The following is a 72089-nucleotide window of genomic DNA, read 5'->3' on the forward strand; positions in this document are numbered from 1 at the left end:
AAGTAAGGCTTTACTCCTTCCAACAGTATCTAGAAGTAAGGCTAGACTCCTTCCAACAGTATCTAGAAGTAAGGCTTTACTCCTTCCAACAGTATCTAGAAGTAAGGCTTTACTCCTTCCAACAGTATCTAGAAGTAAGGCTAGACTCCTTCCAACAGTATCTAGAAGTAAGGCTTTACTCCTTCCAACAGTACCTAGAAGTAAGGCTTTACTCCTTCCAACAGTATCTAGAAGTAAGGCTAGACTCCTTCCAACAGTATCTAGAAGTAAGGCTTTACTCCTTCCAACAGTATCTAGAAGTAAGGCTTTACTCCTTCCAACAGTATCTAGAAGTAAGGCTTTACTCCTTCCAACAGTATCTAGAAGTAAGGCTAGACTCCTTCCAACAGTATCTAGAAGTAAGGCTTTACTCCTTCCAACAGTATCTAGAAGTAAGGCTAGACAAAGTATTTAGTAATAGACCTGGATTAGAATCTAAAAAATGTTTTAAGTTGGCCAAAATCAGAAAGTATAAGGCTCTCAAAAGAACAATGCAATATTTGTTTGTAATAAAAGCTGACTTTTTTAATGCTTAATCCTGGTGTGCAAAAACTCAAAAATGAGGTATTATCAACACAATGAAATAAAACATTGAAATAAATATCCATAGTATGTATGTAAATTGAAAGAACAAAGACAGCAGCTCACATACCCCACGTTATAACATTGAAAAAGAAGCCAGTTTAAAGTCTGAGAAAACAGCATCATTAATTATGCAAATAGATAAATTTTGGCAATGTTTGACAGAATGATGGGAGGAATTTTACAGATAAGATATTTCTGCAGATCATTTCAGTTAACTATGTTCAAAGGGTTATAACTCAAACAAAATTTGAGGGAACAAATTTCTTGGTAATATGCATTTCAGTGTTACATGTCCTTACTAACACCAATTTCATGAAATTATGTTTTTCAACCGATGAAAATTTTAAAATGATCAGTTTGTGCAGGGTACCCTTGGGATCAATTATGTCAACTTTCATTAAATTTTGTTGCATGGTTTTATAGAAGATTTTCAAAGTTGTACACACGAAAACCGACAAAAAGATTTGAATGGCCATAACTTCTACATCGAGCTATAAATCATTTAGAAAATTTCAACATAGCCTGTCATATGTCCATCTTCTGATGGTGAACAAATTATGTCAGAATTTGCTAAATTCAACAGTTTTTAAGTTATTTGCAAAAATCTGTAAATTGACCTCTATGTTCTATATTTAGTAACAGTGGCCATGTTTTTCCACATTTCAAAAAATTCAAACAATTGCTTGTGCAGAATACCCAAAAGAACAACCATGCTAAGTTCCATTCCAATTAATCAAGTACTTTCAGTGAAAAAGCTAATTAGAACAGATGATGAGGGATGCAAAGTGATAGCTCACATGGCCATTAAACCTGGTGAGTTAAAAAATTAATTCATTACCAAATTTCTCCGAAAGTAAAATAAGGGGAACAACGGTAAACTAAGATTCTAGAAATCAGTCTTTTCTTTTGTTTTTTTCTTTTTATGGGGGGTGGATAAGGAGTAGCCAAGAGGGGTTTAAAACTTTCTGATGTAAGTTGTTTACAGAGATCAGTCTACAGAACTAGGAGATTGCTTACCATAGCTGCAGTATACTTATTTTTACTTAACCCTTACCATGTGAGAACCATAAACATATGGTCTGTTTTCCGATTTTTGGGTTCTGGCAATTTTATTTTTAGCTTTGGAAACCACAATTTGATTTCATATATGCAAGCAGAGTGAATGTGCTTTAAAATGAGGCTATCTTAAACCGGGTTTTATCAAAAATAGGGACTTGACAGCTCAACAAGAGGTCAAGAGTTAAGGTTGCGACAAAAAGTTGTGATTTTTTAGGGGTAGAGCTCAATTCTCAGTCTCAGTCTCTAACAACAGCAGAATTGTTCCGTAATGCTTCATTTCACCAGGTTTATTTAGACTAATGAAGTCTCTCACCACTCCCACAATGTCAACCCCATATCCTAACCACTTCCAATTTTAAGCCAACCTGAAGCTAACAATTGCAAAAAATCCTCATTTTGTCTCATGAGTGACCCCTCTGGAGACCCCTGACCTTCCACTTACAACTTTAATGAACAATTTTTTGCTTAAACCACCATCAGAGGGAACAAGCTTTGGAAAAATTTGCACTCTGGACACTGTCTAACCACTGGTGAGCCCCACATCTTTGACAATAAATCACCAAAAATGACCATTTTCAGGCAACAGACCTGAACATGACCAAGCTGTAGTTCCAGAAATAATTAGTTAAAACATGTTTTCTAAAAAAAGCTCAGAAAAATTGGACAACCAGGATTAAGTCTATTTCAAAATTTTTGGTCCCAAATTAAATAAAATGCAATATTACATGGCCAGCAACTTTTTAGTTATTAAATTCATCAATGAGCCTTCTTTAAAATCTGAAGATACTTCAACTCGGGGGCCCACTTCCTGTATGTAAGGCGATAGAACGTGTCACTGAAATAGGTACAAATTTCCAGCTTGCAAATATGTGAATAGATTGGGAAAAATTAACATAATTATATGATTAGCTGATAAAGTTTACATTACGAACTATATGGATAGTAAAAAAAAAAATACCTGTTGTTATTATTTTTGTATTTGTGGATTAAATGCATGATTGATATTGTTATTACAGGGGTTAGGAAATAAAGGGGCAATTGGCCATTTGCCCTTTCTGGCTGGAAATGGCACCACATCTAAAAGAAAATTGTATGGTTTCTTATCAAATTGCCCCTCCAGATTGTAAATAACTTTGAAGCCTTAAAACAATATGCTTTATTTCCTGACAAAATATATGAAGGTTACAGACCACCAATTCAACCAATGAGCATTTGGAACGTACGCAAAAATAGTCCTACGCAGAAATTACCCCTGTTCCTCATAGTGCTGTGAAAAAAGTTCTCATCTTATTTAAAAAATTGAAACAGTTTCTGAAAGGAAAAACATTTCTGTACATTTTATAGGTGCATTTTGCTTCTTGTGATGTGAAGCCTAATCTCCATAATGATTTTTAAATATACCCCTATCTTGTGAAAACACTTGGATTTCCCATGCTATTTATAGACCCTTCACTTCCGGTGACCAGTACTGCACTGCAAGTCTGCTAACCCCGCATGCCATTCTGAGGATTGTGAGCTGACATATGTAGAATCATGCTGATATATAGTCATCTGCAGGTTAAAGTTAAGGTAAAGTCCAGAGAAGCCATTGAATATTGTGAAATTAGCATAGAAGCCTATGGGAAGTGGAATTAGTGGTTTTTAGCCTTAAGATGAAGCCATGGCAAAATGAAAAGTTTCTTGAAATAGCTTTAAACTACTTGAAGATCTTGTTAACTTTGCCATGAGAGGAATACACTACAAAAATCCTTCAAAATATGCATTTTTTTAAGTTATAGGTCCAAATTATGGAAAATTGGTCTTTTTGGCTGATTTTTATGTCCTATCTTGTAAAAAGTGTAGAAAATTTAGTAAAAATATCAAATATTAAACTTTGAGGGCTATATTTACCTAAATATGGTAGTAATAAGCACTTGAAATCAAGTTTTGTGTAGATTTGAGCAAAAATTAGGTTAGAAATGAGGAAAAACTCACTTTCATTACTGCGGTTAAGGCCATATAAGCATTCCCCTATGGCAACATGGAAAATCCATTATTGAGCACTTTTTTTGCTTTAGGTGCCCTTTACTGGTCATGTTTTAATGTGAAAACACTGTATTTACAAATTTAAAGCCAAATATATCACCTTTTGTGAAAATTTAAAGATTTAGGATTTTTGACATGTGATCAAGAAAAAGGGGGAGGCATGTCAGAAATAAATTTTTAAAAATAGACCAATTTCTCAGAAAATGATTACTTTTAAAACTATTTCTTCATTAATATTGTTAAAAAACAAGTTGTGATTGATATTTTTTATTTGAAAAGTCAGAAAAAGTTCTTTGCAAATATTTAATGCATTTCAGTATGGTAGAATATTTTCACTTTTTTGCTCGCACAACTTGGTTACCCTATATTTAAAAATCAAATATTTAAAAAAGTGCTTGTCACATTTCACTGAAACTTTGCAAATGCATTCAGTATGTGTGTAGGAAGATACCTGTATAGTTATTTATTTTTCCTAAGACAAAAAGTGACTCTTTAGGTTACAGACCACCAATTCAACCAATGAGCATTTGGAACGTACGCAAAAATAGTCCTACGCAGAAATTACCCCTGTTCCTCATAGTGCTGTGAAAAAAGTTCTCATCTTATTTAAAAAATTGAAACAGTTTCTGAAAGGAAAAACATTTCTGTACATTTTATAGGTGCATTTTGCTTCTTGTGATGTGAAGCCTAATCTCCATAATGATTTTTAAATATACCCCTATCTTGTGAAAACACTTGGATTTCCCATACTATTTATAGACCCTTCACTTCCGGTGACCAGTACTGCACTGCAAGTCTGCTAACCCCGCATGCCATTCTGAGGATTGTGAGCTGACATATGTAGAATCATGCTGATATATAGTCATCTGCAGGTTAAAGTTAAGGTAAAGTCCAGAGAAGCCATTGAATATTGTGAAATTAGCATAGAAGCCTATGGGAAGTGGAATTAGTGGTTTTTAGCCTGAAAAGGTCCACATTTTTCAAAAGCAAATTATGTGATTATGGTGGGGCAATAGAATCCCAGCAGTGCACAAATCAAAGAAGTATTGGAGTGCCCCCCCCCCTACTTCAAATACAATAAATATTCCCACTTTTAACAAGAAAGTAATTTCCCAAACATTCTTGTTTATTTTTAAATTGATAAAAAAACACCATTTGTGGGATAATATCTCAAATGGGTAATTAATTCTATTTTCAATAGACAATTCTCAGATACTTGGTCTAGCTGCGAAATCGTGATCTTTTTTTTTTTTTTTTTTTTTTTTTTTTTTTTTTTTTGCGATCTAGCGTTAAGAAAATACAAAAAAAAAATAGTTAGAGCTACGTTTCGCAGCTAATACTTGGTCCAACCTTTTAAAACCATGAAAATCGTCACCCGATCTGTTTTAGCCAAGGGTAAGCAGCTGTTTGAAATTTGTAATGGAAAATTAATTGAAACTGCAAGGCAGCATTTTTAGTTGAAGCCAACAAACCATGTTCTCGATTTTGTTTTTTTCTGATCACTGAAATGTTTCCCGCAAAATTGAATTTAGGGTTACCCTTCTTTTTACACTAGTACTACTTCCGGTTGCTTTGAGAAGTATCATTAGTATGAATTCTATTATCTTTCTGGACATTTCTGTTAAAGAAATACAGAAATTAATGTTTAAACATAGTTTTGTTTTGTTATAGTATAAACTATTTATTTAAACGTAAAAAAACAGAGAAATCCATCATCGTCTACATTAATCCTACTTTCATTTTCTTCTTTCACTTTATTTCTAGAAGCAATTTACTTTTGAGATGAAAGCGTTGTTCATTTTTTAACATATTTTTCTTTAATTTTTCATTTTAATGACACTTCAGAACTTTTTTTGTCGATATTTGATATTACCGTTTCATGAATTTACCCTTACAGACAAACTGACATCTTGATGACTTGAAGATATTCTGGTTTGGGTTATCAGTTTTAATTCATTAACCACTCTTATTATATAAAACCATTCAACAAAATCAAATGACACATACTCACGCATGGTATCCAGCTGATTTACAATATTCATGGTTACACTGTAACTGCATAATATATGCTTTCAAATGCAACAACACAAATATACATGTGCATCTTTTTCTTGTTGCCACAGTTGTAAATCAATAAGATATTCTTATTTAAATGATAGAGGTTTAAAAAAGTAATAGTGAGAACAGGTGAACAAGATTCAGGGCAAATAGACCCCGATTCCCTTTGGGATTAATTATCAGAAGCTATTTTCTGATAAGGCGATGGTCAAATCAGAAAATAGTTCCAGATAATGAATCCCAAAAGAGATTAGGCTAGTGGTATATACTTAACTGTTATATTTATTTTGTAGAGATGACATATCAACAGCCTTTTAGAGATTTAAATATAGCATCATCAGACTTTCTGAATTCTATACAGGGCAGAAGTGAATGTCCAAAATGTAAAAGATCAAGAAAATATTATTGCTACACATGTTATATCCCAGTTGATCAACTTGAGGGAAATTTTCCTATTGTAAAGGTATTACCTCCCTTCTTACACAGTCAGAAAAAAAAGACTTTATAAACTGCAAAAGGGCAGACATTAAAAAAACATTTCCACTAAAGTATATGATAGATGATCTCTGGTATTCTAAAAACTGATAATTGTGAAATAATGAGTTTGAAAAAAAGAAATGAAGTCAAACATAGTACCAAAAATTATTATAACTCTTCAAAATGTTAAATACCCAGCCACATGTAGTGATTAAGTGATTTAGTAGATCTGTATATTTTTCCAAAGGGGCAGTTTTTTCATAAAGAAAACTGTTTTAATAAAACAGTTCTAAATAATGAATTTACTTGATAGTTTATTGAATGAAATCCTCTTTTAGTGATTTATGTGTAAAAAATACAATATTGGTTTGCATTTTTTAAATTTCAACATCATATGGACCAGGAATCCTTAGTTTACATTTAGTTTTAGTTCTAGTCTGTTAATTTAATGCCACCATTCTTATCAATGCATGTACATTCTTCTTATGAGTTTTGTGTTTCAATGAATCCAATCTTTGAAACATTTTACAAATAGATTACTACATGTACTTCCATTTCTATCTTTCATTTTAAATATGATGTTTCAGTTGCCTCTAAAGGTAGACATAATTAAACATCCAAGTGAAGTGGATGGTAAAAGTACATCAGCACATGGAAAAGTCTTGGCTCCTACAGATGTGGAAATATTTACATATCCTTGTATACCAGACTATCCCAGAGATGGCTCTGTAAGTACTCTACCCAGAAGGAAGGGGATTGGGGGAGACAAGGTTCTTAGGGGTGAGGAAATCAAAACTTAATTGTATGTACCCTAAAGATGACTCTGTAAGTGCTCTACCCAGAGGGGTAGGGTAGTCTGAACTTTTTGGGGTGTGGAAATTAATACCTATTTCTGGTTACCTAACTATCATATAGATGGTTCTGTAAGTACTGTGTATAGGATGGGTAGGATAGTCTTTGGTCCTTAGGAAGTTGTAATGCATACATATCCATGTTCCTGGAGTCCACTGAACTGAATTACTAAACTTTTGAAGTTCTAAGACTGGTGTAACTTTCTTTTTCTGGCTTTTGTAGTACATTTATTTTTAGTTAAATGAACAGGATATCATAAGTTTCATGAAAAAAATAATTCCATTAGCATGTAGACATTTTCCTGTTGTGAAAAATGTTTAACTTTCCCTCTAAATATGTATAGAATTAACACATATTTGTACATTATGTTTTTTTTGTTACTTTGGTATGTCCTTTAATAATACATTTGGTTACTTTGAATATTTAGGTAGTATTGGTTTTTCCTGGAGAAAATGCGTGTACTTTGGATGAACTTGTAGAACAATCTGTAGACTCAGAATGTGATTATATCAGGAAAAGTTCTGATTGCTCCACAGAGTGTCAGTCCAATAGAACGCTCATAAACTCATCACATGTAATTTATATTGATGAAAGATGCATAGAAAATTTGTCTGAGCAACAGGAATGTTCTAAAATAGTACCATTATCAACTGCTGAAAATCCTACTGACAGTGAAACTACTAGTTACTGTACTGCACAAACAGTAAATAGTGTTGATCAAGTTGATAAATACCAGTATAAAGATTTTGATAGGGGTGTAAAACGAAAGAGAAGTACTGATAAAATTCAGGATGAAAAACCTCAGCCATTGTTGAAGAAGGCCATATTTATTGACAGTACATGGAATCAGACCAGTAGAATATCCAATGATGAAAGATTGAAAGGTTTGTACATTTTTTTTTTAAATCAAATACACCACCAGAAACTATTTTTCTTATTCTTTCGTAATCATAAATTTGTGGATCGTAACGGTGTATCCATTGTACCATGAAAACTAATTTGTTCAATGTGTCATAGTTTTCCTTTCCTCTTTTGTCTACCCCTACTTTTTATGATCAACTCGGTAGATGTTTCTAGAAGAGCAGAGTATGCTTATTCTTCTGGTGCACCTAGACCATGCTCACAGTTTTTAGTGGAGTCCAAATTGCTCATTTACTTTTGTTACTTTGTATATATTATTTTAGTTACTTTATGTTCTTTGTTGTGTATATCTGTATCCATGTCTGATGTTTGTCCTTGGATTACATTCTTTTGATTTCTGCAAGAACCTTGGTTCCCTTCATTACTCTTACATTGAGTAGTAACAGAGTAGAAGAGAAATCAAATGATAAAACATAAAAATTTTGTTTTATGAGTTGTTGGCAACTCCTCATCAACGACTCGCAGAATTGTAATGAAACTTGATAGAGTGTTACATGACTATATGGAGGTGTACATATTGTTTGTTTGGAGTTGGATGTTGTTGAAATGGCAGCAAAATTGTGTGTCAAAAATGCTTAGTCTATCCCCATAAAAATTGTGTCCAGTATGAATCATGTGTCTGCATTGGTCCCCAAATGTACAGGGTTCAACAGGCTGTGGAGGGTATTAGTCCTATTAGGAGCAATTTCTAGTTTTTCTGACCGAGTTGGTATAGTTTTGCTTTTTACTGTTTGACCTTAGAGACGCTCTTCCATGGAAACGCAAGTCACTTGATCGCAATTCTGTTTCCCGATTGGCGAATACTGATAACTTAGTGGCATTGGAAAAAACTGTATCGAAAATTGAAATTGCATGCCATGTGTTATTTCCTAAATGTAACATAGAAAATCATAAGTAAAAAGAACAAAATTTTACTGCATCACCTATCTTTTTTTTTTTTGAAAGATAGTACTTTTTTTAATACTTAGAAGACACTTCTGGCTTCATTCCCTCTTTTGACAATGGAATTAAAGATGGCCTGGTAGGTTCCTTGGAAACCAAGCCTAGTTGCCTACTCCTCTTTCTGAGACATTAAATCTAATTATCACTCCATTGATGATTCTTCTCAATGAATAGATTGCATGGTTATATAGAGTCACAATATATATGCATAGCATACTGTATAGTGGGTAAACTTTGTGGGGTGCTAATCACTGCCTATTTTAGTGGTCTGTATGAAAATGCCCAATTTAAACTTGCCAAAACAGCCAATCATGCTGGTATCTTATTTTATTTATCTTCATGAAAACTTCCTGCATTTCTTCTCAAGTCAAGTCAAGTAAACTTTATTTAAAGTTGATATATATCAAACAATAAACATAAGCTCTTTCAAAATCGACATAAATAAAACACAAGACATACACATTAACTGAAATCAACATGACATACAAATTATAAATAACATGCAAGTAATCAAGCACACGAAAAGCACTATAATAAAAGCAATGCAGACTAAAATTAAAAGCAGATTTTACTAGCAGCTAAAAGCATTAAAATTATCATACCAGCAAGATTAAAATAATAAATTGAAAGATTTTAAGGAGATGATGTTGCATCTGTTGGTTGGGTAAGCCAAGCTATTGGCAAAAGGAACAAGCACATCCCTTCCCCTCCCACTTATTTATCAAACTTTTAAATTGATCAAGGCCCATGTCCCCTCTTAGTTCATTTGAAAGTTGGTTCCACAGTTTAGCTGCCCCATAGCTGACAGAGTGCAGGCCATACCTGGTTGTGTTTACTCTTGGTATGTTCACCAAGTTTGTATACCTAAAAGAATAAGAACTTTCTTTAACAGTTATCATATCATGTAAGTATACAGTAGTCAGTTTGTTTATTATTTCATATACATGTATAGCTAAAAATCTCAATCGTCTAACTCTTAAGGATGGCATCTTAGACTTCATTAATAACTCTTCATATGTACTTTTATCATCATACAAAAATGCCATACTAATGGACAATAGTTGAAATTTGCCAATATAAAAGAATAATGTATTGTAAGTTTACCAAATTTACTTAGATGATTTCCAATTCTTTTTAATACATTTAATTGTTGTGATGCCTTTTTACATATAATAGACATATGGCTATTAAAATTCAATTAAAATCAAATGTTATACCAAGTAGATTTACTTCATCCTCACAGAGGACATCATTACCATCTAAATTAAAAATAATGTTCTCTTTTTGAGTCTTACTGCCAATCGCAATAGCCTGAAACTTGTCAGAATTGGCTTTCATATGATTATCTGAGAACCATTTGATTAAAATACTACTCTCCTGTTCCAGAGTATTTACAATATCTTTTAGATCATTGCTGCTATATGATAAAGTATTGTCATCAGCATAGTTATATAAGTCACTTTTCAAAATAAAGTGAAATTTATCGTTAATAAAGATATTAAAAAGGACCGGTCCCAAGATTGACCCCTGTGGAACCCCTTTATAGATGTCCAAAAAAGGACTGCATATGGAACCAATTTTAACACACTGCTTCCTGTTTTTAAGATAGCTATTTAATAAAGATAGGGCATTTTCAGACAAACCATAATTTTTCAATTTCAGCAGGAGCAGATCATATGGTAAACAATCAAATGCTTTTGACAGATCCATCAGTATAGCAGCAGTGAACTTATTTTTATCTAAAGATTTATGACAGTCTTCAATAATTTTGATCAAAATATCTTGACAACTGTAGCCAGGTCTAATAGCAGGCAAGAAAATGTTAAATCTGGTTTCAAAAAATTCACATATCTGAGATTCAATAGCTCTTTCATGAAGTTTTGAGATGGTTGGTCATACACTGACTGGTCTGTCGTTTCCTTTTTCTAGTGTGCTGTTTTTCTTGTGAATTGGTACTACCTGTGCTATTTTTAATTTGTCTGGAAAAACTGAAGTTTCCAAGGTCATGTTGATCAGGTTGGTAATAATTGGATGTTTTACTACTGGTGCAGCTATTTTCAGAATTTTAGGTGAGATTTCATCAAAACCAGTAGCCTTTTTTTACATTTATTTTGTTAAACTGTTTTTGTGTGGAAGCTTCTATGATAGGTTTGAAGTGTCATTGGCATTTTGTTTGATTGATGTTTCTTTGATTTTAGTAATGCTGGGGTGGTTGTTGTCTATTTTAGTAATGCTGGGGTGGTGGTTGTCTATTTTAGTAATGCTGGGGTGGTTGTTGTCTATTTTAGTAATGCTGGGGTGGTGTTGTCTATTTTAGTAATGCTGGGGTGGTGGTTGTCTATTTTAGTAATGCTGGGGTGGTGGTTGTCTATTTTAGTAATGCTGGGGTGGTTGTTGTCTATTTTAGGAATGATGGGGTGGTGTTGTCTATTTTAGGAATGATGGGGTGGTGGTTGTCTATTTTAGTAATGCTGGGGTGGTTGTTGTCTATTTTAGGAATGATGGGGTGGTTGTTGTCTATTTTAGTAATGCTGGGGTGGTTGTTGTCTATTTTAGTAATGCTGGGGTGGTTGTTGTTGTCTATTTTAGTAATGCTGGGGTGGTTGTTGTCTATTTTAGTAATGCTGGGGTGGTGGTTGTCTATTTTAGTAATGCTGGGGTGGTTGTTGTCTATTTTAGTAATGCTGGGGTGGTGGTTGTCTATTTTAGTAATGCTGGGGTGGTGGTTGTCTATTTTAGTAATGCTGGGGTGGTGGTTGTCTATTTTAGTAATGCTGGGGTGGTGTTGTCTATTTTAGTAATGATGGGGTGGTGGTTGTCTATTTTAGTAATGCTGGGGTGGTGTTGTCTATTTTAGTAATGATGGGGTGGTGGTTGTCTATTTTAGTAATGCTGGGGTGGTTGTTGTCTATTTTAGGAATGATGGGGTGGTTGTTATCTATTTTAGTAATGCTGGGTAGTTGTTATCTATTTTAGTTATGCTGGGGTGGTGTTGTCTATTTTAGTAATGCTGGGGTGGTGGTTGTCTATTTTAGTAATGCTGGGGTGGTTGTTGTCTATTTTAGGAATGATGGGGTGGTTGTTATCTATTTTAGTAATGCTGGGTAGTTGTTATCTATTTTAGTAATGCTGGGGTGGTGTTGTCTATTTTAGTAATGCTGGGGTGGTGGTTGTCTATTTTAGTAATGCTGGGGTGGTTGTTGTCTATTTTAGGAATGATGGGGTGGTTGTTATCTATTTTCGTAATGCTGGGGTGGTTGTTGTCTATTTTGGTAATGCTGGGGTGGTAGTTATCTATTTTAGTAATGCTGGGGTGATTGTTATCTATTTTAGTAATGCTGGGTGGTTGTTGTCTATTTTAGTAATGCTGGGGTGGTTGTTGTCTATTTTAGTAATGCTGGGTGGTTGTTGTCTATTTGAGGAATGATGGGGTGGTTGTTATCTATTTTAGTAATGCTGGGGTGGTTGTTGTCTATTTTAGTAATGCTGGGGTGGTAGTTATCTATTTTAGTAATGCTGGGGTGGTTGTTATCTATTTTAGTAATGCTGGGTGGTTGTTGTCTATTTTAGTAATGCTGGGGTGATTGTTATCTATTTTAGTAATGCTGGGGTGGTTGTTATCTATTTTAGGAATGCTGGGGTGGTTGTTGTCTATTTTAGTAATGCTGGGGTGGTTGTTATCTATTTTAGTAATGCTGGGGTGGTTGTTATCTATTTTAGGAATGCTGGGGTGGTTGTTATCTATTTTAGGAATGCTGGGGTGGTTGTTGTCTATTTTAGTAATGCTGGGGTGGTTGTTGTCTATTTTAGTAATACTGGGGTGGTTGTTATCTATTTTAGTAATGCTGGGTGGTTGTTATCTATTTTAGTAATGCTGGGGTGGTTGTTATCTATTTTAGTAATGCTGGGGTGGTTGTTATCTATTTTAGTAATGATGGGGTGGTTGTTATCTATTTTAGTAATGCTGGGTAGTTGTTATCTATTTTAGTAATGCTGGGGTGGTTGTTGTCTATTTTAGAAATGCTGGGGTGGTTGTTATCTATTTTAGTAATCCTGGGGTGGTTGTTATCTATTTTAGTAATTCTGGGGTGGTTGTTGTCTATTTTAGTAATGATGGGGTGGTTGTTGTCTATTTTAGTAATGATGGGGTGGTAGTTATCTATTTTAGTTATAATGGGGTAGTTGTTATCTATTTTAGTAATGCTGGGGTGGTAGTTATCTATTTTAGTTATGGTGGGGTAGTTGTTATCTATTTTAGTAATGCTTGGGTGGTTGTTATCTATTTTAGTAATGCTGGGGTGGTTGTTATCTATTTTAGTAATGCTGGGGTGGTTGTTGTCTATTTTAGTAATGCTGGGGTGGTTGTTATCTATTTTAGTAATGCTTGGGTGGTTGTTGTCTATTTTAGTAATGATGGGTGGTTGTTATCTATTTTAGTAATGCTGGGGTGGTTGTTATCTATTTTAGTAATGCTGGGGTGGTTGTTGTCTATTTTAGTAATGATGGAGTGGTTGTTATCTATTTTAGTAATGGTGGGGTAGTTGTTATCTATTTTAGTAATGCTTGGGTGGTTGTTGTCTATTTTAGTAATGCTGGGTGGTTGTTATCTATTTTAGTAATGCTGGGGTGGTTGTTGTCTATTTTAGTAATGCTGGGTGGTTGTTGTCTATTTGAGGAATGATGGGGTGGTTGTTATCTATTTTAGTAATGCTGGGGTGGTTGTTGTCTATTTTAGTAATGCTGGGGTGGTTGTTGTCTATTTTAGTAATGCTGGGGTGGTTGTTATCTATTTTAGTAATGCTGGGGTGGTTGTTGTCTATTTTAGTAATGATGGAGTGGTTGTTATCTATTTTAGTAATGGTGGGGTAGTTGTTATCTATTTTAGTAATGCTTGGGTGGTTGTTGTCTATTTTAGTAATGCTGGGTGGTTGTTATCTATTTTAGTAATGCTGGGGTGGTTGTTGTCTATTTTAGTAATGCTGGGTGGTTGTTGTCTATTTGAGGAATGATGGGGTGGTTGTTATCTATTTTAGTAATGCTGGGGTGGTTGTTGTCTATTTTAGTAATGCTGGGGTGGTTGTTGTCTATTTTAGTAATGCTGGGGTGGTTGTTATCTATTTTAGTAATGCTGGGTGGTTGTTATCTATTTTAGTAATGCTGGGGTGGTTGTTATCTATTTTAGTAATGCTGGGGTGGTTGTTATCTATTTTAGTAATGCTGGGGTGGTTGTTATCTATTTTAGTAATGATGGGGTGGTTGTTATCTATTTTAGTAATGCTGGGTAGTTGTTATCTATTTTAGTAATGCTGGGGTGGTTGTTGTCTATTTTAGAAATGCTGGGGTGGTTGTTATCTATTTTAGTAATCCTGGGGTGGTTGTTATCTATTTTAGTAATTCTGGGGTGGTTGTTGTCTATTTTAGTAATGATGGGGTGGTTGTTGTCTATTTTAGTAATGATGGGGTGGTAGTTATCTATTTTAGTTATAATGGGGTAGTTGTTATCTATTTTAGTAATGCTGGGGTGGTAGTTATCTATTTTAGTTATGGTGGGGTAGTTGTTATCTATTTTAGTAATGCTTGGGTGGTTGTTATCTATTTTAGTAATGCTGGGGTGGTTGTTGTCTATTTTAGTAATGCTGGGGTGGTTGTTATCTATTTTAGTAATGCTTGGGTGGTTGTTGTCTATTTTAGTAATGATGGGTGGTTGTTATCTATTTTAGTAATGCTGGGGTGGTTGTTATCTATTTTAGTAATGCTGGGGTGGTTGTTGTCTATTTTAGTAATGATGGAGTGGTTGTTATCTATTTTAGTAATGGTGGGGTAGTTGTTATCTATTTTAGTAATGCTTGGGTGGTTGTTGTCTATTTTAGTAATGCTGGGTGGTTGTTATCTATTTTAGTAATGCTGGGGTGGTTGTTGTCTATTTTAGTAATGCTGGGTGGTTGTTATCTATTTTAGTAATGCTGGGGTGGTTGTTGTCTATTTTAGTAATGCTGGGGTGGTTGTTATCTATTTGAATTGCACCATTTCCTATGTCTTTGGCTACATTTATAAAAAAATCATTAAATACACAGCTAATATCTTTCTGATTTGTTAACAGTTGATCATTTTCTCTAATTACAATATCTGATTCGAAATGGCTACCTTTGTTATTCAAAAAAGGTTTTATGGTGGGCCAAAAGTCTTTGCTTTTGGGACCACCTACACATCGTTCTATAAAATACTTTTTCACAGATTCACGCTTGATCTTATTTACCAAATTTCTTTGTACTCTATAATTTTCCCATGACTTAGAGTCTCTTTTGCTTTTAAATACATTATGAAGCCTTCTTTTCTTAAAAACAGCTTGCCGCAATTTGCGGTTCATGAAAGGAGCTGGTGTTCTTACAATATTTCTCCTTTTCGATGGTACATGCTTGTTATATAAATCCATGAAATTGTTATTAAAAACCTCCTATGCATCATTTATATTTGTATAATCTAAATTGCCTACATCTGACTGCTCTAGGTCTCTTAAAAAATGCTCACTATCAAAAGTTTTGAAACTTCTATAAAATTTACTAGTTTTCACTATAGGTGGAATTTCTATGCCTGTAGACATCACTAATGCCTGTTCATAAATTACATGTATTACTACAATTTTTAGGTCTATTTGTAAGAAAATGATCTACCAAACTTGGGGTTGTCCCTTTACAGAGACATGTAGGTTCTTTAATAAGGTTTGTAAGATCAAAAATATCACATAGGTCTTTCAGTGGTGAACTCTTTTCTATGTTTAGAATATCGCAGTTCAAATCTCCAAGTATCATGAAATTATCATAGTTACAGGTAATTTTATCCATGTAGTTTGTAAAGTCATTGGAGAAAACACTATCACTCATTGACGGTGGCTTATATGCACCACTAATATACCATTTTCTGTTGTTAAGAATATGTTCTATACCTATTGACTCTATTTGTTCAAATTCAAGGTGTTTCTTTCTGTCACCAGCAATGTCTGATCTTAGATGCACAGCCACTCCCCCACCATTGGCATTTCAGTAAGCTCTCCATAAGGTGTAGTCGTCAACTTTGAACTGAGAGTCTACAAAACAATTATCAATTTTTGTTTCGGCAAGGTAAAGCATGTCTACAGTGCCTCATTGAAGAAGTTCTTTTATATGGCAAATTTTATTTCTAAGGCTATTGATGTTAAGATATGCACATAGAAATTGCTTTGGGTGTTTTTTCCTCATATCGGACAGCTCTTGGAAAATGTCACCGTGTGTGCTCATATCAGTTGAGTCAGGGTCTTCATCTGATGTATCGAAAGATCTTGCATGTGATGTATCTACGTCTGATGTTAAGTTGAGTGAGTTTATGCTGTTGGTACTCACATTTGCCAAGTCATTTGACAGGGATGGTGTTTGGCCAGAAGAGAAAAACGAGTTGCTAAATTTTTGGAAGTGATTGTCGCAGGTCTCACAAAAATATGGTTCAGATGTTCCATCTAGTTCATTGTATCGCTCAAGTGATAATGATGTGCATTTTAAATGAACCCAGACGTCACAAAAATCGCATAGTAGCCCTTTTTGATTTGCCCTCACAGCTTTGGAACAGGAGAGGCATAGGTATTTTATGGGCCCAGGATTTGCTTCTACATCGCCACTCATGATCAGTAGTTGTAAAAGATAAAAAGTTCTGAAGTGGACATCATGATAATTTCCAGCTGATTTTTGTTTACAAATTGTAAAAGATGACTTCCGGTTTAAAAGTCTGAATAAAACTTCCTCATTTGAAGTTGTGAAGAAGGTTCGTGAGGCAAAAACTGTCGTGTTTCTGTTCTTGTATTGCTCAAAGGTCTCTCGTTCATTGTAATTTCTTGTTCTTTTGATGAGAAAAGTTGAAAACCATAAAATAAATAGGGCCAGTCGAAAAGTATGTGCTCCTGCCATGACTGGTTCAATAAAGTACTCTAATAAAGTTCTAATCAGTTATGGTATTATTATTTCCTTTAGTACTGGGACAGAAGAACAGGGCATATTTTTTCTGGCTTAGCAAATGGGAATATAAAGTACAGTTTTTTTTAATACTGCAAAATATCTTTCCTTACTGCAAATCTTAACACTCTGATTAGAAAAAAACTAGTTTTGAGCATTTTGAGTGTACTTCAGTTAGTGTACTTCATAATTATAACTGAGTGACCTAACCTATTAAAAATTAATTATAGAGTGTTTACTTCAGAATTTCAAAAATTATGATACAGAGTATATCAGTGATTATACAACTTGATTTTCTACATAGTATCCTGTTATATGTCACCATCCCTGTAAAACAAATGATAATATAACAGCAAATAATCATTAAAAACTTATTAACTTTTACATTTATTGTTATATTTGTTTTCATGTAAAGTAACTGTGCAGGAACTATTCACTGTTTTATGTGTATTTATGTATTTAAGTGTATGTGAGAGAGTAAATACACAAGCATTAACTGTTGTATGTGTATTTATGTATTTATGTGTATGTGAAAGAGTAAATACACAAACATAACTGTTGTATGTGTATTTATGTGTATGTGAGAGAGTAAATACACAAGCATAACTGTTGTATATGTATTTATGTATTTATGTGTATGTGAGAGAGTAAATACACAAGCATAACTGTTGTATATGTATTTATGTATTTATGTGTATGTGAGAGAGTAAATACACAAGCATAACTGTTGTATGTGTATTTATGTGTATGTGAGAGAGTAAATACACAAGCATAACTGTTGTATGTGTATTTATGTGTATGTGAGAGAGTAAATACACAAGCATAACTGTTGTAAGTGTATTTATGTGTATGTGAGAGAGTAAATACACAAGCAAAACTGTCGTATGTGTATTTATGTGTATATGAGTGAGTAAATACACAAGCATAACTGATGTACATTGTATATGTATTTATGTGTATGTGAGACTGTTGTATATGTATTTATGTATTTATGCATATGTAATAGAGTAAATACACAAGCATAACTGTTGTATGTGTATTTATGTGTATATGAGAGAGTAAATACACAAGTATAACTGTTGTATATGTATTTAGGTAAACGGAAAAAAGTCACAAGAAAAAAAGTCACAGGATAAAAAGTCACAAAATATGTGGGAAAAAAGTCACAATATATATGATTTGTTTGTTTTTGGTTTTGGTTTTTTTGTTGTTTTTTTTTGTTGTTTTTTGTTTTGTTTGTTTTTAAAGTTTTGTGACTTTTTTCTTTGTATGTATGTTTGTTTTGTTTTTAAAGTTTTGTGATTTTTTTGTTTGTTTGTTTTATTTTTTGTTTTGTTTTTGTTTTGTTTGTTTTGTTTCAAGACTTGATTGAAAATCAAATTCGATTGTCTCATTGCTATGTATTCAATCACAACTCGTTCTAAATATAAGGGACTTATAGAGACCTTGATAAATGAGAACCAAAACTTGACATCATTGATATTCACCCATCCAACTCTTTCTAATTTTCAAGTAATTAAGAAAAAACAAGAATGATTTAGCATTTACATTTAATTAATCACATAAATGCAAGTCAAATAACAAATAACATATGAAATATATTAAATCACAATGATATCATGTTGAAATTACAAACATTGAATATTTGCATTTAAATGTTCTTAATGTCAACTGTCTCTTGAGCGCTAATGTTGGTGATTGAGTCTGATGTTCCATCCAACTCCACGCAAGAACTCGGCAATGGTCTTCTGGCCAGTAGTGAGGTCTCTGCATAGATTCTGCAAACGCTGCTGGAGCTGAACATGTCTCTGCTGAGTGCGCTTGACTGGTGGATTACCAATGGCATCTTGCTGGATGATAGTACGTACAGTTGCTTCTTCTTTTTGACACCACTCAATGACACGCCAAATGGACGGATGGGCATGTCCTACCAGGTTGAAGAACTTGTTGTTCCAGCCCTCGCACACGTTGTTGGTTCTGGCATCACCGTTGACTGTGGCGTCTTGTACATTCCAAAGGCAGGTGGAAACATAGGTGGGCTGCGTCTTATGACCAGACGGACTGCTTGATTTTGTGCTGGATTCTGTTGTTGTCTAAGTCTACCACTGTTGTACGTTGAATCTTTCCAAACTGTCTGGTGAGTAGAAGACTAACATTCTGTTTTCTGCATTCTGGCCATTGTCATATTGCAGGAACTGTTGGTTATTGGTAGTTGTTGTGTACTCTTCAGGCAATCTGACATCTGCATGAGTGGTGGAACTGGAGGAGTAGGACGCTGGTAGCGAATTGTGCATTTGCAGTTTTCTTCACGAGGCAGCAAGGCTTGAACATCGTCATCACACTGGGACACAACCTGGGCAAAGATCTGGCTGGGTTTGTCTCTGGTGTTGGTTGCTAGGTCTTTCATGGCATTTCTGGCTTTTGTGTACTTGATACTTGTATCACTGGGAGCATGACTGTGTGGCTTCCCTGGAACTTAGTACTAAGGCTTCCTCTGCATCCTGTACTGGACCGCTTAACACACTTCCACCACTGACTGGTCTTTCTGGTAGCATGTTTGGTATACATGTACCCCTGGTAACATAGTTTGGAACCACCTCTGTTGCTTGGTATAATTTCCATTTTGGTTTATTGATAGTGAAAGTTAACTTTTCTTTTTATAGGAAAAGTGAAAGAAACCATACATTTTGCTCTGGCATTGGATTTACCAGGTATGGTTTCACCATATGTTGATGTTCAACAATTTCTTTCACAATTGTATTCTTAACTATTAAATATGACCCTACAATTAATTAAGTATGACTGTGTATAGACATTTATGACAATAGCAAGCAAGTGGCTTCTTTTTATAAACCACCCCTTTCAATTTCAATCATTAGGGTTTCTGAGTCATTTATAAATTAAATACATGTACTAAGTAAACAACTGGGTCTCTATCCAGGAAGAATTAACTACAGTATAAACAAAATATATATTAAGGCATTTAAATTATATTTACCAAAAAAATAATTATCCGTAAAATGACATTTTGTATATCTATATAACAAATTAATCCTAAATACATGTATGATAAAGGTATTAAAAAACAAAATTAAATTTATAATTTTTTCCCTATATATGTGACCATTATTCCTAACAAAATATATATTGTGACTTTTTTTCCTGTGACTTTTTATCTGTGACTATTTTTTTGTGACTTTTTTTCCTACATTCTGTATTTATGTGTATTTGAGACTGTTGTATATGTATTTATGTATTTATATGTATGTGAGAGAGTAAATACACAAGCATAACTGTTGTATATGTATTTATGTATTTATGTGTATGTGAGACTATTGTATATGTATTTATGTGTATGTGAGACTGTTGTATATGTATTTTTGTATTTATGTGTATGTGAGAGAGTAAATACACAAGCATAATCAACAAAAAATAATAGTTACACTGTTATAATGGAATAAAGACATCTTTAAAGAATGTTAGGCTGAAACATATCAACACAAAATGGGATTGACATCCTTAACCCTGAAAATAAGTATTAGTGAGAATATATTGGTTTACAATATTCAGGAACCAATTAAACCATATATTCTTTTTTAAACCATAGACCATTTCATAAACCATAGACCATTTCATAAACCATAGACTCTTTTATAAACCATAGACGTTTTTGTTAACCATAGACCCTTAGTAAACCATAGACCCTTTGTAAACCATAGACACTTTTGTCAACCATAGATCCTTTTGTAAACCAAAGACCCCTTCATAAACCATAGACCCCTTTGTATTAATTTAAACCATAGACCCTTGCATGTTATGTTGATGAGCATGCTTGACATATAATTCCACAAGATCTTTGCATAAGTATATATTGAGCATGTTCATCAACTATCAGTTAACAATCATTACAGAGTCTTGGATAATAAATCAGCGTAGCTAGGCCTGTTTTATTTGTACGCATAATTATGCGAGGGGTCGCTCAAGGCCCCCAGTGAGCCATTGCATAAAACCTTTATTTCATCTTTAAAATGTGTGTTCTTGTTTTTGTTACTTTTTCCGAAAGTACGCAACTGCATATTTGCGTATAGACAGCTACGCCCCTGAAAATCTCTGCACTCATGGTGGCATTGCCTTTTGGTTTTTCCTGGGATAAAAATCTGGGATGTACACATATATACGCATAAAATTGTTAATTTTTTCATTATTGAAATGAATAATTGGCTGAAGCCTTCAGAAAGTTTTGTATACAAATACATTCTTCTCAATATATTTCTTGTTTTCACCAAAAAAATATGATTTCGAAAGAACAATCTTTTTGATGATTTTAGATTGTTTTCTGAAAATTTCACATGCAGGGCAAATACATATTTCATGGCAGTATATTTATGTTAACTTCTCCCTTGACATCATGTTAAGATTTGCCCAATGTTGGATTGGTAAAAATTTTGCATAAATAGAAAATATTTGTTTGTTCTTCCTTATTCCTGTATATGGTTGTCATGTAAATAATTAGTTACAGGTATAATTTTTTTTAGAGTCAGTGTCTTATTTAAAAGGTGAAAGAGCAGCTCATGGACAGTCTATAAATAGCAACTACAATAATACATTTCTGTGACTGTTCTTTAACCTTGGTGTACATACACATCAATGTGATATGGCTGTTCCTTGTCTTCTTTTAATGTTTTTAACAAGCTTAAATCCACTGATAGGTATGCAATTTGCTTCTCTTTGATACCACGATTCAAAGGAAACAAATTATAGCTGTTGTTCCTGTAATTAAGATAAGTATCTGTCCATTTAAAAAAATCAAATTACTCATGTGCTGAATCAATTTATGTTGATTGTTTGAATTTGTAGGCCTCAAATAATGATCATACCACAAAATTAAAGGTTCTGGTTTTTAACTCACCTTGCCAAAGGCCATGTGAGCTGTTAACATCACTTGGAGTCCATCGCTGTCGTCCGTTGTCTTCAACAAATTTTTGAAACTCTTCTCTGACATTACATGACCAATTAGAACCAAACTTGGTATGAATGTTCCATAGAGTTTTCTGCATAGAACTGGTATGGAGATTTTTCACCTGTTAAAAAACATGGCTGCTGTTGCTAAAAATAGAACATGGGGTTCAGACTTAAGTTCTTTGCATATATCTCCAAAACTGTAACCAAATTCTTACAGGGTAAAAGTGTTCAAAATAATAAGATCTATCTGGACAAATTTTCGTTTGTATCTGTAAAGCCATGTTGGAGTTATTGCCCTTTTTCGATGTCTTTTTGTTTCAAAAAAAATATCTCCTCTGACATAACTTGACCAATTGGAACCAACTTTTTTATGAATGTTCCTTAGGGTATTCTGCATAGAACTGTTGTGGGAATTTTTCTTAAGTCATGGCCACTGTTACTAAAAATAGAGCATAGGGGTGAGACAGAACTTTTTCACATATATCTGTAAGATAAAGCCAAATTTTGACTTGGTTAAAGTGTTAAGTATGATGAGATCTATCTCTTGTCGAATTTTTTTTAATCTGTTCAGCCATGTTGGAGTTATTGCCCTTTTTGACATTTTATCCCTTTTTTTTATTTTTTTTTATTTGAAAAATCTTCTCCTTGGAAACAACCAGACCAGTTAAACCAAACTTGGTGTGGATATTACTTGAGGTATTCTGCATTGAACTGATGTGGAGATTTTTTATTAATAAAAAACATGGCCACTGTTACTAAAAATAGAACAAAACGGTCAGTCAGAAGTTTTTCTTGTATGTCTCCAAAACTGTTCGGTTTAGCCAAATTCCTTCAAATGCCAAAATGATCCTTATCCTAAGGCCTTCAAAAGTCTCCAGGAGATTAAAGTCAGGCAACTCCTTGTTAGAGTTATTAAAGGTGAAAAATGACATTATTTTACAGTTTTCAGCCAATATCTTGAAAACTATTATAGACAGAAGGAAACTTTCAGTTGATTAAATGATCCTTATGATATGTCTTACCAAACTCATTTTTTAGTCGAAATTGTTGGACAACTTGTTGTTCAAGTTATAGTCCTTGACAGGCAAAAATTTAACCTGGTGAGTGGAATATACAATATTTTGTGGTCTCTGACTTGCATTCATGTGACATGGCATGGCATGGCATGTGGATGGATGGATGGACCTTAGGGTATCCAACACAAAATGACTGTTGGGATTTCTAATCCATGAAAAAAAACATGGCCACAGTCACTTAACATAGAACATAGGGGTCAGAAGGCAGTTTTTGCAAATAACAAAAAATCCCATGCCAATATTTTCTAAACAATTTTTCAACTGATGTAGGAGTAATGGCTCCTGAAACAATTCTTCAATAATTTTTTTCCACATGAACAACTTTGAAAATCTTCTCTAAAACCATTTAAGATCATTTAATGAAAATAAGCATATTGGTTCTTTTATGTATTGTGCTCGAAATGACTTGCGATTTTTAGTCCGTGAATAGATACGGCTGCCTATACTAAAAATGGAACATTGGGTTAGAGAACAGTTTTTTTTTAAATAATTAAAAAACTCTTGCCTTAGATAAATTCTGATTCAGGTCATAAAAATGCCATTAAAAGCATTTCCTTCATGCATACTTTAAGTATTTAAGTTTGATATTCATCCTGTACTATGAATGGAAAATGGCTATCATTTGCGAAAGATCAAACGGAAAAAAAGCAATAACAAAATGCACAGTAAATTTTGACCTATACATGCTCAGGAATATTTTGTTGGAGTTATAATCCTTTGGACATAGATCCCAAAAATTCTTGAATGAAGCATCTTGTCATGGCAACTCCTTTCAAACCGTAGCAGAATTTCACGAAGCTTATGACTTATAAGGACACAATATACAGTTAATTGTGCATAGTACCAAGAATTTTGATCCTTTAAACTTTGCTTAGGTTATGCCCCTTTGAACTTAGGTAAAATGAAGTGCACTTCTAGTGCAGCTTTTCATTGCAACTCCTCTCAAGCTATGGAACAGAATTTCATGAAACTTATTATGTAGGAAGTACTCAATTTGTAGTTGTGCATACACGCAAGGAATATTTGATTCCACAAATTTTGCTGGAGTTATGCCACTTTGTACCTAGTTAAATGGAGCACACTTTTGATTCTGATGCATATTGTCATCCCAACCTACAGAACAGAATTTCATGAAACTTTTATGTGGTGCATATTACCAGGTAATCTTTTATTCCCCAAATTTTGTTGGTTTTATGCCCCTATGAAGTTAGTTTCCTGAAACATCTTTTCAATGAAGCTCTTTTCAAACTACTGAACTTTATTATGTTATAAAGACTCATTATGTAGTTGTGCATAGTACATGTACTAGGAGTTTTAAATCCCTCAAATTTTATCAGAGTGGTTTCCCTTTGAACATAACTTCTATTTCTGAAGTATCTTTCCATTGAACAGAATTTTATGGCAGCTTGATACCTACTGATAGTAAGGACATAATATAAAATTGTACACTTCACCAGAAACTTTGAATTTTGTGAGATTTGTGCTCCATTTAACTTGGTATCCAGAAGTACACGAATAGAGCATTACGTCAATTACAACTCATCTCAAACTACTGTATGGAATTTTACAAAACTTTGTATGATGTGAGGACACAATATGCTGTGGTGCACATTACCAGGAAATTTTTATCCCTCCCATTGTTTTGGAATTACACCCAGTATGTCCCTTTGAAGTTGGTTTCATGAAATGTACTTACAAAAACATCTTTTTATTGAAACTCTGCCCATCATTTAATCAAAGATGGTCAAATTGCTTTTATTTACATCATTAATTAATGAATACTGGTACAATAAGTATCTCCAACCTTAAACTGGCTTTTCTTTGGGGTATGTGAGCATGCTAACTAATGTCTTCCATCATCTGAATACACTTTTTGACAGTTTTAAACATTTGTACTATCAGTAGTTTTCATGGAATTGAGCTGCTCAATAGCATACCCAATACATGGGCATAATAGTATTTTACTATGGTGTGTTCCAGGAATGCCATGTGTAGTTCTCAAGGATCAGGAGTCCAAATTTTGGAGGCATCAGAAGGAAAATCCCTCAACATATCTGTCCACAATAGAGGCCATTTACTATTTAGTGCGGGACTATCATCAGCTATTTATATCATCCAATTATTCAGGAGAATATGACAACCTCTTGTTTTTATTTAACTTCATGTACCAGAAGATCCATGGTTTGTACAGTGGTAAGGATTTGAAAGCAGACTTACAGAGGAAGAAAATAAACTAGTAATTTTTAATAAAACTTTACAAAAAACAACAATTTGATATTTGATATTCATCTGAAATGCCTGGTTTGTCATTTAGTCAACCATTCAATTTTTTTTGTATTTCACTCTCCTCTTTTTGGGAAATCTTATTTGTCCTATCAGCAAGACTGTTCATCAATTAAGTTTTATCACTCTTTTGATATCAAAGACTGATCGAGGATGGTGGCCCCCCCTTATGAATTCGAAAATTTATGAAAATTGTGTATTTTTGTGTGCATATGCATGCATTAAAGTGTTTATCAAGGATTTTTTGTGGGGCCCTTTTGGTTGGATATGACACTGGTTGTGGTAGGAATCTGACACCTAGGGATCAGAGAAAACAACACAAAGTTATGGCTATTTTGGAGATAATCACAAAAATATAAATTCTGATGCTAAGATACTGAGTAGATTAAGATGATATAAGAAAAAGATAGCTTTGTTAAATAGTCCCAGACAGGTGCTTATCCACAGATTTTGAATGGGGCTTAAGACTATTATTTACTCTGTATTTGCCAAACTCTTGTACGAAGTTTACTCTTTTTTTTTTTTAAATTGAAGACACTGTTCTAAGCTCTTACACATGTACATGTATCTTGTTTGATATAGTCCATCAGCCTCAAAGGGAAACACTGACCCCCTTGTTAGATTTACAGGAGTATGAATTATGACCCCCTTGTCAGATTTACAGGAGTATGAATTATGATCCCCTTGCCAGATTTACTGGAGTATGAATTATGATCCCCTTGCCAGATTTACTGGAGTATGAATTATGATCCCCTTGCCAGATTTACTGGAGTATGAATTATGACCCACTTGTCAGATTTACAGGAGTATGAATTATGATCCCCTTGCCAGATTTACTGGAGTATGAATTATGATCCCCTTGCCAGATTTACTGGAGTATGAATTATGACCCACTTGTCAGATTTACAGGAGTATGAATTATGATCCCCTTGTCAGATTTACAGGAGTATGAATTATGACCCCCTTGTCAGATTTACTGGAGTATGAATTATGACCCCCTTGTCAGATTTACTGGAGTATGAATTATGATCCCCTTGCCAGATTTACTGGAGTATGAATTATGACCCCCTTGTCAGATTTACAGGAGTATGAATTATGACCCCCTTGTCAGATTTACTGGAGTATGAATTATGACCCCCTTGCCAGATTTACTGGAGTATGAATTATGATCCCCTTGCCAGATTTACAGGAGTATGAATTATGATCCCCTTGCCAGATTTACAGGAGTATGAATTATGACCCCCTTGCCAGATTTACTGGAGTATGAATTATGATCCCCTTGCCAGATTTACAGGAGTATGAATTATGACCCCCTTGTCAGATTTACAGGAGTATGAATTATGATCCCCTTGCCAGATTTACTGGAGTATGAATTAAAGCCACTATAAAATATGTTTACTGTCAAAATTCCACTTTCACTACAAAGTATTGATTTTAATCAAATGCTTCAGTTTTAGTATTTGAGTTTTGACGGATTGATAATTGGTCAATAATGTATCATAACATACGATATTTTAATCAAGTTAAAGACCTATTTATTGCACTGAACAAACTCTTTCCGAAAACTATCAAGTAATTTGGATTATATCCAGTTTTTATCATTTTTAAAGAAAATTGCTACCCCAACCACAATAAAAACGAGCCATATTTTGATAAATTACATTTTCAATTGCCATTTTGATCTGCTAAATCTATTTTTTCTTATTGTGAAACACAACTTATCTATTTGTTTTATGGGAAAATTTGAAACTAAATTTTAACAGATTTCTTATTTTTCTGATCTTTTGGTTTTATTTATGGAAGATGTTGTCAGTTTACTTCTTTTGTACCAATAATTTTTTAACGCTGATATCTTTTTAGCCAGTTTTTTACTAATTTTTTAAATTATGGTGTCAATGTATGTATTCAGTAATTTGATTTCTTCAGAATCTTAAGTCCTGCTTTTATTCAGTTGTTTCAAATAGTAATCTAAAGAAGCCTTATATGGTAACTTTAAATTGGCACCATGATAGTTATTAACTACTGAATAGTGGGTTCGGATGCTTGTTTTTGCGTATTTTAGCAGTCTGTCTAAAAAAGCCAAAATAAATTCTGCAAAATATTTACTCTGGGCTTGTGTACACAACTTAACATTCACCAAAATTAGAAATGCAAAGAGTTTTCACATACCTTTTTGTCTCAAAATCCCCAAAAATAACAAGCCATACAGTATATGACTACTAAGTATTGGACTTTGAGTGACTAGTACCAGTATTACTTATTGTGTACCCTTATCCAACTAAAGTTGTCCTTGTAAATCTTTTCTCAAACTTGAAACCTCCAAAGGATTTGTTGTACCCAGAATGATGGATTTTTTTTGTTTTCTATCTGTTTTTATATATGGTACCTTTGAGTACATTTCATAAATTGTAAGAATTTCATTATTTCCCTCAAAATCTAACATTTTATTTTATTGTACATCAAAAACATCTGTATTTTTGCTATCATTTCATGAATAGATATATTTATTACTTAATCAAGTAAACAACTGCCTGTAGAATTATCAGTATTATTCCAACCCTCATAAAACTAAACTGGGTATGAAACATATTAGTGATGACAAGTAATGATCATTGGTCAAAAAAGGGAACATGGATCCTCTCTTCGAAATATATGGAACTAGGATTTAAGCTTTTTAAGTAGTAGTCTTTGTAAGAATCATGCAAATTCTGTAATCTGTGATACACCCAAAAAAAGGCTACACATTTTTATTTGTGTTATGAAGTTGCTTACTAGGTCTGTATGTCTGTCTGTTCTTAGGAGATAATCCACACTGAAAACCCAATAAGGAGTCAAAGAGGTAACAGCCAAAAAAAATCTACTTTTTAAGATTCAGATTTTAAAATTTTTTAATTGAATTTCAAATTTTGTGCTATATTATGTCCAAAACAGTTGTGTCCATGATGAACTGTAAGTCCCTATGCTTAAATGTGTCAAAAACTAGAATTGTGTCCATACTTGCCCCAAGTGAGTAGTGATTGTATATCATGCTGTGCAGGTCTTTTTTTAACATTGATATTATTTGTATATACCTTGTAACCGTTATTTTTTCAATGTTTTATGGATACATTTTATTAAAGATAATCACCTCTTATTTAAGCTAACACAGTACCATTTACAATATCACTTTTTGAAGAATTTTCTCATATGACCCTTATGGTTTATTAATAAAATTTAATAAAATACACATTACACTGCAAATGTCGGTATGCTGTACACGTGATTCAAGGCATAACCTTTCATCTGCAGCATTAGAACCAAATATTCATAAGATCTTAATCGGAAAATTGTGTATATACTAATATTACTCACAACCAAAAATATCAAAACGGGAAACCAAATCCAACATCAAGAGGTTCTATCATGTTCAATGCAGACAATGAACCCTCAGTGTTTCAAGGGACGTTTTGAATTGTGTAATTCTGCTAATTTTGGTATCAATCATGATATACCTCAGGTCAATTAAATCTGACTACTGGACCGATGAATTTCCTCAGGGACCTTCAGACTACCAGCAATATACATGTACATAATTTGGGCGCTTACCCTACCGGTGCACCTTGTCTATGCTCCCAGTTTTTACTGGAGTCCGAGTTGCTCATTTACTTTTGTTACTTTGTATATATTATTTTAGTTACTTTATGTTCTTTTTTCTGTTTGTCTGTTTTCCGTGTCTGATCTTTGTTCCTGGATTACATTCTTTTGATTTCCGCTAGAACCTTGGTTCCCTTGATTACTTTTGCAAATTATCATGACACCTAAAAGGTAAAAAATTTCATTTTGATCGTTCTTACTTTTTTAAAAGGAAAAAATAGTCAGATAAAGTCATTTTGTGTAACTTAACAAAGTATTTGAGATCATTTTGAACATTTATGTTTGGAGGTTAAAGCAAATTAAGACCAGCACTAAATTAACAATTAAATCATTTGAATAGAGCTTTCTGTAGAAAACTAAACCGAAGAAATATATAAGTGGAAGTATTCCATGATTCTCTTATTTGAGTTCATATACACATATAATTGGTAATGGACAGGGTTAGAGCATGCACTATGTAAATGCTGAAAAAAAACGTCACGTACTTAGCCATACAATAGACACCTCAAGGAAAAAGAAAAAGGGGGACAACCCAGGACTAACATGGAGGAGAATACTTCAAATGAAATGTTGATACAATAGGAACAGTATACATCAGAACAGAGTGAGATGGAGATGAGTTGCCAGTGGTCTACGCCCCAAGACCTAAATCAAGTATGTCATACATTGAATTGAAAAATATTAATCAAATAAAGTCTATAGACTTGCAATATGCCGTTTCTTTTCAATAGTGATTAATAATTTAGAAAACCTGACATGAACAAGTAAGTTCGAAAATGCTATTTACATTGAGATATTTGAACAATTTTAAAATTCATGGCAGTGATATACTTGTATTTGTCTTAGTCTCTTGTACTTTTTTTCTGGATTTCTTAACGTTTGAGTCTTCGCAATGCACTTTTCATTATATTGTAAACCCCATGCTCATATGTAAACCAACAGGAAATGACTAGAAGTGTGACTTTCTTTTGTCAAATAAATTTTGTGTTGCGCATGGCAAATATGCTTAAACTAAACTATAGGAATAAAAACTATTTAAATCGATAATATCAAATTAAAACGTTTAAATATAATGAATTGTAAGTTTGACAAAACATTCTGCTAGCAAATATGTATTCGCGGAAAATGTGGGAAAACTTTAGAAACTATAACATGTTCCCCACTTTTCGTCTATTTTTAACGGCAATTATACACAGACAACATTTTGAACCAAAGTTAATAAGGACATTAATAATTCCTGAATACAATTTCCGTTTTTGTTGAGTGCATAATAATATGACGTCATCATACTTTTTTACATTAAGGGATATTTTCCGTTCGGACTTCCTGTTTATACAATCAAAGTCTAAGTGTTGATTGATTGATTGATTGATTGTTGGGGTTCAACGCCCGAACAGCAATATTTCAGCTATATTCAGGCGATTCTAAGATTTGAAAAATGCACTCTTTTTGCATTTATAGTTCTGTAAGGCAACCTACAAAATTCGCACTACCTTTTCAGAAGACAATAATCGAAATAAAGGCAAAAAATGTTTTAGTTCCCTTATGTGGCATCCTTGATTTTAAAATACACCTCATGTGATCACAGTTAAAAGATAAAGGTATCTTTACACTACTCAATATCTATCAAATAAACAATGGAGTGAAAAATGTGTTACTTATAATTAATTGGTCAAAAAAGGAACCAGAGCAAAAAAAATAATATTGACTATTTAATCTAGGTAAATATGTGTGGGTCTCTATGAAATTGGGACACAAGTTTCCATAACACCAAACTCAGACTAGGATCCATTTGGGGTTATTACTGCGTCCTTAAAGGAATTAGGGACCAAAACAGTCTACAAATGTTGAAAAATTGTGTGTGTTAAATCATGAAAAACACTCGCTTCGTGATTCTCACCGATGATTCTGTAAAGATTTTTTTGCCCCCCGCCCCACCCGCATAAAACTCTGGATCCGCCATTGGTTTCGTGTTGTTTCGTTAGGTTGTTTTGTTTTTGTTTTCTTTTGTTTTTTGTTTTTTTTTTTTTGCTTTGTTTTGGATTTTGGGGTGTGTGTGTGTTTTTTTTTTTTTTTTGTCTTTTTTTTTGGCACAACAAAATTAATGGGACTTCTACAGATTCATTTACCTATAAGTCTCAATGCTTTGCCTAATATCATAATATTAATCAATTGTAAACTTTATTTTAGCTTCATTTTAGATATTACTTTTATCTTTCATCTCATAATTTGAGAAATTAACTCAGTAAGTACGTATCAAGTGAACGAATAAATGACTGAAATGGTAAGCAAGGTTCATAAGACTCGCCCGCTTCACAGGACCAGTATTTATCCATTTCCTAATCGTTTTCTACGAATACATAACATCTAAACACGATCTTCTGAGAAATATATCACAATTTTTAAAAACAGAAATGCTGTTAACCTTTATCAAAGCAGATGAGGATTTGTCTGCATGGTAGTTGCTTTCGTAGCACAAATGGAAAACACGCGGACTTTTTTCTGTTTTGTCTGTTTCCTGGTTCAAAAGATATTCAAATACGGCGATAACCTTTTTATGACCTTTGTTGTTTCCTATCAAAGTGCCGAAGTGTGTTGCACAGATTTGACTTATAAGAGATAGTGTCGTTGCATCACACAGTGACAACATCTTCACTTTGAAAGACAGAACGATGCATATGTTAAGCGTATTGACGAAACGATTTACTGTAATTTTCGTGTCGTCTGGTTCGTGAAGTCTACATGTTGACCCCATTAATATCCCAAATATGCTGAAAATTTTCTCAGTTGGAAGAGATTGGATCAATTTCAGAATATCAGCTTTGTCGTCTGTCTTGAGCATGAGAGAAAAAAGAATTTTTGCTTCTGCTGACATCTGTAAAAAATTGCCAAACAATTGATCAGCCTCACGTTGAGCCTCGGAAACTAATTTGTTTTCAGGAATTACTTTATTTAAAGAATAAACGAATTTCGGCATCCATATTGCATCGTTTTCACTCACATCTAACCATATCAACTTCTTCACTATATCGGGAATTTTGTTTGTTGGAAGTTGGAACAAAAGTGGCATGACTATAACTCCTTGATCAAAACAATGACAGGCGGTATTAAGGTCTTTCATACAGTACGGACTTTCAGTAAACTCCTTAGATATGATTGGAACAGCAACTATCGACGACGATAGACATGATCCTAAGTTATCCAAATAAGACTTGCCAATTATAAAATCCTGTTCATGGCAACCACATATAAATCCATTATCTTCCAGTTGTTTCATTAGCTTCAATGCTAAATTCCTGGAAGAACTTTCCGTACGATATAGGAAAAATGCATGCCTTAATTTTCCAGGTGGCAAGTATTTAACACCAACAGACTGGTGACATCTTTCATCTAACGAAAGCATTGCCACTGAAAAACTCCTGCGAACAAAAGCACAAATGAAATGGTAGCAAAAATCGCATTTTGGATACTGTTTTGAGGTATTTTGACAAGATGACATTGAAAAAAACTTATGGTTATCTCAAAGTTAAAATATACGACGCTCACAAACACACGCAAGAATGTCAATACATAATAAACTGAAATATTCCGAGAAGTCACTTGCTAAAGCATTTCTGCATTTCTTTATTTTCTCAAAAATGTGTGGAAATGCAATTTTCTTTGCACATATATTTATGTGACTTAAACCAAATCAATCCGTCTCCTGGATTTTGACCTTGGAATAACCTTAATTCTTTTTGTATCTCTACCAAATAACACGACTAAATTCATGTTGAAAAAGATACAGGATGCACTGATATTCGAAATATGACATAAGATCTTGAGAAGAGACATTTCGACTGTAGCCCCATAAAGTCAACAGAATGTGTCCTATTTCAAGACCAAAAACTGACAGTTGCAGGGATATTTGGTAACAAAAATTCTAATTTCTGCGAAAAATTTTTTTTAATATATAGTCTCATACTAAAATTAATATAATCTTCAAATGAAAAAAAATGATATTACATGAATATGTTAATCTGCTTAAGAAGAAAGGGTGCGACGATATATATTATATTAGTATACGTAAGTGTTAGTGGTTTTATATAGCATAGCTTTATTTTTTCGGATGCGGACCTTCCAAGCATGTGAACCACTTGATAGAATTTTAGTAAAAATATTAAAAAAAACAAAACAATGTCTGCTTGTGAGAGTAATCTAAAATATTATCGACTTCATACAAGATTATGGTATTGCCGATAAAGACACAGGCACAGGTGGACCCGGTGTAGCCACCCTTTAAGGCACCAACCATTTTTATACTGGGGGGGAGGGGAGGATTTTCAATGTTGCTAAATATTTTTTTTTCTGCTCTTCTTAAAATTAATTTTTTTTTTCAATTGCACAAGAATTCAATTTTTTTTTCAAGAACATGGCAGATATTTTTTTTTTTTTTTGCAAGTCAAATTCACGATAAACAAAAAAATGGAAATATTATATAAATATCAAGGGAGTAAAGATTAAGATCAATCAGATATTTTATTCTTATTAAGACTAAACAAAATCAATTATAAAATGTACAGAAATGTTTTTCCTTTCAGAAACTGCTTTAATTTTTTAAATGAGATGAGAACTTTTTTCACAGCACTATGAGGAACAGGGGTAATTTCTGTGTAGGACTATTTTTGCGTACGTTCCAAATGCTCATTGGTTGAATTGGTGGTCTGTAACCTAAAGTAAACTTACATCTCCGGCTCCTAAAAAATAACCTTTTTCATTATTAAAATGGGACGGAAATTTCAAAATCAGGATTTTTTTTCACATCTGATTCTTGTATAGGCACTATAATATACAAATCTTTCCTTTTTTTTGGTGACCAAAATAATGTTTCCTCTCTGAAACTGATGTGGCTATGGATTAAGAACATGTCTATATATCAAATAGCTAAAATTAGGCTGGCAAATATAAGGTCAGGAGTTAAAAACAAAACATAAAATCCTTCCCAACCATCCCACATTTTTTGGTAAGGGATGGATGAAATTTACTTGGCCTAAACAAGACATGGCTTTGTTTGTAGCCAGGAATTGGATGAGGTTCTGCTTTTTCTTTCTAAAAAACAAAGCATGAGAAAGTATGGGACTCGTGCAGACCGGGAAGATTCCCCTGCAATAACACAAGAAAGTCTGCAGGGACTCGTGCAAACGGGTAGCTTCCTTGCAATAGCACGAGAAAGTCTGGGACTTGTGAAGGGAAGCAGTCCACGTGACAATCAATTATGCATGACCAATCTATAGTGATCACCTTGTATAGCACCCCAAAATATATCAATTAGACAAAGAGCAATCCATGATGAAATTCATGATTGTATATTATATCTAATTAAAATTCTTGCACACTTATATAGAAAATGAAGGATGACAAGACATAACCTTAGAATTTCGATGTGCTGTACACGAATAGGCCCGCAGCAGCGCTAATCTTGTCGTAAATGGCGACTAGATATAGTGTTCAGAACCCTTGCGGGCGGCTAGGTCGCTGTACTCACAGAGCAACTGGGTTGTGTGTCCTAGGTGGTTCCTTGCATGTTAAATTACCCTTCTGTGATATGCTACCGGAGTAAAAACCATTGTGCTCCGCCAAAGAAGGCTAAATTGCCCGACCCTACCCACCTCTCCCAAAAACCAGTGGTTATCAAAATTTGTCGACCCCATTATCCGTGTCCCATTCCATCTCCATTTCACCATTATTTCATGTTCATTTTATCATCTATTTTGTTTGTAGCCTGGATATAGCTGAAATATTTCTGCTCGGGCGTTAAACCCCAAAAATCAATCAATCAAGATGTTTTAGGTGTTTTCTGGGTTGATCTTCAAGACCTCAGGTGGAATTTCGTCCGGTCATGGGGCTTTTCCCGTCCTGATTCTCCGTAGGGCTTTTGTGATTTTGAGATTGGGCCAGTATGCACACCAAGGTCTTCTCCATGGGGTAGACCAGGAGCGTCTGGTACATCTTCTCCATTTAAAAGTGGTCGATCTAGGATTGTTATCACATTACCATCTTTGTCTTTCCCTGGTTTGGACGTGTTGGTCTTTCTACTTGCTAGTTTGCGTGTGATGTTGATCGCAGTCTTGGTGTCATATCTGGTCATTGCATTATTTGCTTTTGAAGCGAGCTCGTTGATGTTTCTCTTTACTCCTTTCCTGATGCTTATGTGTTACATGTACTTCGTCAACTATTCTTTCTGCAATCTTGTCATGACCTGGTCAAGTAGTATCTTAACAGACCTATATTTCTCAGTTGTCTCGGTTGTATCATCAGATAACAATGGCTTGTATTCCTTTGAGAATCCAAGTTCTTCTAAGCATGTGGTGTTATATGTGGATTTAACTTCCTCCGATTGTTTGTCAACTGCGCCTCTTTCTTATTTTATACTTTCTGCTTATAATCTGATCTTGCCTAGTTGCCCTGGCTATCTTGATTTTAAATTTAGTCACCACAAGTTGAAGATCGGGTGCTATATCAGCACCGTCATAAGCTCTAACGCTCTTTCTCCATCTCCCGGCGACTGTACTGTGGTCTATCGGGTTTCTTGTTTTCTTTTCTGGATATTCTCAAGTTTTTTTGTGTATATTCATGTGAGGGAATGGGAATGTCGTACCCCCTACGACCATATCGTTGTGGGGGTAAAGATCTGCAAAGAGTTGTACATTTTCGTTGATGTTACAAATTCCTTCCTTCCCCGTGATAAGTTCTCTCCTTGTGTTATCTTTTCAAACTTTGGTAATTATGTCGCCCATAAGAACCAAGATGTCACGTGACGTGGTGTTTTTTTTTCAATCTGGAGTAGCTTAAAGCTGGATGTAAAACTCCTGTTTGTCTTCTTCCTCTGCTACGTTGGTAAGAGCGTTGCATTAAATGACTGTTACTTTTTGTATCTTTGAAATGAATCTTGCCATGATAATTCACTAACAGGATTCCATTCGATGAGTGATTTGGCCTTTTTATTGAGTAAGATTCCCACTCCATGTTGATAGTTACTATCCTTTTTGGTGGTCCAGGGTACAGTAGAGTTTGCCCTGAAGATAGTATGACCGCTTCAGATGTTTCCATCTAACTTCGTCCCAAAATATCAAGGTTGTAGCGCCCCATTGCATGTCATATTACGATCTATTTCTACTATTAGAAGTTCTCATTGCTCAAATGTATAAAATAGTCTTCTTTTTTTATTTCATAGAAGACATTTTCAGCGGTCTTAATTAGTTCATTACTGGACATTTTTGTATACATGCTTGTCGTGTCATAAGTACATACATAGGAAAGTTGTTGTCATTTGGAAACTGTAAAAGTTCCGTGGTTTTTTTAAATATGGGTAGCAAGAAGTAGTCAAGAAGTCTACGCAATATCCATAATGGGAAATAAACCGGACGGTCTGATATTCTTATCTCATCTCTTTTATAATGTTTAGTGGTATTTTATGTATTTTTGTGCATTTTTCTAATACTTAGTTTAACATACTGGATTAATATAAACAAAAGTCTTTGGATATTTATATCCATTTAGTTGCTCTATAATATCATGTAAAATTTTAGTATTAAAGACATTTGTTACAAACTTCTTCATACATAATTTGACATGTTGAATGGCAGTTTATGATTCGTTCACTATGTGTACATGAGGTTCCTCTCCTCTCCTCCTCTTTTAATTTTTTTTCTACCTAATTTTTTTTTATAAAAAACAATAAAACATCATTTATTTGTTTTACCATTGTGGAACTTCATTTATTTTTTTCTAACCACACAAAAATTATTTTTTTATTTTTCTTCTAATTGAAATTAATAATTTTAAAAAAATATATCCCAGGCCCCCTCTCAATAAAAAAAAATGGTCGGTGCCTAATTGGGATTTTTTTCTTTTTTGCATGGAATCTTGAGTTTCACAAATTCTATCACCTCGCAAAATGTCTTGCCTCGAAACGAGTCAGTCATTAATTCTGTTTAAGCCCCTTACTTGAAACCCGATTTCCCTGGTATAGCCTAGAACCGGGTACTCATGTATGCTGTTTTTATCGACAATACCCCTTTGAGAGGCGATCAAATGCTGTTTTTTTTAAGTAAAGGTAAAATTTGTTTACTCATAATTTATCCCCATTGTGCCCCACCGAATTGATTTCAAATCTTGGTGAATCCCTGACCACACGGTTATCTTAGAATAGCTTTTTTAGCGGTGCCTAAATACGATACCGGCAAAAATGTGCACATTCAAATACAGGCTAAAAACCACTAATTCCACTTCCCATAGGCTTCTATGCTAATTTCACAATATTCAATGGCTTCTCTGGACTTTACCTTAACTTTAACCTGCAGAGGACTATATATCAGCATGATTCTACATATGTCAGCTCACAATCCTCAGAATGGCATGTGGGGTTAGCAGACTTGCAGTGCAGTACTGGTCACCGGAAGTGAAGTGTCTATAAATAGCATGGGAAATCCCAGTGTTTTCACAAGATAGGGGTATATTTAGAAATCATTATGGAGATTAGGCTTCACATCACAAGAAGCAAAATGCACCTATAAAATGTACAGAAATGTTTTTCCTTTCAGAAACTGTTTAAATTTTTTAAATAAGATGAGAACTTTTTTCACAGCACTATGAGGAACAGGGGTAATTTCTGCGTAGGACTATTTTTGCCTACGTTCCAAATGCTCATTGGTTGAATTGGTGGTCTGTAACCTACAGCAGGGCTGTCTTGATACCTTGTATTTGTATACATGAAAGTGATGATTTTTAAATGGAATTGAGTTCAATTGCATTAATTTATATTCAAACAAAATTTACCACTTTTAACAAATCAATTCCAAATCAATTATACTATGAGAGTGGCCTCATGCTGTAAATGATTTGTTAATTATATAGAAAATTACTGGAAATCACTGGAGCTTGCCCCTTCTTGGCAATGAACTTTACCCCTTTTCGAAATTTCGGACCTGCCACTGTACTCATTATCTTTCATAAAGGTAAAACATATTCTTATGAAGCCAACATAACCAGAGTTGATATGGTGAATATATCAAACAGACAACCACCCCACCGGGAAGAAAAATGTCAGCTCAAGGCCACCCATGTCTAGTAAAACAACAAAAAATACATAATACTAAGTTCAAAAACAAGCTCAGTAACTAATCTATCTCGTGATTTTTCGTTTAATACGGTTTCGTAAACAGCTATATTCTTTCTCTGCAGATAATGGGTTAAATAGCTAAATAAAATTTCCCGTACCTGAATTTTAATTGTTCCTTTTATGATGTATGGATAACGAATGTCCTTAGGTTGATCGAACGGCATATTTATACATGTTTTATTTTTAAACTACTGTCATACATCTACTTTATTACTTCCTCTTTAAAGAGTATATTCAATAAATGTAAACATATATAGTCAAGTGAATACATTAAAGAATAAAAGAAAAGTTCATAGATACATAATTATACACACTACACATCGGAAATGTCCTGTGACCTATTGGTATATTATACCATGCATGAAACTAAGTACGACGCAGTTTGTAAGAAGTTAATGCAGCTATCAGGTGCGGATTCATGGGGTCGCAGATCCGGCATACGCTCCCCAAATAATTGGTGGGGGTTGCATGATAATCTAGATATTTCTCAAATATTTTCTTGCTTCGCTTCGCTCGGCTTTTAATACTATTTACGCCTCATCTCCTAATTAATCGAAATCGTAGATCCGCCCTGACTATGGCTGTTGCTACGATGTATACATAAGTTGCACTTTTTCTGGTATGACGTCTTCATATCATCAAACAGTATATGTCGGTACAATCCCACCTTTAGCACCTTCGCACTGTTTACGCGATGATTTAACGGCTGAGAGGTCAACTATATAAATACACACAATTAACACATAGGGTGACAAAAATATATAATTTAATCCAACTTCCATACGGGGAAGGTTAAACGGAACAGCCGTTATTTTGGCTACGCCTACGGAAATTTTTGTCATATATATTTGAAAGAAATAATTCCTTCCGGGGTAGATCTGTACTCATTTTAACATGGGCCTGACATTTATATTCTCATTTAACACCTCGCTGTGGGTCGGTGTTATAAAATCAAATATAAATGCCATACCCATGTTAAAATGAGTACAAATCTACCCCCTCCACGAATTCTTTTTAAACAAGATATCTCGATTGCTTGACCACGAAGGTCACTTCTGTGTTTTTAAGGGTGAGTATAAGGGTGCAAGCTGATATTTTGAAAATACCCTCCCCTTTTCAAATATTTCTTAAACGTGGAAATCATTCCCTATAAATAGACTGCAAGGAGAACTGAAGAAAAAATAAGCAGTTTTACATAAAATAACAAACATCAAATCAATAAGAGACATAATAAACTTATTTTCTAGTACGAGTAGAAGTGCGCCTGCCATTCGAATAACGATCTAGTCATATGATGGTTTTTCTCAAACGGTATTTTAAGAAATCAAGAGTTTGAATAAGCTTATTTGCATAAGGAACATAAGTGCTGTAGCGCAAAACATAATATAAATATTGACAATATGACAGAGAACAAGCAGGTTAATACATTTATACTATAAAATACCTAAAAACAATATGTAGTCGGATATCAACACAATTAAACATATAATATACTAATCCTCCAGCAATGCACACCTAGGTTTCCAGGCAGCTTCGTTTTTTAGTCAACCCTTTGGACTGAACCCACAATAAAGTTTGAAGTTTTTGTACGCTAGGCCAAGAACAATAGTAACGAGGCAAAAAACGACATCTCAAAAATCTGTATGCCAGACAAACCATGATAGGCTAAAAACCACTAATTCCACTTTCCATAGGCTTCTATGCTAATTTCACAATATTCAATGGCTTCTCTGGACTTTACCTTAACTTTAACCTGCAGAGGACTATATATCAGCATGATTCTACATATGTCAGCTCACAATCCTCAGAATGGCATGTGGGGTTAGCAGACTTGCAGTGCAGTACTGGTCACCGGAAGTGAAGTGTCTATAAATAGCATGGGAAATCCCAGTGTTTTCACAAGATAGGGGTATATTTAAAAATCATTATGGAGATTAGGCTTCACATCACAAGAAGCAAAATGCACCTATAAAATGTACAGAAATGTTTTTCCTTTCAGAAACTGTTTAAATTTTTTAAATAAGATGAGCACTTTTTTCACAGCACTATGAGGAACAGGGGTAATTTCTGCGTAGGACTATTTTTGCGTACGTTCCAAATGCTCATTGGTTGAATTGGTGGTCTGTAACCTGATAAAATGATATGCGTCTTCTATAGATGCCATATTGCAACAGTTGCAAAATCGAATGTTCTATGGTAAATTTTCATAACGACCAGACTCTAAACGTAATCTAAGAGTAACACTACGTAGTTCAGTTAAAAGAGCAACATAAAAATCAAGATTTAAATACATCTTTTGTTCAAAACATAGTTTGTAAGATTTGTATAAAGCAAGCTTTTCACAATCAGATACACATTCATGCCAGTTCTGAAAATACTGGTCTTTAATACGGCATTTTAAAAATTCATATGACATATTTGTTATTTTGATCCAACCATAAGTAGTTAAGACCTAGATTAAACAACAGATCACGTATGGGACTTGATCTTTTTGTAATCAAAATCAATTTTGTGTATAAAAAATTGAATTCTGACCTAACAAAATCATTTTTGTCGTACAAAACTATGTTATACAGACTTGTTTTATGATCACTTCAATTTTGGCATGACAAAATTAATTTTTGTCAAATAGGTATGCAAATATTCACTTATTTGCAAAGAAAATTGACTGAAACCTGATATGGAAATTATAAATAACGAAAGTCAATTTTGTGTCAAATGAGTCAATTTTGTATGCAAATTAGTTTACAGAATCCATTGGATATGCAGATTAACTCTCTCATCACGATTTTGTAAGAAGACCTCTCATTGGATATAGTGACCGCTGAAATAGATTATATCCCCTTACAGGGCTCCAAGAATAGTTATACATTATTCGTGCACATCTAAATATGATGTCTATTCTTTTTGTAATTTAGCGCTTTAGGGGAGTCGCGCTGTTAGATGTTACATACGTAAACCCTCATTTTGGATTATCTCCCCTTGTACATATTAGAACTTAATATTTTCATTCATGTGCTTTGAAAAATAGAAAGCTGGCTGATGGAATAACTCACATATACAAAAGGTAAGAGTTACTCATGCATTCATGGAACTTTATTTTGCCTTGCATTCTTTAAGAGTTGTTTAAACATAGGTAATACTTCTTTCATGCAAAGGACGAAAAAACAAACGAATTCATTTTTTCTTTCATGACGTTTTGGTTTGGGTAATTTCATTTTATTTCGACTGTTGACCTTGTGTTGGCTGTCCCATTTTCAATTTGCTGTATGTATATTTGCGCTGTAGCTGACGTCTTTGTTCATAAATGTTTACGATATTTATCTTTATACATGTGTATCTAGACTTAGATTAGAATATTTTTTATTTCATTTTGCAAAAAACATAAATTAACAGTCGTGTTGCTACATTTGTACCAAACTAATAAGGAACTTTTAAGTATGATCAACAACCAATAAAAATGATTGTTAATTCTCTAGTACTGAAAAAAAAACTATACTGCAGAAATAGAGACATTTCGGGCAGTCATGCATAATAATGGGTTTCACTTCACGCATACTCATGATGCTAATATAGTCTGTATTTTGGTAATTGCTCATAAATAATGGCGGGAAATTGATTCTTGTAACAGGGGTAGGAAATAGTTTATTGTATCAAAGGGCGTTTTGGGACAGAATAAAAAAAAAGAAATATTCATTTGCTCACTTTATAACTGTGTGAAAACTGTATATAAATGCAGAATTTGCTCTCAACTGCCTAGAGTTTTAAAGGTTCTTTTTTTTATTTTGTTTCGTTTCCATAGCCTCCATTTTTTGTGCTTTTTATAAGTTCATCTCGCTTTCCTTTAAAGGGGCCTCGTTATAGGCTGGTGCATTTGTTTCTCTATATCGAAAATGTATTTTTTAATATTTATCATCGAAGGATACCTACAAATAAGAATCCCGGTTTGCGTCCAATGATTTAAATTCTTTATATATGGGTACTCTTTGATGGAATCAAAACAAATATGGAATGCTTAAAGCCGATACCTTCTGTGATTTACACAGATTCGAAAATAACGATCGTGTCTTTGGTCAACCGCGATTTGAAGGTTTAACTTGGGCCTATCCATTAAAAACCCAGCATGGGGTCAGACCATTGATGTTTTAAATAGACTCCAAAAATTCTTAGATCTTTTAAATCCCATTTATTTATTAATTGATTTATTAATTTATTTATTTATTTATTTATTTTTGGATAATGCGTGTAGACAACATAAATTTTACGATACTGTTGCCTGTCTTTACATATAAAAAAAACATGTTATGTGGGTGGAATCTTAGCATCGCTCGTATTGTACAATTCCCAGTTCATAGTAGAAACTTATATGAGATATAGTTTTTATATATGAATTACTATTATGCGCAAAAATAATTATATCAACATATCAAATGGAAAGAATTTGTTCAAAGTAATATGATGCATGTCATACATCTATTTCAGTTCTTATTATACAGATGAAAGTCAACTCTCAAATCCATCTAAAGACCGTTAAGAATAATGCAAAATGTTTCATGTTATATTCTGAATATCGGGGATGCGGAAAACAGGGGAGCGCAAAGAGAAATGCAAGTGATATATTCTACACCACCTCTGAGAGTAAAGTTACCCTTTTGTGGTAACATATATACATTTTTGCGGGGAAGTGCTTGGGAAGAACAACATAATTTTCCTCGTGAAATGTATATTGAGCATGTTCATCGACAACCACACATTTAGCACAATATGAATTGAATAGTGCACTTATGTTCACTTATCATTTATTAACCTAAATCAGATGAAATGAAGACTAGTGTAATGCCAATTTTCATAAAGTCAAAACTATATGGCGTCAGTTTTACTTGTAACCAAGAAGAAGAAAAATTGGGCCAAAAAGGCATCATCAGACATGCCTTTCTGTGAATTGATGCTCAGAAGGTTATTATGAAAAAATGTGACAATAATTACGCATGTAAATGAATTACATTCATAATAGCAAAAGCTTAATGGGTCTTTCTAAAAAAAAATGTGCAATTATGTTGACCCTGTAGGCTGGTGGATGGAAAATATTTAATAAATATACAAAATCTATGTTTACTGAATGCGTTTTGGCCTAAAGATGGGGAAACATATATGAAATAATAACATACATATGGTAAAAAAATTTCCACCCTGATAAGTAGGCATTTGTTGCTGTTCTTTTGTATGTCCCTGGCACACTTTTCAATCTTTATAATGGTCTAGGAATTTCAAAATGCATCGAATATTACACATAAAGCCAATAATTTAGCGTGTTGATATATGTACATTTGATTTTGCAACATCCAAAAAATGCATATATCTTATAAACATGTTGATTTTTTTTTGCCGTTGAACATGTCCCCCATTTTTTTGTCTTTGGTATAACACCAAAGAAAGGTGAGGGGTATGCTTGTCTTGCTTTGAATAATAACACAGAAAATAGTTTTCCCCTCCCCCATAGTCCAACATAATGAAATTGCAGACGATGTTTTGCAGCAGAAATGTTACAATGATTTAAAGTCAAAATATGTGAGTACAACTGACTGCGTAACTTTTTTTATGGTCTTTGGTATAACATTGATTTGCAGTCAATAAAAAACTAAATTAATTCTTATTACTGAAATATCACAAGTGATAGCAATTGATGACGTGATTTTTTTTATGAAGGGTGCAGTTATTTAAATATTGAATGGAAATTATCTTGTGTTTGTCCAGGGCGTAACGGTCCTTGGTGTAACAAGAAAAAATGTTACTCAAAGGACTAAATACATTAAATGAAAGACTTTTTTTATAAATTATTATATATTTAAAGATGGAAAATGAAATGTACAAAGGAACAATACTTTATAATAGATACCACTGAACAAATTGAAAAACTAAAGCTGATACAGTAATTGTATATTATTTTAGTTTGTGTTATTTGTAAAACAATTATTGTGTTTGTCCACGGACATTTATGCAGTAATAATCCATTTTGTTAATCATTAAGTTTATATATTTCAAAGTAATTATATTGTTATCAATTTACACATTTCTCATTTAAGAGTCAGATATTCCTAACACTATCTCAGGAATACTTTCGAAAGAAAATGGTTCTCCATATTTGTGTTACACCAACGACAGAGTGTGTTGCATCAAAGACAATTATTTTGTTATTCCATGGACATTTATGCATTTATGATTCATTTTATATGTCATATAGTTTATCTTGAAAAACAACTAAAATTTTGATCAATTAACTTTTCAATTGCGAATAAAAATTCATTAGACTATTTACGGGATTCCTTTTGGCGGAAAAGGGTTTTGCAATATTTATGTTATACCAAAGACGGTATTTGTTACACAAAAGACATTTATTATGTTATCCCATGGACATTTATGTATTAATGATGTATATTCTTTTCTTTTCTAGATGAAATTTGGATTTCAGTGTGTGTTTTGGTTTTTGCTTCCCCTATCTAAATTGATTGGTATTCATTGGGAATGTCAGGAGTTTCTACGATTAATATTCTTGAAAATTGTCCTTGGTATAAAAAAAATTGTCCACAGTATAACACCTGGTAAAAAGTTCAATAATTGCATGATGAAACATTTCTTTTTAAAATGATTGTCACTGTATTGATGATTCACACTAACATTATGATGCCATAACAGAAATTCTAAGAATATTTTGAAATAAGACATTATTCTGGAGATTTTACGTGGTTGATTTAGGCTACATTTCGCACCTGGATATGCATATTTTTAGAATGGCCCTTATACGACAGAACTTTAAAAAAAATACGCTTGATCCTAAAAAAAAACGTCCATTTTACTCAGAAGTCACCGTACAATTATTTTACGACCAAAAATTGAAGGTAAATTATCATAATAAATTACGTATACAAACATTCAGCTGTATGTTAGAAAACTAAATGTCTTTTTGTAAAAGTCACTTGCACATTGCTCCCATTGGGGTTTACAAATTCTCAAACATGAACCCCCCCCCCAAAAAAAAAAAAAAAAAAAAAAAGAGAGGTTCTGTTGGGTAAGTATATAATATAAGTATATAATATATATAGAGGAATTTCATCCATGATCAACGAAATTCTTACTTCTGATCTATTTCATAGAAACTCTTTATAAAATGGTAAACCTATCTAAGGTAATGAAGCATATTGAATATTGATATAACCATTGTTTAAATTGTTAATATTTCAGGTAAATTTACTTTAATTAAAAGAATTGGTCAACATATTATTTTGCTATTTCATTTTATGAACTATTACCATGCATTGTATTGCCGTCTTTCATCTCACGGTAGGTTTAATTAAAGACTTTCGAGATAGGTATTCTGTTGCTGTACGTGATCAAACGACGACGTCTTAACTGAGTAATTTAGTAAAAAGAGCTGGTGAGTTACGTACGTCAGTGATATTTTAACCAACTTGTTTACTTAAATGAGAGTTTAATATTCCTTCGCAGTGTCATAAGAATGTATCTATGTACAGAATTTGTTCGCTGAACAATTAACTTAAATTTTGTTTGTTTTATTTTTGTCTGTTTTTTTTTTGTTTTTGGTTTTATTTTGGTTTTGTTTTTTTTTTTTTTTTTTGGTTTTTTTTTGGTTTCTGTTTTTGTTATTGTTTTGTTTTGTTTTGATTTTTTTTGGTTTATTTTTATTTTTTGTTTGTTGGGGTTTTTGTTTGTTGCTTGTATATGAACTTTCCAGATTATTTTTTTTAAATTTCGTCTTTATTTTCTTGCGTTTTGTTGTAAAGTTATCAAAGTTTAATGGTATTATTTTCAATTGTTTAGCCATCATTTAGTTTTATTTTAACACTTGATTAGTTAATGTTATATCTATTTTTTTACACCTAAGTTGATTGAATAATTTCTAGGAACATACTTCTACTGATTATTCAAACGTTTGCATTATTTCACATGTTCTTGCCGTGATATGGCCCTAGTCGCCGAAACGGCATTAAAATATAACAATCAATCATTCAAGCATTATTTCAGAATGAGATAAGATGGCCGCAGTAGTAGTTAACAGAACGGACTTTTACAACATCTCCACTGTTGATTTGATTTTCGGATATAAAATCTTACAGTATAGTTGGTTTCTGTTTTCTTCACTCTACGTAGGTCTTTTCAACCTACGTATAGTTTATTTGATCCGGCGGCACAAGCAGATAATAACACCGGCCAATATCATCATTGGTGGTATTCTCATTTGCGATATCGTTATTGTTTTTCTATACTGCCTTACAGGGACACTTGTCACCTTCGAGACTAAATTGTGGCTTACCGAAGGACTGTGTCGACTGATGTCTTTTTTATCTATGTTTCCGAATGGCTTACAGAGATGTTGCCTTGCTGTTGGATCGGTAGAAAAATTGTGTTATTTTATTTTTGTGTTCAAGCACCACAATGTATTCAACAATGAACGTACGATGAACTATATTTTAGCCGCTGTTTTATTTTCTTTTGTCAGTTCATTTATTGGTTCACTTGGAACCGTCGTATACAATTCAGACTTCTTGATATGTTCTATATATCCTGCAAATTTCTGGACAGCTATCATCGAAATAAAACTGACGATTATATTCCGATTTTCTTCTGAGGTCCTCATCTTTGTTTTGACATTCTTGATACAGTCATTTACATTTATTTGGTGCTGGAAGGTTGCAAAAACCGACAAAACTTTAAATAAGGACGGTCAGGTTTGGAAAAGGATGATACGGAATTTTATTTCGCTATTTTCTGTGACACTCGTAATTGCCTCCGGTGCACTTTTTATGCGGTTGTCTCACAGTCTTGGTTTTGCGCTTCTAAAAAGGATAAGTGCCTTATTGTATATTTTTGGATCGCCCTTTCTTAACCCTCTTATTATCCTGACCGGCAACCCACCATTACGAAATGCTTTCATCAAACGAAAGAAAGGCGTCATTACAAATTACGGAACCACATTAAGAACAATTACACAATCATTAGACAATAAAACAGCAACATGATGCAATATAGTTGCATGTTTCGTCATTAGCCTAACTTCATTTCATACCGCGATGGAGTTAAGGGTGTCAATTCTCAATATTCATATCAGTAAAGGAAAACTCCATGGCATCACCTCTTCCGTCTTCGTATCCGTTCCTGCATTTCCATCGAATTCAGAAAATCAATAGTGCAACTGACCACCGGGAGACCGAATGGGAATTTTGTTGTAACTTTGTAACATTTGCAGTTTCTATAAGACTAATACATTTCTTTTTATATAGAAGACAAACCAGGATAATCCTTTAAGGAAACCCGCGTGAAATTCCAAAGGATTAACACGCAATGAAACGCAGAACAAAAGTAACCAAAACAAAGATGTTCCTTTGAAACAAGACGGGATCCATGAGAACGATGTAATTTGATTATTTAAAAGAAGGATAGCCATTAAGGTTCCCAATGTCCTAATTAATTAAAGTGTTAAAAGTGTTATTTTTTTAATTTGGAGGCTCGAAAGGAGGTAATGATATATACTTAGTATGTGTTATTGGTTTCTTATTTCTAATATATACGATATAATATTATTTTTCGAACATGTGAACCACTTTCATGGTTAAAATTTATCAAATTTTAGTAAACAGGTTGAAACCAGGGCTTTCTGATTTAAAAACAAAACAAAACAAACAAAACAAACAATGTCTGATTCTGAAAGTAATCTAAGATGTTATCGACCATAAGGTATTTCCGATAGATTCACAGACGCGGTTTTATAGGGTGCGGACCCGCCGAAACGACCCTTTAATTGGGGATTTTATTTTTTGTATGAAATCTCGATGAGTTACACAAATTCTTTCACATCGCAAAATTTCTTGCCTTGCTGTGCTCGACATTTAATTCCGTTTACGCCCCTAACTTGAAACCCGATGTCCCTGGTATAGCCTGGAACCTGGCTTTTTGATCCAGTGGGGTACAAATATAGGCTTATACTGAAAAAGAATCCTAGAATATTATTTGGCGACAAATTGATTCGGTAATGGGAAGTATAAAGGTACCTAAAAATCACGAAGTTGTTGATTAGTGGGATGGTGCACGGTGGACCTTCCCAGCCCATGGACTAATAGTTTGATATTTGCTGCAAATTGCTAAAATTAGTAGGGGTTGCATGAAAATTTAAATTTTTCTCAAATATTTTCTTGCCTCGCTTCGCTCGGATTTTAATACTATTTACGCCCCATATTCTACATCGAAATCGTAGATCCGCCCTGACTATAGCTATGGCAACAGTTTTTGCAAGATATCTCGAATGCTTGACAACGATTGTCACTTCAGTTTTAGAGGTAGGTATGGGGTGCAAGCTGACATTTTGAAAATATCCTCCCCAATGTTCAAATATTTCTTAAACTTGGAAATAATTCCCAATCTTATAGCATACCCATTCATGTAGTTAAATGGAAAATCAGTACCCACCTTTTTTTAGCATGTGTACATGTACTCATAAACAGAGAACAAGGAAAATAAGCTGTTATACATAAATTCCTTCATCCCTTCGGCTCCTGCGTATGGAGTGTTCATATCACAACTCATACGTTATGCCAGAGCTTTCCGAAACTACGCAGACTTTTTGTATCGCGCTAGAACTCTAACAAATAGGCTTCTGGAACAGGGTTATGTTGCTACAAGATTGAAGTCATCACTACAGAAGTTTTAAGGTCGTCATCATGAACTCGTGGATCGTTATGGTGTATCCATCAGCACCATGAAAACTGTTGTATTCAACGGGTCATACTTTTCCTTTCCTCGTTTGTCTACCCCGGACTTGACTTTTTATGAGCAACTCGGCGGGTGTTTCTAGAAAAGCAGAGGACGCTTACCCTACCGGTGCACCTGGTCCATACTCCCAGTTTTTAGTGGAGCCCGAGTTGCTCATTTTCTTTTGTTACTTTGTATGTACGATTTTAGTTACTTTATGTTCTTTGTTGTGAATGTCTGTTTTCCATGTCTGGTCTTTATCCCTGGATTACATTCTTTTGATTACCGCTATAACCTTGGTTCCCTTGATTACTCTTATATGTAACAGTAATAAGCAGTTATACATAAATTATATATAACAGAAATCAAATTAATAAGCGACAAAATGAACTTGTCTGGTCTTTGTCCCTTGATTACTCTTATATGTAACAGACATCAAATTAATAAGAGACATAATAAACTTGTTTTCTTTATCGAGTAAAAGTGCGCCTGCCATCCGAATTACAACCCATTCATATGTTGGTTTTCCCCAAACCACCCATTGATTTCTGTAGATTATTGACGACCTATTCATATAATTTGAATAGTTCAAATATGTATTACTTTGGCTCAATTGAAAGCTGGCAAACTGTATAAATTTCCTGTATCATATGAAAGCTTGTTTGAATTACGGTATTTTAAGAAATCAACAATAACAGGTGAAATAAAAAAAAATCTGAATTTCGGAAAATTCTCCTTTCTGCGATTTTATAAAAATTGTTACCCAAAAACGACAAACTAAACGCCTGAATTAATCATATATGCTTGATACGTCTTTATCTTAAACAAAAGTGCCCAATATGTCTTTTTTATAGTGTTTATATGCTAAACATTAGCTTGGTTAATGTTGAGATATTTTTTTCAGGATCAGAGGTGGCAATAATTCACCTAAATAGAAAAAGTTTCAGTATTTATTATTTGCGCTGATTTGAGAGTTAAAATACTATTATAAATGTATTGTATAATATAAAAACTTATTCGAAATACGATATTTAAAAAAAATGGCATTAACGGATGAAAAAGAAGAAAATCTGCAATTCTGAAAATTTCTGAAGACGAAAATACAAAGCGCATGAATTTACAATATTTATTATATAGATAGCAGTGATTTACCGAATGTTCCCAGTGTATTTTTTTTTTCGATAATTCACACTGTGAAATAAATTCGGTAATTTCACTTTCGCGCGTTCCTCGCCAAAACGTCACAACACGAATATCAATCTGCCGTTCACAATATTATAATTGTCCAAAATATGAGTTTTGCGGCATTTTTTTTAACTGACTTCTTTTCTAGGGATAGGAATAATTTATTTTTTTTGGGGGGGGTGTCTTTTTTTCTAGATTTCATGATGTAGAAAATTTAATTATCTATCGAATGATACCAAATTTTAGACGTTTCCGTTTTGCAATAACTTGTAGAGTCGAATTTATGCCACCCTACCGGTGCACCTGGTCCATACTCCCAGGCTTTAGTGGAGTCCGAGTTACTCATTTGCTGGCTTTTGTTACTTTGTATGCATTATTTTGGTTGCTTTGGGTTCTTTGTTGTGTTTGTTTGGTCTTTATCCCTGGATCACATTTTTTTTATTTCCGCTGTAGAATCTTGGTTCACTTGATTATTCCTTTACGGAAATTCGGAAAGCCCATTTTTAGCATTTTTTTAAAAAAATAAAATCCGACAAGTCATCAAAAGAGCCTCATTAGTTTTGATTATTATAGTACTAAACAGAAAATATCGATTGAGCCATTTGTTACTCCAGGGGTCTTTCGTTAAATTATAATGTCAAATTAAGCGATTTTTTTCCAGTTAGATAGGGCTTTAACTCCATATGTGTAACTACAACTTTCTTGGTACCACTAAGCAGCTGAGACATTTTAATACACGATGATTCCTATACATTGTATGTATTTAGTTTCTTCGTGTGTGATTTAGACGCTCGAATACACAAATACACATGTATTGGCTTTTTGACCTAGTGGGGTACAAAAATAGGCTTATACTGAAAAAAAAATCCGAGAATATTCTTTGGCGACAAAGTAATTCATTAATTGGAGGTAAAAAGGTACATAAAAATCATCATGAACTTGATGAAAGGGTGCACGGTGGACCTTCCCAGCCCATGGACTAATATAAATAAATTTTAAAACGAATGAATTTATAACTATTCCAAGATTTTTTTTATTGTAATTCAACAGCAAATGACAAGAAAAAAACCAAAGCAAATCCGATGTTTTCTTCAGGTTTTCAACTCAGATTATATCCCCTTACAGGTTTCCGAGAATAATACCCGGTAATACCCCATTCATGCAAATCTAAATAGGATATCTATTATTTCTGTTACTGAGCGCTTTAGAGGAGTTGCGTTTTTAGATGTTACATGAGTAAACCTCAATTTGGATTATCTCCTTATGTATGTATTAGAAATTAATATTTTCTTTCATGTCGATACCCATTAATTACTTAGGAAGAAGGTGCTTTGAAAAGTGTACAAGCTGACGGGCGGAATTACTTACATGTACAGCTGACGGATGGAATAACTAACATATACAGCTGACGGATGGAATAACTAACATATACAGCTGACGGATGGAATAACTTACATGTACGAAAAGTTAGAGTTACTCCTACATATATAAAACTTTGTTTTGCCTTGCATTCGAACCAGAGACCTATAATTACAGGTATATGTTTGAACATAGGTATACATGTATTTCTTCTTTCATGCAAATGTGTTAAAACTGGCTGCTTCGAACAAAATATCAAAATAATTCATTTTCCTGAAATCTTCATACTTTCATGACAATTTCATCTTTTTCCGATTGTTGCCCGTTTGTGAGCTGTCCTATTTTCAATTTGTTGAAAGTATATTTGCGCCGTACCTGACGTCTTTGTACACTGAAGCTTAGGATATTTATGTGTATTTAGACTTAGATTCGAAAGTTTTTATTTCATTTTGCAAACAACATGCAATTAACACTCGCTTATTTAGCTATTTTCATCACTTGGCGACCGTCATCGTCAACGTCCGTCGTCGTTAACAATTTTTCAAAACTCTTCTCTTCTTACACTACTTTACCAATTAGAATCAAACTTTGTATGAAGTTCCCTTGTGGTATCCTGAATAAAGCACATTTGCAGATTATTTATCTGTCAAACAACATGGCCGTCGTTACTAAAAATAAAACACAGGGATCAGACAGAAGGTTTTTCGCATTATTTGATGGTGATACCTTTGTTTATTCATTACATTCATCATTAGTCAAGTGATTGATGAGCAGTAAAAAATGATATGTTAGATTTTATTTTAAAAAAGGTTGAAGCGAGACACCCCGAAATCTGGGATCACCCTTGTGTAGGTTATATACTACTTGGGCTGCATATTTGATACATGTAGTGGGAGCAAGCCCTTGTGATTCAACATAGTAAACTTTTACATATTTAATGGTTAAACAAGTACTATCTTTAAAAAAAAAGATAGCCGAAGGAGTAAAAATTTGTTCTTTTCTTTCTTACTTCTAAGTTTCTACATTTCTTTCAAGAAAATAACACATGGCACGCATTTTTTAAGGTTCCGATAAAGTTTTTTGGAACGCAATTCCAAATTTTCGATACAGATTTTTCGAACGCCACTAAGTTATCAATATTTGGCCAAACTGGAAAAAGAACGGCGGTCAGGTGACTTGCGTTTCCATAGAAGAGCGTCCTTAAGTCAAAGGGTAAAATGCGAAGCTATACCGACTGCTTCGGAAAAATGTCAATAGTTTAACAACAATGTATCTGTTATATATTAAGTGACAATTATTCAACAAGTAACGTAATTTAATGGATCGACCTATGCGAATAAGTCACTGCTGAAACCTACATTTTAGAAAAAAACCTACGTTCTTAATTAAAGCTGCATTAGCTGTCATTTTTGTAAAGTTTTGTTTCTGTCGAAATATGCCTTAACTTTGAATATTTCTACTAAATTGTACTTTTCCTGAATATCCACAAATAAAATGCATTAAATACATGAAATAAGTTTCGATACATATATTGTCTTGCAAGACAAAAAATCGACCTAGATAAATTCGTAAGCACGTAACTTCTGGTGACCTTAATTTGCGCATGTACTGTAAGGGTCGATTCTCTTGAAAAAAATCTGACTGCAAAGCGAAAATGGTTATTCAGATTAATCAACGGCAAGGAAGACCGACGTACTCAAGCCGTAAACGGAAAAAGTTTGAATATAACGCAAAGATTCTTTTATAATCTACGTATTGTGATATAATGTGTCACAAATGTGGTCAGCCAGCACTCCACAGTATTGTAGAACTGCCTAATTTTGGTCTTGCAATCTGATGCTTTGTAACATTTATCACTTTAAAAAATTGTCAAGCATCTGCAAATTTATTTATCTAGAAATAGCTCAAACCAAGGCCTTCAGAGTGCAGTGAAAATTTTCTTCAAAAAAAATTACCTACAGCAAATAGGGTTACCATAGATACCATGCAAAAATATGCGAAAATTTGGCAAAAAAGTTCATAAAATCAGGTTTAAAAATATCAAATTTCCCGCAAAAAATCTTAAATTTTTATTTCATGCCCTGAAACTGTCTAAACTTTTTCCTTCGAAAACCCCTTCCTCATATGGGCTTCGCCAGTTAGGTTTTGAGCTATTTCACTTTGTAATCCATTTATTAAATTTAGCATGGTAAAAAATTGACTTACTTTCACTTTTCATTGAAGTCAAATTGTCATTGAAAAAAGCCCCTTCAACATTGAAAATATATAAAACATTGCAAAATACTTTGAAAAGTCTCCTTTTTCAGAAAATGTTTTATCAACAATAGATTCTTCATTTTTAATCACTATAGCAACCACCGGTTTCCATTAATGTCATTTTTCATCCCTAACCAAAAGTGCAAAACTAAACTAAACTGTGGAGTGCTGGCTCAGTAATTGTCATTATTTATTTGAAAACTAATCAAGAAGTAGATAAAATGAAATGTAAACAAGACCCGTGCTTACCTGCTTATTTTTTATATATAACAAAGGTGAAGGTATTTTTAACCTAGGTGACTGTCCTGTCGGCAATCTTTGGAAGTGACGGCGAAAAATAACTAGATCAGAGCTATCGATCTTCTTTGATTTAAAAAAAAAACACATTGTTTTCACTATATTTTGTAGGTATTTTCGCCATTTACTGCTTCAGTTGCATTACTATAAACTTATTTCATTGAATTAGCAAACTTGAGTAGAACTGAATAAATTTGGCAGCTACGGCAGCTTTAAAGTTAAATCAAATTACCGAAACAAGACCAGACGTGGAAGATTCTAATAATTTGCCAAATAATAAAAAAGTACACAAGAGCCAAAAAATACACAATCGATGATTGGTATTGGCAACTGTAAGGTAGCAAAACTTCCTTTTAGATAAACCTACCTTAGTCTTATACAGACAAAATTGGCTCTTGTCAGGGAATGCGCTAAAGTGGAGTTTCACGACCTTATATACTACTGGGAAAAGGTTAAACAAAGTTCATTTCCATAAAAGGAATCTCCCAAATCACTTGTTTAGTACATCTATGAAAAATATTCAAATAATATTGCTCTACCTTAAAATGAGAATAGTATTCATGCATTAACTTTGATCGCACCCAATACTAAAAACCCGAGAACAAATCTACATTCGGAATTCAATTTGTTCGCGGACAATCATTATGGACCTAAAAGTATAAGAGACAAAAGACCGAGTTAAACCCGAATATCAATTAAAATATAAGGTGTAATGGTCTTGAAAAAGGTATTTAACCTCCGTAGAAGCTATTTATTAAAAATAAATGCGATTTATTCAGGCTACCCGTCACAGAACAATAACTCTGTCAAGAATTTTGGCGCGAACCGAGTAGCTTGAATAAAGTAATGGTAAAAATTCCAACCTTAATTTTTTATTGACATCATGAACTCGTGGATCGTTATGGTGTATCCATCTGCACCATGAAAACTGATTTATTTAGTCATAGTTTTCCTTTCCTCATTTGCTTTTGTTACTTTGTATGTATCATTTTAGTTACTGTATGTTCTTTGTTGTGTATGTCTGTTTTCCATGTCTGGTCTTTGTCCCTGGATTACATTCTTTTGATTACCGCTATAAACTTGGTTCCTTGATCACTCTTTGGAATATGATCGGTCAAATTTCGGAGAGATTCTTTTCGCCTAGTGCCTCCGATGTTTTTCTTTTGTGTAACTAGAAAGTCTGATGAGTTTCGATTGATGGTATTTACAGGGGGAAGCCGAAAACTGGAGAGCGCAACGAAAAATTAAGTGAAATAATCTACACCACCTGGTAAGGCTTGGGAAGAACAAAAAACTTTTCCCCGTGAAAGTGTATATTGAGTATGTTAATCGACCAGCGCACTGTTAGCACAATATGAATTGAACAGTGCCTATCTGTTAACTGATCATTTATTCAAAATTCCTAAATCAGATGAACTACGATAGACTAATGAAATGTCGATTTTCATAAAATTAAAACTATACGGCGTCAGTTTCGACTTGAAATTAAGAAGAAATGGGTGCAATAAGTCGAAAACCAAGGATTTATATATAGCAAGGATTGGAATTTCGCGCAATTTTACATAGTACGATAATAAATATGTTGCATGGGGCGATATACAGCAAGATTACCCATGATGCATTTCGTTGATGCTGAGCGTGCCCTGTTAATGGCGGACGATTTCCATCGCTTCAACATTTCATCACGATAAATGCAGGTATTCTGACCCATATGGTTTGAAAAACAAATTAAAATATCCAACCTCAAGTTGCCTCCAAACTTTTTCAATCTTTTGTTTTGATCAATACCTTGATATTCCAGACCTTAATATCTTATCAAATTTTCAACCTGACCCCACCTTCGAAGGCGTACTTCCCTCCTCATTAAAAATTCAAACTCCTTTTTCTAAACCGATCAATCGTCATAAAAGTTGTAAAAATTAACCAGAAATAGTATGAGGGTGTATACAAGGAGGTTTTCAATGGTAGCTTTCCCTGCATTTGTGATATCAACGTTTAAACAAGCCTTTGTTTTGACTCATGACTGCGTAATCCCGCCTTCGAGGGCAGTTACCCTCCTCATTTAAAATTTATATAGGAAATTTTGTAGCTGTAGCCTCCCGTTCTTGCATGATATCAACGTTTTTATTTGACCAACTGTTGATATAAAAAATGGCGGCCGGAGTCACGCCCTCGAGAAAGGCATGTCCTCCTAAATTAAACTCCTTCTTCATAACCCAAACGATCATCATAAAAATTGTGTTTAAATTGATAAAAATGGCCTGACGGTGAATATAAGGATGTTTATAGTTGTAGCTTCCCTTGCTGTTGTGATATCAATGTTTTATATGACATAATTTTGACTGTATATGCGGCAAATAGCTGTGGCTAGTATACTGAAATCTCGCCACGCGAGATAATTCGATAATTTACGAGATGCAAATCCTTCTATATTTAACTTCTTGCGAAAACTAAGCGTCTTTTAAACAAAAAGATATCAAAGACTGAAGTCTTCAAAGTCGCTAATTGTTAATTATTCTCTGCCACTGATTTTGGCTTACTTTCAACATCCGAAATGGCATGAATGCGATATGCTTTAAAATCCGGTGACTTCCGCCAGAATCCTGGTTTTCTTGATATGATTACTCTTTCGTAACGGTGGTTACCCGAATGTTTTCAATCAAAACAGTCGGTAACCGGAACCAGATTAAACGACTGGAAATGACTATATATAGATATTGGGGTCCTGATAACGTATATGACCTATATAGTCAATTATAACGAGCTCCTGTGTTTGAATCGGAAACTGAAAAATTTTACGTAAACTCAATGCTAACCGATTATTTGTTTACTTTTTAATTGTATACTTCCCGTTCTCATACAAGCAAATACTATCAGACATACGTATGATATTTTTTTAAAAGGTATATTTCAGCGATCTTTGGGGTCGCTTATGGTATTGACCAGGGGACCAGATTAGGGACCAGATTAAACAACTGGCAATGAATATTTATAGATATCGGACCCTGATAATGTATATGACTTATACAGTCTTGTTCTTTTTTTTCTAGAAACATCCGCTGAGTTGCTCATAAAAAGTAAAGTCCGGGGTAGACGAAAGGAAAAAGGAAAAATATCACAAATACCTGTGCCTGAATCGGGAACTGGGTAATGTTCAATGCTAACCGATCATTTAATGTAAACTTTCCCTTATCATACAAGCAAGAAACACACGTATAACACACGTGTATGATATTTAAGAGATACATTTTGTTCTCGCATGAAGCTAGAACTATGACACTATGGCGGTAAACACGACACAGATCTGCAGCATAACGTGGAGTAATAATAATTATGCAAATCATATGCGAATGTAAAGTACTGAAATAAAGAGTGCAAGAAGTTGCTAACAATATTAGCACTTAAAAAGTGACTCGCCCATTGCTCTCAGTGGTGTTTTATTAATTCTCAAACATGAACGTCAACCCTAAAAAACAAACTTGGACTCTGTGTAGTGTGTTTATCATAAATAAAAGGGAATTTCATCCATTATCCACGAAATTCTTACTTCTGATTTATTTTATAGAAACCGTGAAAAATGTATGCCTATATAATAAAGCATATTGACTTGTAGATATCGATATAAGGATTGTTTGAATGTGATTCTGTCAAATAATGGAGTATTCATTATTTTGTCAATGTCACCTTACATTTTTTATTACACATAAATTTTGTCTTAATAAAAGAATTTGTCAGCATATTATTTTGCTCTTTCAATTTATGATCAATTGCAATATTAGCACCATTCATTGTATTGCCGCCATTCATCTCGCATTTTTCGTTGCTTCTGTCAGCGCTAATGGATGACTTCGAGATTGTGCGACGCTTTTGAACTAGTGGCTTATGTACGTCAGTAATATATTAACAAAGTTCTTTACTTTGGTGAGAGTGGAGTATTCCTTTGCAGTGTCATAAGAATGTATGTATCGTTACTGAATTTGATCGCTCTTCAATTAACTTAAATTTTGTTTGTGTTTTGTTTTTTTAGGTTTAATTTATTGTTATTTGTTTGGGTGTTTTTTGTTTTTGTTTTTTTTTTTTTTTTGTCGTTGCTTTTATATGTACTTTTTATTTTTTTTTCCGAATTTATTCTTTATATTTTCTTGCGTTCTGTTGCTAAGTTTAGTATAATATTATCTTCAATTATGTATTCCTGTTTTATTGTTGTTGCTTTTTTGTTTGTTTGTTTGCTATCTTTTTTAGCCATCATTTTAACATTTGATTAGTTGATTAACTTCACACCGAAGTTAATTGAAAAAAATATTCTAAGATGATATGTTGAGTAGCTTTTAAATTACTTCTATTGATTATTCATTCGTTTGCATTATTTCAGAATGAGATAAGATGGCCGCAGTAGTAGTTAACAGAACGGACTTTTACAACATCTCCACTGTTGATTTGATTTTCGGATATAAAATCTTACAGTACAGTTGGTTTCTGTTTTCTTCACTATACGTAGGTCTTTTCAACCTACGTATAGTTTATTTCATCCGGCGGCACAAGCAGCTAACAACACCGGCCAATATCATCATTGGTAGTATTCTCATTTGCGATATCGTTATCGTTTTTCTATACTGCCTTACAGGGACACTTGTCACCTTCGAGACTAAATTGTGGCTTACCGAAGGACTGTGTCGACTGATGTCTTTTTTATCTATGTTTCCGAGTGGCCTACAGAGATGTTGCCTTGCTGTTGGATCGGTAGAAAAATTGTGTTATTTTATTTTTGTGTTCAAGCACCACAATGTATTCAACAATGAACGTACGATGAACTATATTTTAGCCGCTGTTTTATTTTCTTTTGTCAGTTCATTTATCGGTTCACTTGGAACCGTCGTATACAATTCAGATTTCTTGATATGTTCCATGTATCCTGCAAATTTCTGGACAGCCACCATCGAAATAAAACTGACGATTATATTCCGATTTTCTTCTGAGGTCCTCATCTTTGTTTTGACATTCTTGTTACAGTCATTTACATTTATTTGGTGCTGGAAGGTTGCAAAAACCGACAAAACTTTAAATAAGGACGGTCAGGTTTGGAAAAGGATGATACGGAATTTTATTTCGCTATTTTCTGTGACACTCGTAATTGCCTCCGGTGCATTTTTTATGCGGTTGTCTCACAATATTGGTTTTGCGCTTCTAAAAAGGATAAGTGCCTTAGTGTATATATTTGGATCGCCATTTCTTAACCCTCTTATTATCCTGACCGGCAACCCACCATTACGAAATGCTTTCATCAAACGAAAGAAAGGCGTCATTACAAATTACGGAACCACATTAAGAACAATTACACAATCATTAGACAATAAAACAGCAACATGATGCAATATAGTTGCATGTTTCGTCATTAGCCTAACTTCATTTCATACCGCGATGGAGTTAAGGGTGTCAATTCTCAATATTCATATCAGTAAAGGAAAACTCCATCACCTCTTCCGTCTTCGTATCCGTTCCTGCATTTCCGTCGAATTCAGAAAATCAATAGGGCAACTGACCACCGGGAGACCGAATGGGAATTTTGTTGTAACTCTGTAACATTTGCAGTTTCTATAAGACTAATACATTTCTTTTTATATGGAAGACAAACCAGGAAAATTTTTAAGGAAACCCGCGTGAAATTCCAAAGGATTAACACGCAATGAAACGCAGAACAAAAGTAACCAAAACAAAGATGTTCCTTTGAAACAAGACGGGATCCATGAGAACGATGCATTTTGATTATTTAACAGAAGGATAGCCATTGAGGTTCCCAATGTCCTAATTAATTAAAGTGTTAAAAGTGTTATTTTTTTTAATTTGGAGGCTCGAAAGGAGGTAATGATATATACTTAGTATGTGTTATTGGTTTCTTATTTCTAATATATACGATATAATATTATTTTTCGAACATGTGAACCACTTTCATGGTTAAAATTTATCAAATTTTAGTAAACAGGTTGAAACCAGGGCTTTCTGTTTAAAAAAAAAAACAAAACAAAACAAAACAAAAAACAAACAAACAAAACAATGTCTGATTCTGAAAGTAATCTAAGATGTTATCGACCATAAGGTATTTCCGATAGATTCACAGACGCGGTTTTATAGGGTGCGGACCCGGCGTAACCACCCTTTAATTGGGGATTTTATTTTTTTGTATGAAATTTCGATGAGTTACACAAATTCTTTCACATCGCAAAATTTCTTGCCTTGCTGTGCTCGACATTTAATTCCGTTTACGCCCCTAACTTGAAACCCGATGTCCCTGGTATAGCCTGGAACCTGGCTTTTTGATCCAGTGGGGTACAAATATAGGCTTATACTGAAAAAGAATCCTAGAATATTATTTGGCGACAAATTGATTCGGTAATGGGAAGTATAAAGGTACCTAAAAATCACGAAGTTGTTGATCAGTGGGATGGTGCACGGTGGACCTTCCCAGCCCATGGACTAATAGTTTGATATTTGCTGTAAGTTGCTAAAATTAGTAGGGGTTGCATGAAAATTTAATTTTTTCTCAAATATTTTCTTGCCTCTCTTCGCTGGCTTTTAATACTATTTACGCCCCATATTCTACATCGAAATCGTAGATCCGCCCTGACTATGGCTATGGCAACAGTTTTTGCAAGATATCTCGAATGCTTGACAACGATTGTCACTTCAGTTTTAAGGGTAAGTATGGGTTGCAAGCTGACATTTTGAAAATATCCTCCCCAATGTTCAAATATTTCTTAAACTTGGAAATAATTCCCAATCTTATAGCATACCCATTCATGTAGTTAAATGGAAAATCAATACCCATCTTTTAATAGAATGTGTACATGTACTCATAAACAGAGAACAAGGAAAATAAGCAGTTATATATAAATTATATATAACAGAAATCAAATTAATAAGCGACAAAATGAACTTGTCTGGTCTTTGTCCCTTGATTACTCTTATATGTAACAGACATCAAATTAATAAGAGACATAATAAACTTGTTTTCTTTATCGAGTAAAAGTGCGCCTGCCATCCGAATTACAACCCATTCATATGTTGGTTTTCCCCAAACCACCCATTGATTTCTGTAGATTATTGACGACCTATTCATATAATTTGAATAGTTCAAATATGTATTACTTTGGCTCAATTGAAAGCTGGCAAACTGTATAAATTTCCTGTATCATATGAAAGCTTGTTTGAATTACGGTATTTTAAGAAATCAACAATAACAGGTGAAATAAAAAAAAATCTGAATTTCGGAAAATTCTCCTTTCCGCGATTTTATAAAAATTGTTACCCAAAAACGACAAACTAAACGCCTGAATTAATCATATATGCTTGATACGTCTTTATCTTAAACAAAAGTGTCCAATATGTCTTTTTTATAGTGTTTATATGCTAAAAATTAGCTTGGTTAATGTTGAGATATTTTTTCAGGGTCAGATGTGGCAATAATTCACCTAAATAGAAAAAGTTTCAGTATTTATTATTTGCGCTCATTTGAGAGTCAAAATACTTTTATAAATGTATTGTATAACATAAAAACTTGTTTGAAATACGATAATTAAAAAATGCCATTAACGGATGAAAAAAAAAGAAAATCTGCAATTCTGAAAATTTCTGAAGACAAAAATACAAAGCGCATGAATTTACAATATTTATTATATAGATAGCAGTGATTTACCGAATGTTCCCAATGTGATTTTTTTTTCGATAATTCACACTGTGAAATAAATTCGGTAATTTCACTCTCGCGCTTTCTCCCGCCAAAACGTCACAACACGAATATCAATCTGCCGTTCACAAAATTTTTAATTCATGTTGAAAATAACAATGAATAATGGAGGAAATCTAGAAAATAAATAGGATAATCAATTGGTTATCGTGAATAACGAAAATATGATCACTGGTGCCAAGAACGCATTAAGATTTAACTCGTGTGTTTTGCACACGCGTTAAATCTAGGCGTTCTTCGACACCGCTTGATCATATTTTGGACATTTACTCTTTCCAATTAATTATCCTATTATTATTTGGTACGTCATTATTTTGATATTATAATTGTCCAAAATATGAGTTTTGCGGCGCAATTTGCTATGAATGGGCATTTTTTTTTACACTGACTTGTTTTCTAGGGATAGGAATAATTTTTTTTTTTTGGGGGGGGGGGTGGTCTTTTTTTTTCTAGATTTCATGATGTGGAAAATTGAATTATCTATCGAATGATACCAAATTTTAGACGTTTCCGTTTTGCAATAACTTGTAGAGTCGAATTTATGCCACCCTACCGGTGCACCTGGTCCATACTCCCAGGCTTTAGTGGAGTCCGATTTACTCATTTGCTGGCTTTTGTTACTTTGTACGCATTATTTTGGTGGCTTTGTGTTCTTTGTTGTGTTTGTTTGGTCTTTATCCCTGGATTACATTTTTTTTTATTTCCGTTGCAGAATCTTGGTTCACTTGATTATTCCTTTACGGAAATTCGGAAAGGCCATTTTTAGCATTTTAAAAAAATAAAATCCAACAAGTCATCAAAAGAGCCATATTAGTTTTGATTATTATAGTACTAAACAGAAAATATCGATTGAGCCATTTGTTACTCCAGGGGTCTTTCGTTAAATTATAATGTCAAATTAAGCGATTTTTTCCAGTTAGATAGGGCTTTAACTCCATATGTGTAACTACGACTTTCTTGGTACCTTTAAGCAGATGAGACATTTGAATACACGATGATTCCTATACATTGTATGTATTTAGTTTCTTCGGGTGAGATTTAGACGCTCGAATACACAAATACACATGTATTGGCTTTTTGACCCAGTGGAGTACAAAAATAGGCTTATACTGAAAAAAAAATCCGAGAATATTCTTTGGCGACAAAGTAATTCATTAATTGGAGGTAAAAAGGTACATAAAATCATCATGAACTTGATGAAAGGGTGCACGGTGGACCTTCCCAGCCCATGGACTAATATAAATAAATTTTAAAACGAACGAATTAATAACTATTCGAAGATTTTTTTTTTATTGTAATTTAACAGCAAATGACAAGAAAAAAACCAAAGTAAATCCGGTGTTTTCTTCAGGTTTTCAACTCAGATTATATCCCCTTACAGGTTTCCGAGAATAAAAATACCCCATTCATGCAAATCTAAATAGGATATCTATTAATTCTGTTACTGAGCGCTTTAGAGGAGTTGCGTTTTTAGATGTTACATGAGTAAACCTCAATTTGGATTATCTCCGTATGTATTAGAAATTAATATTTTCTTTCATGTCGATACCCATTAATTACTTAGGAAGGAGGTGCTTTGAAAAGTGTACAAGCTGACGGGCGGAATTACTTACATGTACAGCTGACGGATGGAATAACTAACATATACAGCTGACGGATGAAATAACTAGCATATACAGCTGACGGATGGAATAACTTACATGTACGAAAAGTTAGAGTTACTCCTACATATATAAAACTTTGTTTTGCCTTGCATTCGAACCAGAGACCTATAATTACAGGTATATGTTTGAACATAGGTATACATGTATTTCTTCTTTCATGCAAATGTGTTAAAACTGGATGCTTCGAACAAAATATCAAAATAATTCATTTTCCTGACATCTTCATACTTTCATGACAATTTCATCTTTTTCCGATTGTTGTCCGTTTGTGAGCTGTCCTATTTTCAATTTGTTGAAAGTATATTTGCGCCGTACCTGACGTCTTTGTACACTGAAGCTTAGGATATTTATGTGTATTTAGACTTAGATTCGAAAGTTTTTATTTCATTTTGCAAACAACATGCAATTAACACTCGCTTATTTAGCTATTTTCATCACTTGGCGACCGTCATCGTCAACGTCCGTCGTCGTTAACAATTTTTCAAAACTCTTCTCTTCTTACACTACTTTACCAATTAGAATCAAACTTTGTATGAAGTTCCCTTGTGGTATCCTGAATAGAGCACATTTGCAGATTATTTATCTGTCAAACAACATGCCGTCGTTACTAAAAGTAAAACGCAGGGATCAGACAGAAGGTTTTTCGTATTATTTGATGGTGATACCTTTGTTTATTCATTACATTCATCATTAGTCAAATGATTGATGAGCAGTAAAAAGTGATATGTTAGATTTTATTTTAAAAAGGTTGAAGCGAGACACCCCGAAATCTGGGATCACCCTTGTGTAGGTTATATACTACTTGGGCTGCATATTTGATACATGTAGTGGGAGCAAGCCCTTGTGATTTAACATAGTAAAAGACAAGTAACTTTTACATATTTAATGGTTAAACAAGTAAAAAAAAATGGTGTATCCATCTGCACCATGAAAACTGATTTATTCAACGGGTCATAGTTTTCCTTTCCTCGTTTGTCTACCCCGGACTTGACTTTTTATGAGCAACTCGGCGGGTGTTTCTAGAAAAGCAGAGGACCCTTCCCTACCGGTGCACCTGGTCCATGCTCCCAGTTTTTAGTGGAATCCGAGTTGCTCATTTGCTTTTGTTACTTTGTATGTATGATTTTAGTTACTGTATGTTCTTTGTTGTGTATGTCTGTTTTCCATGTCGGGCCTTTGTCCCTAGATTACATTCTTTTGATTACCGCTGTAACCTTGGTTCCCTTGATCACTCTTTGGAATCTGATCGGTCAAATTTCGGAGAGATTCTTTTCGCCTAGTGCCTCCGATGTTTTTCTTTTGTGTAACTAGAAAGTCTGATGAGTTCCGATTGATGGTATTTACAGGGGGAAGCCGAAAACTGGAGAGCGCAACGAAAAATTAAGTGAAATAATCTACACCACCTCTACATTTCCACGTGGTAAGGCTTGGGAAGAACAAAAGACTTCTAACCTCTTGAAAGTGTATATTGTTAATCGACCAGCGCACTGTTAGCACAATATGAATTGAACAGTGCCTATCTGTTAACTGATCATTTATTCACCTAAATCAGATGAACTACGATAGACTAGTGAAATGTCGATTTTCATAAAATTAAAACTATACGGCGTCAGTTTCGACTTGAAATTAAGAAGAAATGGGTGCAATAAGTCGAAAACCAAGGATTTATATATAGCAAGGATTGGAATTTCGCGCAATTTTACATAGTACGATAATAAATATGTTGCATGGGGCGATATACAGCAAGATTACATGATGCATTTCGTTGATGCTGAGCGTGCCCTGTTAATGGCGGGCGATTTCCATCGCTTCAACATTTCATCACGATAAATGCAGGTATTCTGACCCATATGGTTTGAAAAACAAATTAAAATATCCCACCTCAAGTTGCCTCCAAACTTTTTCAATCTTTTGTTTTGATCAATACCTTGATATTCCAGACCTTAATATCTTATCAAATTTTCAACCAGACACCACCTTCGAAGGCGTACTTCCCTCCTCATTAAAAATTCAAACTCCTTTTTCTAAACCGATCAATCGTCATAAAAGTTGTAAAAATTAATCAGAAATAGTATGAGGGTGTATACAAGGAGGTTTTCAATGGTAGCTTTCCCTGCATTTGTGATATCAACGTTTAAACAAGCCTTTGTTTTGACTCATGACTGCGTAATCCCGCCTTCGAGGGCAGTTACCCTCCTCATCTAAAATTTATATAGGAAATTTTGTAGCTGTAGCCTCCCGTTCTTGCATGATATCAACGTTTTTATTTGACCAACTGTTGATATAAAAAAATGGCGGCCGGAGTCACGCCCTCGAGAAAGGCATGTCCTCCTAAATTAAACTCCTTCTTCATAACCCAAACGAAAATTTGTGTTTAAATTGATAAAAATGGCCTGATGGTGAATATAAGGATGTTTATAGTTGTAGCTTCCCTTGCTGTTGTGATATCAATGTTTTATATGACATAAGTTTGACTGTATATGCGGCAAATAGCTGTGGCTAGTATACTGAAATCTCGCCACGCGAGATAATTCGATAATTTACGAGATGCGAATCCTTCTATATTTAACTTCTTGCGAAAACTAAGCGTCTTTTAAACAAAAAGATATCAAAGACTGAAGTCTTCAAAGTCGCTAATTGTTAATTATTCTCTGCCACTGATTTTGGCTTACTTTCAACATCCGAAATGGCATGAATGCGATATGCTTTAAAATCCGGTGACTTCCGCCAGAATCCTGGTTTTCTTGATATGATTACTCTTTCGTAACGGTGATTACCCGAATGTTTTCAATCAAAACAGTCGGTAATCGGAACCAGATTAAACGAATGGAAATGACTATATATAGATATTGGGGCCCTGATAATGTATATGACCTATATAGTCAATTATAACGAACTCCTGTGTTTGAATCAGAAACTGAAAAATTTTACGTAAACTCAATGCTAACCGATTATTTTTTTTTTACCTTTTAATTGTATACTTCCCGTTCTCATACAAGCAAATACTATCAGACATACGTATGATATTTTTAAAAAGGTATATTTCAGTGATCTCTGGAGTCGCTTATGGTATTGACCAGGGGACCAGATTAGGGACCAGATTAAACAACTGGCAATGAATATTTATAGATATCGGACCCTGATAATGTATATGACTTATATAGTCTTGTTCTTTTTTTTCTAGAAACATCCGCTGAGTTGCTCATAAAAAGTAATGTCCGGGGTAGACGAAAGAAAAAAGGAAAAATATCACAAATACCTGTGCCTGAATCGGGAACTGGGTAATGTTCAATGCTAACCGATCATTTAATGTAAACTTTCCGTTCTTATACAAGCAAGAAACACGCGTATAACACACGTGTATGATATTTAAGAGATACATTTTGTTCTCGTATGAAGCTAGAACTATGACACTATGGCGGTAAACACGACACAGATCTGCAGCATAACGTGGAGTAATAATAATTATGCAAATCATATGCGAATGTAAAGTACTGAAATAAAGAGTGCAGGAAGTTGCTAACAATATTAGCACTTAAAAAGTGACTCGCCCATTGCTCTCAGTGGTGTTTTATTAATTCTCAAACATGAACGTCAACCCTAAAAAACAAACTTGGACTCTGTGTAGTGTGTTTATCATATATAAAAGGGAATTTCATCCATTATCCACGCAATTCTTACTTCTGATTTATTTTATAGAAACCGTGAAAAATGTATGCCTATATAATAAAGCATATTGACTTGTAGATATCGATATAAGGATTGTTTGAATGTGATTCTGTCAAATAATGGAGTATTCATTATTTTGTCAATGTCACCTTACATTTTTTATTACACATAAATTTTGTCTTAATAAAAGAATTTGTCAGCATATTATTTTGCTCTTTCAATTTATGATCAATTGCAATATTAGCACCATTCATTGTATTGCCGCCATTCATCTCGCATTTTTCGTTGCTTCTGTCAGCGCTAATGGATGACTTCGAGATTGTGCGACGCTTTTGAACTAGTGGCTTATGTACGTCAGTAATATATTAACAAAGTTCTTTACTTTGGTGAGAGTGGAGTATTCCTTTGCAGTGTCATAAGAATGTATGTATCGTTACTGAATTTGATCGCTCTTCAATTAACTTAAGGTTGTTTGTGTCTGTTTTTTTTTAGGTTTAATTTATTGTTATTTGTTTGGGTGGGTTTTTTTTTTTGTCGTTGCTTTTATATGTACTTTTTAATTTTTTTCCGAAATTATTCTTTATATTTTCTTGCTTTTGTTGCTAAGTTTAGTATTATATTATCTTCAATTATGTATTCCTGTTTTATTGTTGTTGCTTTTTTTGTTTGTTTGTTTGTTTTCTTTTTAGCCATCATTTTAACATTTGACTAGTTGATTAACTTCACACCGAAGTTAATTGAAAAAAATATTCTAAGATGATATGTTGAGTAGCTTTTAAATTACTTCTATTGATTATTCATTCGTTTGCATTATTTCAAAATGAGATAAGATGGCCGCAGTAGTAGTTAACAGAACGGACTTTTACAACATCTCCAGTGTTGATTTGATTTTCGGATATAAAATCTTACAGTATAGTTGGTTTCTGTTTTCTTCACAATACGTAGGTCTTTTCAATCTACGTATAGTTTATTTCATCCGGCGGCACAAGCAGCTAACAACACCGGCCAATATCATCATTGGTGGTATTCTCATTTGCGATATCGTTATCGTTTTTCTATACTGCCTTACAGGGACACTTGTCACCTTCGAGACTAAATTGTGGCTTACCGAAGGACTGTGTCGACTGATGTCTTTTTTTATCTATGTTTCCGAGTGGCTTACAGAGATGTTGCCTTGCTGTTGGATCGGTAGAAAAATTGTGTTATTTTATTTTTGTGTTCAAGCACCACAATGTATTCAACAATGAACGTACGATGAACTATATTTTAGCCGCTGTTTTATTTTCTTTTGTCAGTTCATTTATCGGTTCACTTGGAACCGTCGTATACAATTCAGATTTCTTGATATGTTCCATGTATCCTGCAAATTTCTGGACAGCCACCATCGAAATAAAACTGACAATTATATTCCGATTTTCTTCTGAGGTCCTCATCTTTGTTTTGACATTCTTGTTACAGTCATTTACATTTATTTGGTGCTGGAAGGTTGCAAAAACCGACAAAACTTTAAATAAGGACGGTCAGGTTTGGAAAAGGATGATACGGAATTTTATTTCGCTATTTTCTGTGACACTCGTAATTGCCTCCGGTGCATTTTTTATGCGGTTGTCTCACAGTCTTGGTTTTGCACTTCTAAAAAGGATAAGTGCTTTATTGTATATTTTTGGATCGCCATTTCTTAACCCTCTTATTATCCTGACCGGCAACCCACCATTACAAAATGCTTTCATCAAACGAAAGAATGGTGTCATTTCAAATTATAGAACCACATTAACAACAATCACGAAATCATTAGACAATAGACTATAGTTGCATGAATAATGGAAAACATGTCATTCCGTATACGTATCCATTCCTTCATTTCTGTCAAATTCGGAAATTCAACATGGCAACTGACCACCTGATACCGGATGGGAACATTTGTATTTATTATGAGACTGCATCCTCCCAAGTCAGGGTTTTTAGTCGAAGGTGGACTCAAAACCCTGATTTGGGAGGATGATGAGACTGATACATTCTCATTTCTTATATGAAAGACAAACTAAAAAATGGACACCTGCTTGAAAGTAAAATTCATTCAATTCCAAAGGACTAATACATAGCGAAACGCCAGAACATAGGTGTTCCCTTGAAACAAGACATGACGTGATAAGAAGGATGGCCATTAAGGTTCTTAATTGCCTATAGTACATCCGAAAATAATTAAATTGTTAATATTGTTATTCGTGAATTTTGATGCTCGAATCAATCATACGGATTTCTAAAAAAAAATCTTTTATTCAAAAGACAGAAGAATTGCATGAAGTTTACAAAATTCATGAAAACGCATAGTTTTCTGGGTGTATTAAATATGTCTGAAAACAACAAAACTTTTCATTCTCAGCAGTTTTACGTACAATGGCGAATGAAATAAATCCGCGAAAGATTCATTTCCTAATATTTGTATATTTACTATGTTTTGAACAAGTTTTACGTTTTTGATTTACTTCGGTTATATTCATGGCATAATGTTCCTACACTTTTCCTACTTAGAGATATTGAGGCTACTGTGCCCGGTTTCATAAAAAAATCTCAAATTGAGATTTTCCTCAAATCCTTGAGTTTTCTTCAAATCTTTAATTTCAAGCGATCTGATTAGTTGAAATTTGAGGAAGGAATATCGCCCGGATATAGCTGAAATACTGCTGCTTGGTCGTTCAACACCTTTCAATCAACCAATCTAGGCTTTACACAGCCTGTACCCTAGCGAAGTGATACATAGTAAATCAAAAAGTAATCATTGTTGCTGACCGAATTGATTATTTCTATAGCACATTAAATCGATGGCCTTCGTAATTTCGGTCGCATCCTTATCCACAAATGTGAGATCTAAGTAAATTAAAAAAAAAGTTTTTTTCTGTATTTGGGAGGTACCAGAAAATCATTCTTAATTTTAATAAATGACATTGAAAACTTTGGGTGGTGGAGTTTACCGAGGTTAGTATAGACTTCGGTTCTCTTACACTATGACGAACTGGAAACGAACTGCAATTTCGTAAAACGCTCAAGCAACATCAAGGGAAAATACAAGTTTGTTTGGACTTCGTCTAGCATTCGTTTTGCGTTTGTTCAGAAGATTATTCGTTTGAGAACATTGTAATTCTTTCCGGACGTTGAGATTTTGTTGGCAAGCATAAAAATTCTCATTCTCCGAAACAGAGGTTGGTAGCTCCTTCGTCCCTTTACAAAGAGTTAATTGTATAAATATATTGTCCACAGTGTTTGCATTCAAAACTAACTTACAAAACATGCAGACCAACATAAAAATCTTTAATCATTAACAGAAGACATTTTAATATTTTTTTTCAATAATTTTAGTCACTGCGCGTGACATAGGTTGATTAGTAGCCATGGACGAAGTCACGAACGGACATACGGACGGCTACTGAATAAAATACTGTGATAGCCATAAAAACATTTCCATTCATTCAAAAAAACTTCAAAAGATATCTAATGACGACTTCAGAAAAATGATCTTTGAAGTGTGCGTCTTGTTATATTTGCTAGGTGTGAACTGTGAGGGGGTTCCTGGTGTAAAGAAACAATTTCAAATGAAATCAACTCCATTTAATCTGGGATAATCCAAAGGCCGTCGGCATAATATAAGACCATATAATATCTTAAAATGTCAACAGCTGGAAATTACAATTTCGGTATTTACACAGGTCGTTCTTTTGAAGTTTTAATGGTAGGTTTATTCAATGATGCTCCAATATTTAATCCAGTTACTATCCAAATTCCACGGTAATAGCTAGTCTAGATAGATCCGAATGGAAAGTTTAAATTTAAAAAAAAATATCATTACAAGAAATACTCAGTCAATTGTTTACCATTGATCTTTGGTATTTACACGTAACATCCAGAATTATGGACGACATTAGGGCTAGGGTTCCTAAGCCACAATATATGTGGATATGAACCAGACACCAAAGCTTCTGCTTACAGAACCTTGGTTAGACCCACATTTGACTATGCAGCCAAAGTTTGGGATCCCTATTAACTGTCTCACATACAGTCACTAGAGAATGTACAACGATATGCAGCAAGATTCGTCAAGGGCTATTACTCCGACAGAACTCCTGGCTGTGTTACATCAATGGTAAAGGAGCTACAATGGGAAACCTAGAAGAACGCCGACTAAGATCCATGCTAGTCTTGATGTATAAAATCAACCATGACATGATAGATATACCAGCTGCATCTACTTAACAAAACTGAGGCGATGACAGAACTCGGAGAAACAGTTATTTTCTATGTTTCGTTTCGTTTCGCATTTTACAGTTTTGTTTCGATTCGTTTCGTTTTATTTCGTTTCGCATTTTATAAGTACCCCTCTAATCCCAAGCTTGCTTCTTTTTATGGATCCTTGGTTATTGACTTCAAGTTGAAATTTGATACTTTTTGCTATTCAAAATTAACTCCTTGGATGGATCGAGTTTGAACCACAAGACTAAAGTAGTAGAGAAATGTTTATAATGCAATGACATAATCTGTCAATACAAAAATATCTACTATGCGGCTTAGACAAGCAATCGATATGTAGCAGAAAACTCCTGTTCAGACAAGGTCCTAAAACTAAACAAGTTATTAAAACTGAACGACAGCAAACCAATAGGTGAATCCAGTATTATTGATAATCACTCGTTTTTAGAGATTTGGGGAGATCCTGCCGTTTTCTTTACTTTGTTTACAATAAGAAAATAACGTCTTGCATTTTCGTAAGCGATACGCATATAGGAAGTTGTTCGCTTGCATTCGCGTTCATTAAAAATCGTTCTGAATGCGCTTCGAATTCACTCGTTGCATATTCGTTTTTAGTTCGTTTAAAACAACAACTCTTGATCTGGCAGATGATTGACTGGCGACTTTTCTATTTTTTTCTATTCATTGGCAGTTCGCTCGCTTAATTCGTTATAATGTAAGAGGGCCTTTCAGATACGGTTTACTGGTTGGCACTTGCAGAAAATAACAAACAAAGGCCCTTAAATTGAATCTCATTCAAATAAAAATTAAATGTTGGTTTTCATTGCATATTAACGTATTCGCTGACATAACTTTAAAGAAAGC

General features: G+C 33.8%; 2 protein-coding genes across 8 annotated transcripts; one reads left to right on the forward strand and one right to left on the reverse strand.

Annotated features, from left to right (window-relative positions):
- The first annotated feature begins 5240 nt into the window (after nucleotides 1-5240).
- LOC148611265 (tRNA-uridine aminocarboxypropyltransferase 1-like) lies at nucleotides 5241-25245 on the forward strand. 2 transcript variants are annotated; one of them, XM_088591647.1, is made up of 5 exons: nucleotides 5241-5296; nucleotides 6060-6229; nucleotides 6831-6971; nucleotides 7523-7979; nucleotides 24956-25245. In XM_088591647.1, the coding sequence occupies exons 2-5, from the start codon at nucleotides 6062-6064 to the stop codon at nucleotides 25210-25212; spliced, it is 1023 nt and encodes a 340-aa protein (XP_088447773.1). In that variant the 5' UTR covers nucleotides 5241-5296; nucleotides 6060-6061; the 3' UTR covers nucleotides 25213-25245. The 2 variants fall into 2 exon arrangements, with proteins under 2 accessions (XP_088447773.1, XP_088447774.1); XM_088591648.1 differs by having other exon boundaries at nucleotides 5265-5287.
- On the reverse strand, nucleotides 9332-38345 carry LOC148611266 (uncharacterized). 6 transcript variants are annotated; one of them, XR_015924097.1, is made up of 4 exons: nucleotides 38150-38345; nucleotides 21847-22043; nucleotides 15902-16042; nucleotides 9332-9822 (listed from the first exon to the last, which is right to left on the reverse strand). XR_015924097.1 is itself a non-coding variant. In XM_088591646.1 (3 exons), exons 2-3 carry the CDS (start codon nucleotides 21937-21939, stop codon nucleotides 9745-9747), a joined length of 171 nt encoding a protein of 56 aa, XP_088447772.1. In that variant the 5' UTR covers nucleotides 21940-22043; nucleotides 38150-38345; the 3' UTR covers nucleotides 9332-9744. The 6 variants fall into 6 exon arrangements, 4 of the variants coding, with proteins under 4 accessions (XP_088447772.1, XP_088447771.1, XP_088447770.1 ...); XR_015924096.1 differs by lacking the exon at nucleotides 38150-38345 and having other exon boundaries at nucleotides 21847-22042; XM_088591646.1 differs by lacking the exon at nucleotides 15902-16042.
- Nucleotides 38346-72089: the final 33744 nt, after the last annotated feature.

Source organism: Perna viridis, chromosome 7 (genome assembly GCF_037379345.1).
Source record: "Perna viridis isolate PV_CMFRI_1.1 ecotype Kerala chromosome 7, ASM3737934v1, whole genome shotgun sequence".
Taxonomy (NCBI): Eukaryota; Metazoa; Mollusca; class Bivalvia; order Mytilida; family Mytilidae; genus Perna; species Perna viridis.

Bases quoted from the DNA above. Each gene is read 5' to 3' on its own strand.
- LOC148611266 (XM_088591643.1), bottom strand. From the start codon at position 32,294: ATGCTTTCGTTAGATGAAAGATGTCACCAGTCTGTTGGTGTTAAATAC.
- LOC148611265 (XM_088591647.1), top strand. From the start codon at position 6,062: ATGACATATCAACAGCCTTTTAGAGATTTAAATATAGCATCATCAGAC. The intron at 6,230-6,830 runs GTATTACCTCCC...ATGATGTTTCAG, and splicing joins GAAATTTTCCTATTGTAAAG to TTGCCTCTAAAGGTAGACAT. The intron at 6,972-7,522 runs GTAAGTACTCTA...TTGAATATTTAG, and splicing joins ACTATCCCAGAGATGGCTCT to GTAGTATTGGTTTTTCCTGG.